Source organism: Sciurus carolinensis, chromosome 17, assembly GCF_902686445.1.
Source record: "Sciurus carolinensis chromosome 17, mSciCar1.2, whole genome shotgun sequence".
Classification (NCBI taxonomy): Eukaryota; Metazoa; Chordata; class Mammalia; order Rodentia; family Sciuridae; genus Sciurus; species Sciurus carolinensis.
The window spans coordinates 9,788,398-9,860,486 of NC_062229.1; the positions used below are offsets into that span (position 1 = coordinate 9,788,398).

A 72,089-nucleotide genomic window follows, 5' to 3' on the forward strand; every position below is an offset into this window, starting at 1 on the left:
ATATGTGTCTGGAAGAGATAAAGAAACAACTAAGTGTAACTTCTCCTGAAGAGGAAGAAGAGGAGGAGGGGCTTACTGGGGAGGAATTAGAAAGAGCATCAAGGACACAGTCTCTCCCATCAGTTATATCGGGAAGGAATACCAATCCCTTCCTGGAGGCAGCTGCTCCCCCTCAAGCAGCCTACCCCCTATATCCTACAAAGTATCCTTGGGAGGAGTAATCTCATGCTATAAATCAGATGGGTTTTTCACTGTGGGGAGAAGAAACCCCCCTTAAGGAAACCTCAGCAGTCTCACAATTCTTCCCTGTACTAGAGGACCAAAATAGACAAAGATTCCACCAACCTCTGGATTTCAAAACAGTAAAAAATTTTAAGGAGGCAGTGGCTACGTACGGTCCACAGGCCCCATTTACAATTAGTATGTTGGAATCAGTATCGGGGCTGAATCTAGTGCCGGAAGATTGGAAAAGGCTATGTAAAGCTGTGCTATCAGGGGGGCAGTACTTAGTGTGGAAAACTGCATGGCAGGAAGCCTCATTAGAAATGGCATGACATAATGCTGCTGCAGGCTTTCCCCAAAGAAATGTAGAAATGCTAACAGGAGAAGGAAACTATGAAGGTATTCAACAGCAGATTATTTACGATCCTGGGGTGTATGCACAAATTGCTGCTGCTGCCACTAAAGCCTGGAAGTTAATTCAAGGGTCAGGAGATTTACAGGGGCAGTTGTCTAAGGTGATTCAGGGGAGTAACGAACCATTTGCAGATTTTGTTGATAGACTAATCCAAATGGCTGCTAGAGTGTTTGGGGATTCAGAACAAGTTATGACCTTAATAAAACAATTAGCTTATGAGCAAACAAATAGATGGTGTAAAGAAGCTATAAGACCATGGAAAAATAAAGATTTAAGTACATATATAAAGGTCTGCAGGGACTAAGGGGCTGGGTTTTCTGGAGGGGCCACTGAACCATTAAAGATAACATGGAAATCCAATAATCCTATCTGGGTCCCCCAGTGGCCCCTTTCTAAAGAAAAAATAGAGGTGACTCAGGAAATAGTTAATAAACAATTGAAGGAAAATCATATCATTCCTTCCACTTCCCCTTGGTATACACCCATTTTGTCATAAAAAAAAAAAAAGTCTGAGAAATGGCGACTCTTGCAAGATCTGAGAGCCATAAATTCCAGTATGCAGATTATGGGCCCAGTGTAACTGGGTCTCCGCTCAGTTAACTGCTGTTCCAAAATATTGTCATATCATTCTCTATAGACATAAAAGATTGTTTCTTTTCCGTTCCTGTGCATCCCGAGGATGGCCCTCGATTTGCCTTTTCCATTCCATCTTTGAATAATGAAGGACCTAATACTAGATACCAATGGGTGGTCTTTCCCCAGGGAATGGCAAATAGTCCCACTATGTGTCAAATATATGTTGGTCAGGCTATATCACAGATTAGACAAAATTGTAAAGGACTTTCTTGTCTCCATTATATGGATGATATTCTTTTGGCTCATAAGGAACAGGAGACCTTATTAGGGGTATTTGATGATATTATCAAAACCCTAAAAAAAAAAATGAGGATTACATGTGGCCCCAGAAAAGGTGCAAACCCGCAGCCCTATGACCTTTTTAGGACATCAAATATTAGATAACTATGTTAGGCCACAAAAAATTAAATTAGCCACAGGAAAGCTTAAGACTCTAAATGATTTCCAAAAATTATTAGGTGATATAAATTGGGTAAGACCAAATTTGGGAATCACCACTGGTCAACTTAGGCCTCTGTTTGATATTCTCCATGGATATTCAGACCCTACATCCCCCAGAATTTTAACTCTTGAAGATAGAAAAGCCTTAAGTTTAGTAAAATAAGCTTTAGAAAATGCTCATAGTGATAGAGTTGATCTATCCTTGCCTTTTAGCCTCATAGTGTTAGATTCTGAATATACTCCTACAGGTCTGGTGTGGCAAACTGGACCCCTGATATGGATCCATTTGTCAGTATCCCCCAAATATGTTGTTTCCCCATATCCTGTGATGGTAGCAAATCTAGTTACATTAGGACTTAAGACAGACCTTCGAGTTTTTGGAGTTCATCCTCAGACAGTTATTGTCCCATTCTCAGCAAAAGAGATTGAAATACTAGTTAACAGTAATGAAGATTGGGAATTTATTGTTCCACCATGGCCACCTTTGATAAACACTTGCCAAGTTCACCTATTGTCAGCTTCTTCAAAAAACATCCTGTTATTTTCCCTCAGGTTGTTAAGGCTCAACCTATCCCAGCAGCAAATACAATCTTTACAGATGACTCCTCCTCCGGCACAGCTAAAGTAGTTTCTGACACAGTACAGATTATTATTACTTCTCAAAAGTCTGCTCAAGAAAACTGAACTAGAAGCAATTGTATCTACCTTACAACAATGCTTTCTTCAAGCATAAACTCTTCTTGGGCTTGCAAAGAACCTTTATATAGAGGCCATATCAGAGCACATTCAGGCTTACCTGGGCCTTTAGCTCAAGGAAATCCTACTGCAGACTCAGCTACTCGAGATCCTCATGCATTTAACATTGTACAAAAATCAATTAATTTCCATAAAGATTTTCATGTCAATGCTACTATTCTCAAAGTAAAATATAACATTACAGAAGAGCAAGCCAGAAATATAGTAAAACAGTGTCCTGCCTGTGTGCCTTATTTATCTGTTCCTCATTTTGGAGTCAATCCTAGAGGACTCCTTCCAAATCATCTATGGCAGATGGATGTCACCCATATCCCTGAATTTGGTACTTTAAGATTTGTACTTGTAACTGTAGATACCTACTCAGGATATATATTTGCTACCACCCATACAGGGGAAAAGACAAAAGATGTAATCAGTCATTGCCTTCAAGCCTTTGCTGCTATGGGAAGGCCAAAATTATTTAAAACAGATAATGGGCCTGCATATACTTCTTCTTCATTTCAACAGATTTGCTCAAAGTTTAATATCTATCATTCTACAGGATTGCCCTACAATCCACAAGGACAAGCTATTGTGGAAAGGGCTAATCAAACATTTGAAAGTCTGCTTAACTAAACAAAAACGGGGAATAGGGGCATTAGCCCCTCCCAAGAACAGACTTAGCCTTGCTTTATTCATCCTCAACTTTTTAACTTTGGATGCTATGGGCTGTACTGCGGCTGATAGACATTTTAGTGAAAAGTCTGGTGGCCATCCACAAGCAATGTGGAAAGACATCTTGACTGGGTCCTGGAAAGGACCTGACCCAATATTAATTTGGAGGAGAGGATCTGTTTGTTTTTTCCTCAGGACCAACAACAACCTATCTGTGTCCCGGGCACTTGGTAAGAACTATTCATAAGAAAGAAAATGGCACCGAAACACAAAATGATGGTGATGGTGGTAAGCCTGCTGTTGTTAGCTCTTCTTAAAACTTTTGGGAATATGGCACACAAATTTTCCCTCAATTATTTCCTACTACAGAACTTCTAGGTATTCCTTACCTACCAGCTGGTTCCACTGTATAGTCAGTTATTACTAGTCTAAACGTCAAGTTAAGAGGTAGTCTTTGCTTCCTCTGGTTAGCCACCTCAGAAACCACCATAATACAGGGAGGCAATCTCTCTCTCATTCAATAAAAGTACAGTCTAAAGCAAACCTATATAAAGGGAAGTAATATACCTGTTTATAGTTATACAGGGTGCGAGGCCAATTACTCTTCCTTTTATCAGGTTTTCCCCCCTACTCCCGTATGTGTCACGTCTCCGTTTGTGTTCATTCTAAGAGTTCTAAGTTTGATATTAACATTACTAATAACAATGATAATGATACTGAGGTCCTTAACTGTGTTATGTGTTAAGAGTGTTATGTGTTATGTGTTAAGAGTGTTATGTGTCTAGTTGTTGGGATGCTTCAATATTTCCTCTGGCTGTGATTGTTGGGATTCCAAAATTCATTCCAGTCCCATTGACCTTAATACATAGTGAGTGGAATTTCCTACCCGTGAAAGTAAAAAGAGATTTTGGTATCTCAACCACTATAGCCATCACTGTTGCTGCGGCAGTTGCTGCAGTTGCTGCCACTGCTGCTGGACTTGCCCTAGGAACTGCTATTCCTACTACACACCGCTCAACATTCTGTCAGAAGCCACTGCCGAAGCATTGACAGCGCAGGAAAACATCAATGCGCATCTCGCCATGGGAATCCTGATTCTAACCAAAGAGTGAACTTACTACAAGAACAAGTGAACATGTTGACTGTTACCACACAGATGAGCTGTCTAGTGCACGCCCAAGCACTATGCATTAACCGATACCCTATTCTAATATTACTGCTGCTGCCAATCTGTCCAAACAGATTGGTAGCATGCTTAATGGGACATGGACTAAAGAGTTTACTAATTTGACTACCCTATTGAGAAATTCTATATTTGCGGTAAATAGTACTCAGGTCAAGGTCCCGGGTATGCCAGAAGCCATTAGTTTCTTACAGTCAGCGTTACAATTTTGTAACAATGGATGGGAAGTTTTGCTATGATGGGATTGTTGTTCTTGCTGTTATTATTGCTGCTCAGATATCTGTTGTCTCTAAGGAGTCATCAAAGGCAGCAAGCCTTAGTGGTGCGGCAAGCCCTTATGGCCATGGACCAAGGCTCTGATCCTCAGATTGGCTCTCCCAATTACAGGACTGGTAGTCAATGATGGGTAAGCACAGGGTGGACTTTATACCAATCTAAGACAGTGATCAAAGCATGCCAAGAGCTCTTGGACTCCCAATGACGGGTAAGGATAAAGTCTGACTCTAGCACCTAAGACAGGCACAGTCGCTGTCCTTTTCTTTTTATAACAAAAAGGGGGAGCTGTTGAGGGCCGTCTTGGACAAGATGGCGCCTGGCAATGAGCCAAAGGGCACTGGGTACCAAAATAAGGAAGTACCCATAAAGGTTGCTTGCCTACTAGTTCCTTGGAGACTTATGATGTGTTGACGCCAGGCTCAAGGATAGGCTATCTAATATCATGTCACGCGTGGACAGCTCGTGATTCAAATAGTGCTATGCTGACATTCCTCTGCATGCTCTCCTGCATGAGAGAAAGCTTTGCTATAATTGGCTGATAAGCTAGGAGCCTGGGGGAGGAGAGAGGGAGAGGGAAGAAGAAGGGAGATAGTGGTAGAACAAAGGAGGCAGAAAAACAGGGAGAATGCAATAAATCTGGTCAACTAAAGATTGGTGGTGTCTCCTTTCTCTGCGCCAGTTCCACTGGATGGAACAGTTTGCCAGTATTTTGTTAAGGATCTTTGCATCTATATTCATCAAGGATATTGGTCTAAAATTTTCTTTCCTTGATATGTCTTTTCCTGGTTTGGGTATGAGGGTGATATTAGCTTCATAGAATGAGTTTGGCAGGGTACCCTCCTTTTCTATTTCCTGGAATATTTTGAGAAGTATTGGAATGAGTTGTTCTTTGAAGGTCTTGTAGAACTTGACTGAGAATCCATCTGGTCTGGGGCTTTTCTTGTATGGTAGGTTTTTAATGGCTTCTTCTATTTCATTGCTTGATATTGATCTGTTTAAATTGTGTATGTCCTCCTGGTTCAGTTTGGGAAGAGCATATGTCTCTAGAAATTTGTCAATGTCTTTGGTAGTTTCTATTTGGTTGGAATACAGATTTTCAAGGTAGCTTCTCATTATGTTATGTATCTCAGTGGTATCTGTTGTGATATTTCCTTTTTCATCAAGAATTTTAATAATTTGAGTTTTCTCTCTTCTTCTCTTTGTTAGTGTGGCTAAGGGGTTGTCTATTTTGTTTACTTTTTCAAAGAACCAACTTTTTCTTTTGTTAATTTTTTGAATTATTTCTTTTGTTTCAATTTCATTCATTTCAGCTCTGATTTTAATTATTTCATTTCTTCTACTACTTTTGCTGTTATTCTGTTCTTCTTTTTGTAGGGCTTTGAACTGTAATGTTAGGTCATTTAGTTGTTGACTTTCATTCTTTTCTTGAATGTGCTCCATGCAATGAATCCTCCTTTTAGTACTGCTTTCATAGTGTCCAAGGATTTTGATATATTGTATCATCATTCTCATTGACCTCTAAGAATTTTTTTTATCTCTTCCCTGATGTTTTCTGTTATCCATGTTTCATTCAATAGCATATTATTGAGTCTCCAGGTGTTGGAACAATTTCTGTTTTTTATTTTGTCATTGATTTCTACTCTCATTCCATTATGATCTGATAGAACACAAGGCAGTATCTCTATTTTTTTGCATTTCCTAAGGGCTGCTTTGTGGCATAACATATGGTCTATTTTCGAGAAGGTTCCATGTGCTGCTGAGAAGAAAGTGAAACTGCTCGTTGATGGATGGAATACTCTACATATGTCTATTAACTCTAGGTTATTGATTGTGTTATGGAGTTGTATGGTTTCTTTGTTTAGTTTTTGTTTAGAAGATCTATCCAGTGGTGACAGTGGTGTGTTAAAGTCACTGAGAATTACTGTGTTGTGGTCTATTCTAATCCTGAAATTGAGAATGGTATCTTTGATGTTCATGTATGCACTGTTGTTTGGGGCATAAATATTTATGATTGTTATGTCTTCCTGATTTATGTTCCCTTTAACCACTATGAGATGTCCTTCTTTATCCCTTCTGAATAACTTTGGCTTGAAGTCCACTTTATCTGATATAAGGATGGAAACCCCCACTTTTTCACTGAGTTCATGTGCATGGTAGGTTTCTCCCCATCCTTTCACCTTTAGACTGTTGATGTCTTTTTTCTATGAGATGAGTCTCTTGTACGTAGCATATTGTTGGGTCTTTCTTTTTAATCCATTCTGCCAGTCTATGCCTTTTTTTTGATGAGTTTAGGCCATGAACATTCAGGTTTATAATTGAGATATGATTTGTATTCCCAGTCATTTGGGCTTATTTTTCATTTTTAACTTGGTTTCTCCTTTGAGTGTTTTTTCTCTAAGGTAGTTCCTCCCTTTGCTGACCTACATTGTCGTATTCCATTTCCTCCTCATGGAATATTTTGTTGAGAACATATAGTGCAGGCTTTCTATTTGTAAATTCTTTTAACTTTTGTTTATCATGGACGGATTTTATTTCATCTTCAAATCTGAAGTTTAGTTTTCCTGGGTATAGGATTCTTGGTTGACAACCATGTTCTTTCAGAGCATGAAATATGTTGTTTCAGGTCCTTCTAGCTTTTAGAGTCTGGGTTGAGATGTCTGCTGCTATTCGTATTGGTTTCCCCCTATATGTAATCTGATGCTTTTCTCTCGCAGCCTTCAAAATCCTATCTTTATTTTGAATGTTAGGCATTTTCACTATAATGTGCCTTGGTGTGGATCTGTTGTGTTTTCATGCATTTGTTGTTCTCTAAGCCTCTTGTATTTGATTTTACATTTCCTTCTTTAGGTTTGGGAAATTTTCTGATATTATTTCATTGAATAGGTTGTTCATTCCTTTGGTTTATATCTCTGTGCCTTCCTCAATTCCAATAATTCTTAAATTTGGTCTTTTCATGATGTCCCATAGTTCTGGGAGATTCTGTTCATGATTTCTTACCATCTTCTCTGGACAATTTTATTTTCAAGATTAAATATTTTGTCTTCATTGTCTGAGGTTCTGTCTTCCTAGTGGTCTAGTCTTTTGGTGATGCTTTCCATTGATCTTTTTATTTGGTTTATTGTTTCCCTCATTTCAAGGATTTCCATTTGTTTGTTTGTTTGTTTTTGGAGAATCTCTATCTCTTTGTTGAAATGATCTTTTGCTTCCTGCAGTTGATGTTTCAACTGCTTATTGGTATTATCATTCATTGCCTGCATTTGCTCTCTTATCTCATCCTTTGCTTCACAAATCATCTTAATCATGTATAATCTGAAGTCCTTTTCTGACATTTCTTCTAACATAATGTCATTGGATTCTATTAATATAGAATCTAGATTTGTTTGTGTCATTTTCTTCCCTTGTTTTTTCATGTTGTTCATGTGTCTTCCCCTCTAGCAGTAAAGATACGGAGTATTGAAGATTCCCTCCTATAGGCTTATAGTGACCCTATAGGTTTCCAAAACCTTTTCTTTAAGTGGAGATCAATATTAGCAGTGTCCAATTCAGACACTATGCAATCCTAGACCAAATAACCCCTATGAGGACATTAACATTATTGTCATAATAAACAGAATGAGTTCAATTATTATCTTCAATAAAACAGATTTGTAATAAGTTCTGCCATTTCTAAAGGAGAACAATGATGATGCAGAGGCATGTAGGATGTAGCTGTTAATGGGATAAGAAAAGAATATACAGAAGTTTTAATAATAGAAAGGGTGAGAGAATAATCAAAAGATATTGGATATTAGTATGCAAAAAGGGAGAAAGAGACTTGAGGGAACAGGTAAACAAAAGGAAAAGAGAGGAAGAAAAGTAAAGAAATAAAAGCTTAAAATGGTTCAATAAGGAGAAAAAAGATCTATCTAGCAAACAAGTCACTTCTTTGGCTTTCTTTTCTCCCTTCTGTCAACTGCAACAGCCTGGGAATATTAATTCTTTGACTTTCCTGTAATCTTTCTTAGATATGGTTGAGGATGATAGCATCACAGAAAAGTTTAAAAGCGAAGTTTGATTCCTGTCTTCTAATAGGTTTTCATATCAATATTTGCTGATACCTGGATTCCCATTATGTTAACTCAGCTTCTTGAATACAATTCAGTGTTCTTATTTTTTTCAGTTCACACTATGATTTACCTTTGGGAAAAAAATGGAAGAGAGATAAGTTCATCAAATAATGTAAGCATACCTCGGTCTTTCCTCACCTGTAGAATGGAAAAAGTCATTAAATTTTAAGTGCTTTTGTAAAAATACTTAAAGTGTTTTTAAGTCCCAAATATTAGTGGTCCTCAGTCTGATTTGTCATATTATTTGCCTGTGAATATTTAAAAGTATTAAGATCCTGGCACTGGATTAAAGACACTTCAGTTAAAAAACCTGCATTTGAAATTAGTTTGATCCTTTCTTCCACCAATTTTAAGAATCACTATCTATAATATTTTCTGACATTTTGAAATTGCCCTCAATATTATCCATTATTATCATCAACAATAAATACTACCCATGTTAAAATCTTAAATACTTAGCAATAAGTGCTTTAGAACTAATATTTTATAGGGATTTGAATTACCACTTATGAAATTTGTGCTTGGCACCTCTGCATGATTCCATTCTTCTGTACATCTGTCACTCTAAAGAAACTGCTGGCAGGATTCAGTGGGTTTAATTTTTTATGTCAATATACAATGTCCACACTGATTGTGTTTTCATAGGCAGTTTTCTTTAAGAACCACCTAACCAGTACCTGAATCTCATCCAGGTTGTTTACAACACAACATCCATCATCCCTCAAAGGTATAGTACACTTCTCTGTGTGCATTTAATCTCTCTCTGAAGTATGTTTGAACTGATGCTACTGCATTACCTAAAGGAGAAGCATCATTTAACTTGTGAATTTATTATTAGGACAATCTTCAAAATTCTGTGTCTCATGAAAATGAAAGATTCTACATACTATGTGGGCACTAGTGGTAACTTGAATTTCAGTAATTGATACATGATGTATTTTACTATTATATACCTATGTGTTGTCTCACTAAAAATGAGTTCTAATTGAGTACAACCTATTACTATTAGTCAAAATATTGCTCATGTTTATTCAGTAATAGTTCTTGAATGGTTATTGGCTAAGAAATTTCATCTTTAGAGGTAGTAATATTTCCATTTGACTCCAGCAGAAGGGACAGGTCCTAGGATGGGAGTCAGGAAAGCAATAGTTGGTTGTCTATTGTATAAAGAATGGGTGTAAATCTGCCCATCTCTCAGATAACAGTCTGATTATTGAAAATAGGTACAAAAAACACCCATGTCCTGTAAGGAAAATTTGGAACATAAATCATATTGGTCATTGTATTGTTCTTTTATAATAAAAATTTTTATCTTAATGGAAATAGCTTATTGATGAAGACACTTGTAAAAAGCCAGTGAAGCTTGAAATGATGCAACTCCAAAGTGTGAATCAGCTCAGACAAAAAGATTGCTTGTCTACTTCTTTCTCCTTCTTTTTAATGCCCATGGATATCCCCACAATTATATTTGATTAACAAATAATGTAGATGCTGTAAATAACAATTTAATGTTCCTATGTTCATGATACAGACACAAAGAAGAGCTGTAGCTCTTAGTTTTCTCTCAGGTTTATTTCTTGTGTCTTGTTTTGTTGGACATTACTGAAAGAAGAGAAAGTGCAGACAGGAAGTCACCTGGCACACTGAAAATATATTGTGACCAGTTTTTGTGAACCAAAGAAGAATCTAGTAAATGTGTAGCATGATTTTGTTTTACTTTTGATGGTTCCCTCATAGAAAACAAGGTATCTGATCTGCAGAATTAGGAATGAAAGGGAACTGGCATCCTCTCCAAATAACATGGCTTCTATTTGTAGAAGGACAGAATGACATGTCCTGTTACAGAAATAGGAAAATAGTAACTTCAAATAGCAGGATATTATAGTTGAATGATACAAAGATCAACCTTATTAATAAAGTAATAATATATAAATTTTACATGCTTACTTGTTCATTCATCAATATTAATCAGAGAGATAACACCCATGTCTATTTAATCATTCTTCACTAGAGTTGTATCAACTAGAAATTATCTCAGGTGACAATGCTTCAATTCAGAGTTGATGACTACCTGCCCTGTTTTATAGACATTACAAGTGGACTGACAGATTAAACATTAATTGTCAGGATCTGGGTCTCACACACTGAACTTTTCGTTGTTTCCCAGACATCATAAAGTTTCAAGCTGATATCCAGGGGTATAAACCATAGCAGTACCTGAGCTGTATTTTTAAATTCTTGTCAATGTCCTGAGTAGGAATAAAATCAACAGTAGACTTTATGACAACTTTTGAGATGGAGTGGACAGATTATAAAATGGCATGAGATTTAGACAGCTGCAAGCATATCCCAGAGAGGAGCTAGAGGGAAATCTGTGCTGCACAGCCATGTGCTGCTCTTTCTGTGATCTCCTCCTGTGATCCTGAACAGTCCTTCCTGTGCTTGATGCACCTGGTGACACCTACAGCTCTCATCTGTTGTCCAGTAGGATCCCCCCAAGGAAAGAGAGCAGAGATCAAATGGTGTCTTCCTGGAGTGACGTGGAAGTGGAAAGTCATCTTCAGTTTTGAAGGGGACAATCCTCCTGGAAGATCCTAGCGCCACGATAGTCTGTGTTCAGACAGAGAAATCCAACCCTCTTACTCTTTTCTAACAATCTGACAGTAGTTACACAAAATCCTGTATCCTGGTATTGTACTTAACTGAAAAGAATGCATTTTTTAAAATGCTGTCCTTCCTTTTCTGGAAAGTAAGGTGTGTACTTATGACTTGGGAAAAGATATGCAGATGGAATGAAATGGAACAAGCTGCTCGACACCCGCTCAGAGCCCCGCACTCAGGAAGCCCTCCAACACGGTGCATGGCATTTCTCGCTGCCTTTCTTCTTGCCACCATCCCTTCCTACCCATGCTGTGGTGCTTAGGTCACAGTGCAGAGGGACCCAATGATGTGTTGTGTGGTGGGACATCTACAGCCAGTGTCACAAGTACGAATGGAGATCTGGACTGTGGGTGAGGAATCTGGGCCCCATCACAGGTCAGAACATCAATCTCAAACTCATCCTCACCTCTGTCCACACTAACTCACACTTAGTCCTACATGGAGGAAACAGAATTCCCAGTGGGCCTTCCTCCATCCATCACCTCCCTAACTTGCTTCTCTCACGACCAAGGACGGAGGATCCAATGCATCTGGCCTTCCTTGTGCCCAGGGAAGGCTCTGTGTCTGTCTTCAGGCTTGATGTGAACACAGTGTCAGATGTGAGTTTCCTGATGCAGACAACTAAGGGAGGAGGAGACACAGGCATGGAGCACATTCAGCAGCAGCCACCAGGTTTAAGGGCTGGAGGCACAGGCTGATTAATTACCATGGCACAACCATGGAAGTTCAATGCACAGAGGTGATCATTAGCTGTAGAGACATGTTTAAGTAGCCCTAAGATGGTGACTGGCATTGAGCCAAGAGGTGGCGCATAATTAGTGTTAACACGGCACAATCTCTTATGACCTTTTGCCTAATTACTTAATGTCTCCTCTGCACTAGTGGTCAACAGATGTTCCTCATTCTTTCTTTATTGGTACCGTGGCACATGCTCCAACCCTGCTACTTAATCCTAAGCTGATTGGCTGCCTTAGTGTATATAAGACATTCTCTTCACCTGGGAGGAGATCGCAGAACACGGGACTAAGCACACACCTCTAGGTCGCAGGTCACAGGTTGCAGATTGCAGGATGGAGGACTAAAGCCACACCTCTAGGTTGCAGGATGCAGGCTGCATGCCGCATGCCACACCCCACATCTCCAAGAAGCGACTCACCTCTAAGAAGCAGACCTCTGAAAGTGTAGCCTCTCTGAAAGCATAGCACCTCTAAAATTAAGCAAAGCCTCTCTTCCTCTCAAAGCCTTTCTTCCTCTCAAAGCCTCTCTTCCTCTAAGCAAAGTCCCTCTTCCTCTAAGCAAAGCCTCTCTTCCTCTAAGCAAAGCCTCTCTTCCTCTATAAACTAACAAACAAGCAAGTAAGCAAGGAAGTAGCCCAGATAAAGATAATAAAAGTAGATCATTCCCAGTCCACCTCCAATAAATTCCAACTGGATTGTTGCTGTGGGTGGCAATAAATGGTGGCCCATACGGGGAAAAGGGAAATCGGCATGGCGGGGAAACTGAGGAACCTCATAGGAATAGGGTGAGGGAAAATTCCAAGTCCACCTCCGGGAATCGTTACGGCAGGTAAACTAAGGAACCTCACACGAATAGGGTGAGGGAAAGTAGGAACCTCACGGAAGTCTCTGGCCAGAGTGTTTTAAGGGCAAGTGATAGAAAAAATGGGGTTGGAAATTTCAAAGAACCAAATAATTAAGGTTAAAAAAGATGTATTAAAAGGTAATGACACGACAGTGAAGGAAACTGTTCAACAAAGAGAACAAAGTGAGTAAGAATTATGTGGTAAGGATTAGAAAGTAATTACTTAAATAATTTAGGAGAAACAAAGGAAAAAGTAAGGGACAGCCAAATCTTATTCAACCTTCTACACCATCATGGGAGGATCCTCTGACTAAGGCTCTTCAGGACCTTTCTAAGAGCTTAGATGCCCTTGAATACAAAGAACCTCAAAATTCATGGAACTTGCCCGTATTTGAGGATCAAAATAGACAGAGAAATCATCAACCATTAAACTTTAAAACCATTAAAAACTTTAAAGAGTCAGTTATGACGTATGGACCTCAGGCTCCATTTACCTTAAGTATGCTTGAGTCTTTGAGTAATTCAAATTTAACTCTTAATCATTGGAAAGAGTTGTGCAGAACAGTGTTATCTGAAGGACAATATCTGATTTGGAGAGCTCAGTGGTAAGAAATATCTGTTAAAACTGCTCGCAGAAATGCAGCAGCGGGGTTTCTGGGTAGAAATGTTGATATGCTAACAGGAGAAGGCCAATATGCTCCAATAGATATACAAAATCAATATGATCCTGGAGTCTATGCCCAGATATATACAGCAGCAACCAAGGTCTGGAAAACTTTACAGGGAACCAGTGATCTCTAAGGCAGTCTGTCCAAGGTTATACAGGGACCAATGAACCATATGCAGAATTTGTGGATCACCTTTTACAGATGGCAAGTAGAGTTTTTGGAGAGGTAGAGACAGCTATGCCTTTGGTTATCCAGCTAGCCTTTGAAAATGCTAACAAATTTTGCCAAGAGGCTATCAGGCCCTGGAAAAATAAAAGGGACCTTTCTATCCACATAAAACTTTGTAAAGATATCAATGAGGCAGTGATTACAGGAAATATCACTGCTGCAACTATGAGAGGTGTTTCTCCTTCAAATACCTCTGGAGAGGCTCGCCCTAAAGGCTGCTTCCTATGTGGACAGCCAGGACATATCAAAAGGCAATTCCCTAATAAAAGATAAGAGATGACTATAGTAAAATGTGTTACACCTTATGTCCCAGGTTTTTGCCCAAAGTGCAGAAAAGGAAAGCATTGGGCTAATAAGTAGAGATCACGCACAGATATTAAGGGGAATGCACTTCCTAGTAATTCAAAAAATGGGGCACAGGGTCCTGGCCTCAAGGCCCACAAATGTATGGGACTTTAGAGGGAAACAGTATCAGATTACTAATTCAGATGATTCCTTGACACAATCCTTCCTACCTGTTGACTCCCTTATCAGAGGAAAAAAAGGAAGTGCAGGATTGGACCTCTGCTCCATCACCCGAATAGTATTAACACCTGAGATGGGGGTTCAATTGATTCCTACTGGAATCCGAGGACCCCTCCCACCTGGAATGGTGGGGCTTCTCTTAGAGTGGAGTTCAACTACTAGAGCAGGGCTTCAAGTACTCCCTGGAGTTATAGAATCTGATTTTCAGGGGGAAATTAAAATAGTGCTTAGTTCCCCCCCTGGTATTATTGCTGTTAATCCTGGTGACAGAATCACTCAATTACTCCTCCTTCCTAGTCTTCATGAATCATTTAGATGTTTACCACAAGACCAAAACAAAAGAGGCTTTGGCTCCACCGGTACAGGACCTATGGTTGCCAGGATCAGGATTGTTCAAAGAGACCTATGTATAAACTCAAAGTACAGGGAATTGAATTAGAAGGACTACTTGATACAGGGGCTGATACTTCCATTATCAATTCTCAACATTGGCCAAAACAGTGGCCTTTACAAAGGGCATCATGTTCTCTAAAAGGTCTTGGATATTCTAATAGCCCAGAACAGAGTGCAAAGATTTTAAAATGGGAAGATGATGAAGGACATCAGGGAATGTTTCAGCCTTATGTTTTGTCCTGTTTGCCAGTTACCTTATGGGGAAGGGATGTATTACAGCAATTGTGAGTATGTCTTACCACTGAGCCTATAGGCACAAGTGAGGTAGGTTGGATGTTAATGAAAAAAAACAAGGGTATATTCCAGGCAAAGGATTAAGCAAAAATTTACAAGAAAAACTTGAACACATTAAGGCCAGAAAAAATCAGGCTCAGGCAGGGTTAGGATATTTTCCTTAGAGGCCACTGAGATTAATATCTTGAAAATACCATGGCTTTCTAATAAACCAGTTTGGGTCCCTCAGTGGCCTCTATCTAAAGAAAAATTACAGGCGGCCCAACAATTAGTACAAGAACAATTGGAAGCAAGACATATAGAGCTTTCCACTTCCCCCTGGAATTCCCCAATATTTATCATTAAAAAGAAATCAGGGGAATGGAGACTTTTACATGACCTTAGAGGGATTAATAAAACTATGCAAATTATGGGTCCTACTCATCCTGGACTTCCTAACCATATAGCCATTCCCCAAAATTTTCACCTGATAGCTATTGACATAAAGGATTGCTTCTTCTCTATTCTGCTATATCCTGAAGATGCTCCCAGATTTGCTTTTACAGTTCCTTCTATTAATGATGAAGGACTAGATCAAAGATATCATTGGAAAGTTTTGCCTCAAGGCATGGCAAAGAGCCCAACTATATGTCAGGTTTTTGTAGACCAAGTTTTACAACCCATAAGAAAAAAGTATCCAAAACTCATCTGTCTACATCATATGAATGACATTCTATTAGCTCATCATGATCATCAGAGTCTCCTTGAGATATTTGGGGACATGGCTATCAGCCTAAGATAACATGGGTTAATCATAGCAGAAAAAAAGTACAAACTAGATCCCCTATCTTGTATCTAGGATTTCAAATTATGGACACATTCATCAAACCTCAAAAAATCCAGCTCAGTAAAGATTGGTTAACCACTTTAAATGATTTCCAAAAACTACTGGGGGTATTAATTGGCTTCAGCCAACTTTAGACCTCTCCACAGGAGAGTTAAAGCCTTTATTAGACATACTCCATGGGGATCCTGATCCATCTTCTCCAAGATTTTTAACTAATGAAGGTAGAGAAGCTTTAAGTAGAGTAGAAAGAGATATTGAGTGTGGCCACTGTGATAGAATTAATTTCTTAAAACCACTTCTGTTTGTAATTCCTTCTCAATATATGCCCACTTATATTTTCTGGCAAGAGGGACCTTTGATGTGGATATATTTGTCTGTCTCTCCCAAAAATGTAATTGAACCCTATACTTCTATGGTAGCACAACTCATTCTTCAAGGACTTAAATCTGTAATTAGAGTATTTGGAATTCATCCTACTATTATTATCACTCCTTACTCAGCCCAACAAGTTGAATATTTATGTGCTAATGATAATGATTGGGCTGTAGTTAAATGTTCTACTTTTGCAAATTTTGATAATCATATTCCTAAATCTCCCTTATTATCCTTTTGTTTAAACCATCCTGTTATATTTCCTCAGGTAGTTAAAAAACAGCCTATTCCTAGAGCATTAAATGTTTTTACTCATGGATCCTCTAATGGTACTGCTGCAGTGGTCACTTGCCAAAATACTATCACTCATATTACTTCTCTTAATTCTGCTCAACTGGTAGAAATGGAAGCTGTTGTCATAGGCCTTATATAATTCAAGGAACAACCCATAAATCTTTTTACAGACAGTAATTATATTGCACAAGTAATTCCTAAATTAGAATGGCTGAACCTATAGCTCCTCATACTCCAGCTTTTAGGTTATTTTTTTCAAACACAAAAGCACTTATAGGAACATAAAGAACCCATGTTTGTTGGACATATAAGAGTTCATACTAATTTGCCTGGTCCTCTACATGAGGGTAATCATAAAGATGATATTACAACTCAAACTATTTTCATATTTTCTTCAGTAGAACAGGCCACTCAATTTCATGCTCAATTTCATGTTAACAGTACGACATTACAACATAGATTTAAAATAACTAAAGAACAAGCTAGAACTACTGTTAAGGGATGCCAATCTTGTGTTATTCATTCTCCAGTTCCGCATGTAGGCATCAATCCCAGAGGGCTTTTACCCAACCATTTGTGGCAGGTGGATGTTACTCATGATCCCAGCTTTGGTAAACTAAAATTTATTCACGTGTCTATTGACACATGTTGAGGATTGGTTTTTGCTTCTCTCCATTCTGGGGAAAAAGTTAAAGATGTTATCTCTCATTGCTTACAAGCTTTTGCAGCTATGGGAATTCCTAAAATGCTTAAGACAGATAATGGCCCTGCTTATACTTCATCATCTTTTACTCAGTTTTGTCTCAAGTTTCAAATTACTCATAAAACTGGAATTCCTTATAATGATCAAGGCCAAGGCATAGTGGAATGTGCTAATCAAATGCTCAAGCTCATGCTTTTAAAACAAAAAGGGGGAGATTGGGTTATCCCAGAGATAGATTGGCTATAGCTCTTTTTACTTTAAATTTTTTAACTATGGATTCAGAGGGTTTTTCTTCTAGAGACAGACATTGGAATCCACATCAGCAAAACAAACTGCTAGCCTGCTGGAAAGATGTTCTTACAGGGACATGGAAGGGTCCAGACCCGGTGTTAATATGTGGGTGAGGATCTGTTTGTATCTTTCCACAGGATGCAACCTCTCTGGTGTGGGTGCCAACAAGATTCGTCAGACAAGTTAATGATCACTCAACCATTGATAAACATCAAGATGATGCACATTTGCTGCCTTAGAAGCCAGAACTGCTTGGTTGTCTCAAATGGATGGCTAGTAGTCAAAGACAGGACAGTCTCGTGTGGCTGACATATCAACCTAAGACAGGAGCCAAGACAAAAATATCAAGCTTCTTGGTAATCCGATGATGGGTAAGAATGTCAGTATGACATGTGTACGCCTAAGACAGGCACAGTCAATCCAGATGTAGTGATACCTATCACACATCCATTAAGGTTTTCTTCACCTTTCATAACTAAAAAGGGGGATAAGTAGAGACATGTTTAAGTAGCCCTATGATAGCAGCTAACATTGAGCCAAGAGGTGACACATAGTTAGTGTTAATATGGCATGATCTCTTACAACTTTTTGCCTAATTAGTTAATGTCTCCACTGCACTAGTGGTCAACAGATGTTCCTCATTCTTTCTTTATTGGTACCGTAGCACATGCTCCAACCCTGCTACTTAATCCTAAGCTGATTGGCTGCCTTAGTGTATATAAGACATTCTCTTCACCTGGGAGGAGATCGCAGAACACGGGACTAAGCACACACCTCTAGGTCGCAGGTCACAGGTTGCAGATTGCAGGATGGAGGACTAAAGCCACACCTCTAGGTTGCAGGATGCAGGCTGCATGCCGCATGCCACACCCCACACCTCCAAGAAGCGACTCACCTCTAAGAAGCAGACCTCTGAAAGTGTAGCCTCTCTGAAAGCATAGCACCTCTAAAATTAAGCAAAGCCTCTCTTTCTCTCAAAGTCTTTCTTCCTCTCAAAGCCTCTCTTCCTCTAAGCAAAGTCTCTCTTCCTCTAAGCAAAGCCTCTCTTCCTCTATAAACTAGCAAACAAGCAAGTAAGTAAGGAAGTAGACCAGATAAAGATAATAAAAGTAGATCATTCCCAGTCCACCTCCGGTAAATTCCCACAGGATTGTTGCTGCGGGCAGCAACAATTAGCAAAATTTGACCATGCTGCCCCAACCTCTAAGGGTTTCTTTATATTAATGGAGGAGGAGGAGGAGGAGGAGGCCGAGAAGAATTGTTGAACATCTATTAAGCTTATACCCTGTATTCAAAAGGAAGTTCCATGGGCTATTTGTTGGATTTTAGTTTTTATTCATTTGTTGAAGATCTGCCTGTATTTCATTTCTGTTGTTTATTGTGGCAAGATTATCAAAACATCAACCTTTTCATCAGCTTTATGTGCACTACGTATTAAACCCATTCATCTTGTTGTGCAGTTATAAGCAATACCCATTTCCAGAAATATTTTAACTTCCGAAACTGAAACTTTTTGCATTCATAAAGTTTCACTCCTCTGTCTCCTAATCATGGCAATGACCATTTTACTATTAAATACAATGATTAATTAAAACCAAAAATAGAAAAAAATAATGTAAACAAAGAGGCTTGATTTATAGGTATACTTGTTTAGTTTTGCTGCCAGTTCCAACCTGCATTCCAAATTGATGTCAAAGCTCATGAGATTAGACTATTCTCTGGATTCTTCTTAGGGCACTTTTAATGTCCCTGTTGCTCAAGCTGTAAATGAAAGATTTCAGCATGGGTGTGACCACAGTGTACATCACTGAGGCCACCACACCCTTCCTGGGAGAATGTGAGGTAGCTGAATCAAGGTACACCCCAATGACTGTTCCATAAAATAAGCAAACAACTGAGAGGTGAGACCCACAAGTGGAGAAGGTTTTGTACTTCCCACCTGAGGATGGGTTTCTAAGAATGGATGAAACAATTTTGTAGTAAGAGAAAATGATTCCTGAGATGGGGAAAAATCCAAATATGACTCCAAAGACATGCATGACTATGTTGTTGGTAAAGGTATCAGTACAAGCAAGACTAAGGAGTTTAGAAGTGTCACAAAAGAAATTAGAAATTTCCACATTTTTGAAGTAGGAAAATCATAAGAGAATTAAATGGTGGAGCTGGGAGTCCAAAAGGCTAAATAAAAGAGACACCAAAACTAAGAAGCCACAGAGGTGAGTTCTCATGATGATAGAGTAATACAGAGGCTGACAGAAGGCCACATACTGGTCATAGGCCATCACAGTCAGAAGCATGTTATTCATATTTATAAAAAGGATAAAAAAAATACATCTGTCTCAGGCAGCCTACACAGGAGATGACTGTGCTCTGTGCCTGGATGTTCACCAGCACCTTTGGAACCATGGTGGTGGTGAAGCTGTTGTCAGCCAAGGACAGGTTGGAGAGGAAGAAGTACATGGGGGTGTGGAGGTGGGAGTCAGAGCTGACAGCCAGGATGATGAGCAGGTTCCCAAGCATGGTGACCAGGTACATGGACAGGAACAGTCCAAGAGGTTGGACTGCAGGTCTGGGTCATCTGAGAGTTCCTTGAGATGGAATTCTGAGACACGTCTTAGATTTAGTGCTTCTATATTGCTTGGACACCTTTTGAAATAGGAAATACTGTTTGGAAAGGAGATTCAAATGAACAAACATCCAATACCCTGTACATATTTTTAATTCAATTATTGATATGTATTCACATTTGATGTCCACACAACTTCAACAATGTTTATCATTTGTAATGAGTGCAAATTTCTGATCACTTTTCCTTTATTTTCCAGTTTTTCCTACCTTTCTATGCATGTGTACTTTTCAAATGTTATTTTTCAGTGATGTTAGGAGACCAAGAATATTAAAGGTAACTATTTCATGAATGCAGTAAAAAATAAAGTATTTCTTTTAAATAACACAGCTCTAAATATTCTTACTTCCTTGCAGAAAAAAATCCAATTAAAGGCAATTAAAATAGTTGAATACAACTTAATTTTCTAAGACAGTAGTATTTTCCTTAAGTCAGCATATTTATAAACATGATCTATGATTTAGGACACCGTTATCTAAACACTTAATCTATGTTGATAGGTCAAAGTCAGAAAATGTTATTATATGCCAGTTACCTCCTGGAAGTTATTCTTCATTATTGAATTTTCTAATTACTTTCCTTTGTGGATATAATTGAACACTCAAAATATGTGTTTCTTAAAAATCATTTAATATATGTCCTACTTTTTGCAGTGGTAGACATCAATATTTGGAAAAATGGTTTAGTTAAATGCATATACAACATCAATTACCACGAAGGTGACATTAGTGTACACTGCACTGATCAATGAATATGAAGTACTAAAATGTGAAGAAGCAGTTTTGAAATATTTTATACTGTTTTATTTTATCAACCCATTTCAGTCTCTGTAAAGTGCATCATGTGGAATACATATCTTTGATTTTTCCCTTTATTCTGTGTTCAATAACATCTTGTTCATACAGATAAATGGTTTCTGAAAGCTTTAGTGATGGTGAACATCAAAAAGCACATTTTGAGCTCTAAACTTATGACTGGTTAATTGCATTTCTGGTCAATTCTTCCTGATACATAATTGAAATTCTCTCACTTTCACTAACCATAAGTTTATTATTTTTTCTTCTTATATTGTGATTTTAAAGGGAAAAGGGGGATAAATTAAAAATATAAAGAATAATGAATAATGGCAGTTTCCTCATCTCTAAGACAGGGATAATATTACATAACTTAGAGGCTTTTTGTAAAAAATATTTTCTTTAATTCTTTAAATTTGCAAAGAGTATTGGGCTTTATTCTCATTTGTCATCATATCTATCTGTGGATATCTATAAATATCCAGATATCTGGCTTCAGAACAACAGATATTTAACCAGAGTGTCTGCATGGTGAAGTCCCTGATGGTCATTTCTTACACCAGGGTTAAGAACCCCTGCCTTAGGGTATTCCCTGGCATTTAATCAATGGTCCTTTAATATTAGCTTCTATCACCATCAATAATACCACTGCTTATGTGAACATATAAATTTTTAATAATATTTGCATAAAACTACTATTTGGTAGAGATTTGAATGATCTAGACATTTGAGTTCTTACTATCTCTTCCTGGATCCATTATCTTGTATACCTGTCCCCCAGAAGCAACCATAGTCATAAATTTGGTTTTTATTTTCCTCTCAATGTTACCATAGAAGTATTGATTTCGGTATCCATGAGCATTTTTCCTTCAAACTTACCTTAAAGTTTCTAAAGTTCATGTGAGCACTAATACCTATTGTCCCTGATATACACTAGTGTAAGAATGAGTTACTTTATATTAGGTAGAGGGGGGTGCAGGGAGGGCAAGGGGCATGTGGGAAGGAGTGATAGTCGAGTGAAACAGACATTATTACCTCATGTACCTGTACGACACGACTGCATGACTGATGTGATTCTGCAATTTCTATATGCCATGTTGGTGGGATACAGTTCTTTGACTTCCAATAATTGATGCATTTTCAATTTTAATATTAATTACCTACATTTTTTACTCCAATCAAATTGGTTATTATCAATTATATCATTTTCTTCTTCAGTCATACTAATACTACATTAGATTAGTAACAATCCTTCCACAATAACTCAAGAAAACATTTCATCTTGCATTGGGAATAATATTTCCATTTGTCACCAATAGAGGAGACAGTAAGCTGGAATAAGAGTTAGATAATGAAATTTTTAGTCCTGGATCTTGGAGTTGCCACTATATACAGAATGTGTGTAAAATACCTGTAAAACTCCCACATGTTAGGCAAGTACCCTACAACTGAGCTACACCCAGCAGCCACTTTGATATTTTTTATTCTTTCCATGTGCTAAGCAAGGTAGAGACTCTAAAGAATCAGAAATGGAGAGAGCTAGTCATTCTTGTCCAGATATATGGCATATACTTTTATAAATATAAATTGTCTCAAAATATGAACTGGAAAATGGAAACTTCAGGGAACACTATATTTTGTTTGAGTAGTATGAAGATTAACCATATAGTCAATAATTAATATAAATAATATCTAAATTTTATTTTGCATAGTTTAATACATCCATCACCTGTCAATCACATGGGAGCATCCATTATATTTTTATTATTAATTCATTGTATTATCAGTAAATCAACTCAGATAACAGTGTTGTCTCAGAAATACTAACAACCTGACCCTCTGAGAAGAAATAACACAATCAATAGATAGTGATCAACATCAAACAGTCAAGTGGAAGGCAGAGCCCACAGAATGGGAGAAAATCTTTGTCAGCTAGTCTTTTGACAGAAAGTTAATATCCAGAATTTATGAATAACTAAAAAAACTTAACACCATAACCCCCCAAATAACCTAATAACTAAATGGACAAATGAACTAAATACACATTTCTAAGAAAGAAGAAATACAGATGGTCAACAAATATGCGAAAAAATGCTCCACATCTTTAGCAATCAGGGAACTGCCAATCAAAACTACACTGATATTTCACCTTCCTCCAGTTAGAATTGCAATTGTCAAAAATACAAATAATGAAAAAGGCTGGCAAGAAGACAGGGGTGTTCCACTGTGTATATATACCACAGTTTCTTTATCCATTCATCTGTTGAAGGGCAACTAGGTAGGTTCCACAATCTAGTTATTGTGAACTGAGCTGCTATAAACATTGATGTGACTGTGCTACTGTAGTTTGCTGATTTTAAGTCCTTTGGGTATAAACCAAGGAGTGGGATAACTGGGTCAAAAGTTGGGTTCATTACAAGTTTACTATTCAGCCATAAAGAAGAATGATATTATGGCATTTGCAAATAAATGGATGGAATTGGAGAATATCATGCTAAGCGAAATAAGCCAAGCCCAAAAAACCAAAGGCCGAATGTTTTCCCTGATAAGTGGAAAATGATATAAAATGGGGGTGGGGGTGTGGGGAGTGACAGAAGAATGGGGGAACTGTAGATTATGTACAAGGAAATGAGAGGGAGGGGGTATGAAAAATGGTGGAATTAGACAGACATAATTACCCTATGTACATGCATGATTACACAAACAGTATGAATCTACATCGTGTACAACCATAGAAACAAATGATGTATCCCATTTGTGTACAATGAATCAAAATGCAGTCTGTAAAAAAATTAAAAGATAAATTTAAAAAACCAAAATAAAAAGGAAGACGGGGTAAAGGTGTACTCATACATTAGTGGTGGGACTGAAAATTAGTACAACCACTGTGGAAAGCAGTATGGTGATTCCCCAAAAGAATAGGACTGGCAGCACCATGTAACCCAGCAATCCCATTCCTTGGTATTTGTGCAAAACTGCTAAAATCAGTCTACTGTAGGATTTGGGCATATCTGTGTTGGTAGCAGTGCAATTTGCAGTAGCCAAGTTATGAAACTGGATCAGGTATCTGTCAACAGATGAGTGGGTCTAGAAAATGTGGTATATATACACAGTGGAGTTTTATTCAGTCATAAAAAGAAAGAAATTGTGTAATTTGCTGGCAAATGTGTGAAAGGAGAACTTTGTGCTATGTGAAATAAGGGACTCAAAAAGTCAAGGATCAAATGTCTTCTCTCATATGTGGAAGTTGGAGAAAAGAGAGAAGTGAAAAAGGGTCCTCAGCAAAACAGAAGGGAGGACAGTGCAATAGAGGAATGGGCTCAAAATGGAAGAGGAGGGGGAGAAAGCATGCTCCTGGGGAAGAAACCTGACCAAATGATGCTGAGCGCATGTACAAAGGCACCTCAATGACTACCGCTTTGGGGTAGAATTAAAATGCACCAATTTAAAAAAATAGTAGTGAGACCATTAAAGTGAAGATACAGAATCAAGGGGAAGGAGAAAGAAAGGAGAGGTCCTGGGGAAAGAAATGGACCAAATTTTGTTTTGTGCATGCATGAATACATCACAGTGAGTTGGATTGTGAGGTATAAGTATAATACACCAATAAAAGCATGTAAAAATGCAGCCGTCAGTTTCCAGGTGTGCAGTAACCTTTCTCATTATTTCCCGATATTCAGAGAGCATTAGGCAGAGGTCCAGAGGCCCTAACCACTGGCACATCTGTTTTAAAACTCTTTCCAGTTTCTTGTGCAGGAATGAAACCAAGAACTGGCATTTCTCTGTTTGAGACTGAGTGGACCGGTGGCAAGGAGGAAGGAAGACAGGGACGGTACCAGAGTATCCTGGGGAGAGGTCTGTGTTGCATTTTTATGTGCCCGTTTTCTGTGATCTATGCCCATGGTCTAGAGCTACTCCTCCTGTGTTGGATGTTGCCTTCATGTCACTTCTCTCTCTTTGACCCACCGGGAACGCCCTCGGTGAAAAGAAGAGTGAACAAAGTGTCACTTTTGGTGACAGGGGTTGAAATGGCAGGCGAGTGGTCAAGGGAACAGCCTGCTAGGATTCTCCTGCCAAGAAGCCCCGTGTCCCTATTCAGATGGCCTGAATCAAACACAGATTTACTCATCTCTACCAAACAACCTGGCAATTTTTTCATAAATATAATGTACTCTTTTCTCTATATATAATATTGTGGACACGTGTAACTAAAGGAAGATGATGTGGAGACTGCAGATGAGATGAACCAAGCTGCATAAAACACAAAGCTCTGAGCCTGGCATTGAGGAAGCCCTCAGTATTGCATCACAATGCTGTGTGTGCTGCTAGTTCCTTCCATAACTTAGGATCTCCTTTACAATGATCTTGGATTGCTGAGGAAAGTTTGGGGGACCCTCTTTCTGCTACAGTGATGAAGTGCCTTTTGGAAGTAGAGCCCGTGGAGGTGGAAAGCAGAGTTTGAATTGGAATTTTACCCTCACCATAACCAAGAATATAAAAACCAGACCTCATAACTCCATTTTTACACACTGATATGCTTCCATCTGGCCACCCAGAGTATCATATTTGTCCTGAAATGAAACAACATTTCTGACAGTCCTTCTTCAATCCAGTGTCTCCCTCAGAATTTACGGGGTTAAGTTGCTTCTCAGTTGGCTCATGAGCAAAGACTGAGAACCCAAAGAAACTCCTTAACAAGATTTCTGTGAAGATTCAGAATTATTGCTCAAGACTGATAGGAACACAGGGTCAGGTAGGAGCTTCCTGCTGCAGACAACCATGGGAGGAGGAGATGCAGGTATGGAGCCCCCTGAACTAGAACTACCAAACACAAGAGCTTGAGATATAGGCTGATTCATTTTAATGAACTTAGAGGTTCCATACACAGAGCTCATAATTGGTCAAGTTGCTCTGTTATCCTAATCTCTAAAGAGGAAGAAAAAGAAGTAGAAAAAATGAAAGTCTCCAAGGTTATGGTCTCCTTCTCTATTCAAGGAAGCTCTGGGATATTGTTCACTCATTTCACTTCTTTTTTTTTGTTTTGTTTTGTTTTGTTTTATTATTTAAACAAATGGGATACATGTTGTATCTCTGTACATGGCGTAAAGGCATACCATTTGTGTAATCATAAATTTACATAGGGTAATATTGTTTGATTCATTCTGCCATTTTTTCCCTTCCCCCACCCCTCCCACCCGTCCCCTCCCTCTATACAGTCCTTCCTTCCTCCATTCCTGCCCCCTCCCTAAACCCAACTCCAACCACAACACTAACCCCTCCCAACCCCCATTATGTGTCATCATCCACTTATTAGTGATATCATTCTTCCTTTGGTTTTTTGAGATTGGCTTATCTCACTTAGCATGATATTCTCCAGTTTCATCCATTTTCCTACAAATGCCATAATTTTATCATTCTTTATGGCTGAGTAATATTCCATTGTATATATATATACCACATTTTCTTTATCCATTCATCAATTGAAGGACATCTAGGTTGGTTTCACAATCTGGCTATTGTGAACTGAGAAGCTATGAACATTGATGTGGCTGTATCTCTGTAATATGCTGATTTTAAGTCCTTTGGGTATAGGCCAAGGAGTGGGAGAGCTGGGTCAAATGAACTTTCCATTCCAAGTTTTCTAAGGAGTCTCCACACTGCTTTCCAGAGTGGCTGCACTAATTTGCAGCCCCACCAGCAATGCATGAGTGTACCTTTCTCACCACATCCTCGCCAACACCTGTTCTTGCTTGTATTCTTGATAATTGCCATTCTAATTGGGGTGAGATGGAATGTTAGGGTGGTTTTGATTTGCATTTCTCTTATTACTAGAGATGCTGAACATTTTTCCATATGTTTGTTGATTGCTTGTAGATCTTCTTCTGTGAAGTGTCTATTCATTTCCTTAGCCCATTTGTCGATTGGATTATTTACATTCTTGGTGTAGAGTTTTTTGAGTTCTTTATAGATTCTGGAGATTAGTGCTCTATCTGAACTATGATTGTCAAAGATTTTCTCCCACTCTGTAGGCTCTTTCTTTACATTGCTGATAGTGTCCTTTGCTGAGAGAAAGCTTTTTAGTTTGAATCTATCCCAGTTATTAATACTTGCTTTTATTTCTTGTGCTGTGGGAGTCCTGTTGAGGAATTCTGGTCCTAAGCCAACATGTTGAAGCTCTGGACCTACTTATTCTTCTGTAAGATGCAAGGTCTCTGGTCTGATTCTGAGATCCTAAATCCATTTCGAGTTTAGTTTCATGCATGGTGAGAGATAGGGGTTTAGTTTCATTCTGTTGCATATGGATTTCCAATTCTCCCAGCACCATTTGTTGAAGAGGCTATCTTTTCTCCATTGCATATTTTTGGAATCTTTGTCTAGTATGAGAAAATTGCATTTATTTGGGTTTGTGTCCGTGTCCTCTATTCTGTACCATTGATCCACCTTTCTATTTTGGTACCAATACCATGCCATTTTTGTTACTATTGCTTTGTAGTAGAGTTGAAGATCTGGTATTGTGATACCTCCTGCTTCACTCTTTCTGCCAAGGATTGCTTTAGCTATTCTGGGTTTTTTATTCTTCCAGATGAATTTCATAATTGCTTGCTCTATTTCTGTAAGGTACATCATTGGGATTTTATTTGGAATTGCATTGAATCTGTATAGCACTTTTGGTAGTATGGCCATTTTGACAAAACTAATTCTTCCTATCCAAGAACATGGGAGATCTTTCCATCTTCTAAGGTTTTCTTGAATTTCTTTCTTTAGTGTTCTGTAGTTCTCATTGTAGAGGTCTTTCACCTCTTTTGTGAGATTGATTCCCAAATATTTTATTTTTTTTGAAGCTATTGTGAATGGGGTAGTTTTCCTAATTTCTCTTTCTGAAGATTCATCGCTTATGTATAAAAATGCTAGATTTATGTGCATTGATCTTATATCCCACTACTTTACTGAATTCACTTATGAGATCTAAAAGTTTTCTGGTGGAATTTCCTGGTTCCTCTTAGTATACAATCATATCATCAGCAAATGGTGATAGTTTGAGTTCTTCTTTTCCTATTCGTATCCCTTTAATTTCATTGGTCTGTCTAAGTGCTCTGGCTAGAGTTTCAAGGACGATATTGAATAGAAGTGGTGAAAGAGGGCATCCCTGACTTGTTCCAGTTTTTAGAGGGAATGCTTTCAGTTTTTCACCATTTAGAATGATATTAGCCATGGGCTTAGCGTAGATGGCCTTTACAATGTTAAGGAATGTTCCCACTATCCCTATTTTTTCTAGTGTTTTGAGAAAGAAGGGGTGCTGTATTTCATCGAATGCTTTTTCTGCATCTATCAAAATAATCATGTGATTCTTGACTTTAAGTCTATTGATATGGTGAATTACATTTATTGATTTCCTGATGTTGAACCAACCTTTCATCCCTAGGAAGAAACCCACTTGATCATGGTGCACTATCTTTTTAATATATTTTTGTATGCGATTTGCTAAAATTTTGTTTAGAATTTTTGCATTGGTGTTCATTAAGGATATTGGTCTGAAATTTTCTTTCCTTGATGTGTCTCTGTCTGGTTTAGGAATCAGGGTAATATTGACTTCATAGAATGATTTTAGGAGGGTTCTCTCCTCTTTTATTTTATGGAATACTTTGAGAAGTATTGGAATGAGCTCTTCTTTAAAGGTTTTGTAGAACTCGGCTGAGAACCCATCTGGTTCTGGACTTTTCTTTGTTGGTAGGCTTTGATGACTTCTTGTATTTCATTACTTGAAATTGGTCTATTTCAATTATGTATGTCCTCCTCGTTCAGTTTAGGCAATTCATATGTCTCTAGAAACCTGTTGATGTCTTCAAAATTTTCTATTTTGTTGGAGTATAGGTTTTCAAAGTAGCTTCTAATTATATTTTGTATTTCAGTCATGTCTGTTGTGATATTTCCTTGTTCATTCTGAATTTTAGTGATTTGGGTTTTCTCTCATCTTCTCTTTGCTAGTGTGGCTAAAGGTTTATCAATTTTGTTTATTTTTTCGAAGAACCAACTATTTATTTTGTCAATTTTTTGTATTGTTTCTTCTGTTTCAATTTCATTGATTTCAGCTCTGATTTTGACTATTTCCTGTCTTCTACTACTTTTGGTGTTGGTCTGTTCTTCTTTTTCTAGGGCTTTGAGCTGTAGTGTTAGGTCATTTATTTTTTGAGTTTTACTTCTTTTATTAAATGTGATCCTTCAAATAAATCTTCCTTAAGTACTGCTTTCATAGTGTCCCAGAGATTTTGATATGATGTTTCTTTGTTCTCGTTTACCTCTAAGAATTTTTTAATTTCCTTCCTAATATCTTCTGTTTTCCATTCATCATATAATAACATATTGTTTAATCTCCAGGTGTTGGAGTAGTTTCTGTTTTTTACTCTTTCATTTATTTCTAACTTCAATCCATTATGATCTGATAGAATACAAGGTAGTGTCTCTATCTTCTTGTATTTGCTGACATTAGCTTTGTGGCATAATATATGGTCTATTTTAGAGAAGGATCCATGTGCTGCTGAGAAGAAAGTGTATTCGCTCTTGGTTGGATGGTATGTTCTATGAATGTCTGTTAAGTCTAAATTATTGATTGCGTTATTGAGATCTATGGTTTCTTTGTTCAATTTTTGTTTGGAAGATCTGTCTAGTGGTGAGAGAGGCGTGTTAAAATCACCTAGTATTATTGTGTTATGGTCTATTTTGTTTCTAAAATTGTGAAGGATTTGTTTAACATACATGGATGAGCCACTGCTTGGGGCATAGATGTTTATGATTGTTATATCTTGCTGATTTGTGCTTCCCTTAAGCAGTATGAAATGTCCTTCTTTATACCTTATGACTAACTTTGGCTTGAAGTCCACATTATCTGAAATGAGGATGGATACTCCAGCTTTTTTGCTGAGTCCATGTGCATGGTATGTTTTTCCCCATCCTTTCACCTTTAGTCTATGGGTATCTCTTTCTATGAGGTGAGTCTCTTGCAGGCAACATATTGTTGGATCTTTCTTTTTAATCCAATCTGCCAGTCTATGTCTTTTGATTGATGAATTCAGGCCATTAACATTCAGGGTTATTATTGAGATATGATTTGTATTCCCAGTCATTTGGTTCATATTTAAAATTTTTGACACATCTTGGTTCCTCCTTTTTTGACAGTTCCTTTAGGATAATTCCTCCCTTTGCTGATTTGCTTCTTTGTTTTTTATCTCTTCCTCATGGAATATTTTGCTGAGAATGTTCTGTAATGCTGGCTCTCTTTTTGTAAATTCTTTTAGCTTTTGTTTATCATGGAGTGATTTTATTTCATCATCAAATTTGAAGGTAAGTTTTGCTGGGTATAAGGTTCTTGGTTGGCATCCATTTTCTTTCAGAGCTTGAAAAATGTTGTTCCAGGCCCTTCTAGCTTTTAGGGTCTGGATTGAAAAATCTGCTGATATCCGTATTGGTTTCCCCCAGAATGTAATTTGGTTCTTTTCTCTCACACTCTTTAAAATTCTGTCTTTATTTTGTATGTTAGGTATTTTCATTATAATGTGCCTTTGTGTGGGTCTGCTGTAATTTTGTGTATTTGGAGTCCTGTAAGCCTCTTGGACTTGATTTTCCATTTCATTCTTCAGATTTGGGAAATTTTCTGATATTAGTTCATTGAATAGATTGTTCATTCCTTTGGTTTGTTTCTCTAAGCCTTCCTCAATCCCAATAATTCTCAAATTTGGCCTTTTCATGATATCCCATAGTTCTTGGAGATCCTGTTCATAATTTCTCACCATCTTCTCTGTTTGTTCAACTTTGTTTTCGAGGTTAAATATTTTGTCTTCAATATCTGAAGTTCTGTCTTCCAGGTGTTCTATCGCATTGGTTATGCTTTCTATGGAGTTCTTAATTTCGTTTATTGTTTCCTTCATTTCAAGGATTTCTGTTTGTTTTTCTTTTCAATATCTCGAACTCTTTATTGAAATGATCTTTTGCTTCCTGAATTTGCTCTGTTAACTGTCGATTGGTGCGATCATTCAATGCCTGCATTTGCTCTTTCATCTCATCGTTTGCTTCCCTAATCATTTCAATTATGTACATTCTGAACTCCCTTTCTGTCATTTCTTCTGCCATCCTGTCATTGGATTTTATTGATGTAACACCTAGATTTGTTTGGGGCATTTTCTTCCCTTGTTTTCTCATATTGTTCAGGAATCAGTAGGTCATTAAGATATTGCAGATTTCCTCTATCAACTTATAATGTCCCTGAAGATTGCTAGTATATCCCCTCTTATCCTTCAGTAGCCTGAAGTCTTGGAGGAAGTTGATAATGGGGAGCTCCACGAATAAGCTGCCTCTCTAGGGGTGATGACCCTCAGGTGGCGTATATTCCCTGCTTCTGGGCAGAGGTGCCTCCACTTGTTGACCAATGGTCATCCAATGGGGAACTAGACTGCGGGCTTAGGCAAGGCCTGTTTGTGCCTGTGTCTCTGGTTTTACCGTCCCTGTGGGAGAATCTCCTCCAGCAGGGAAGACTCACTCGGTGGTGACATCTAACTGGTCAGTTCCCCTCCTAGAGGTTCCCCTCAATCTTCAACTACCGCCTGGGCTGGGCTGTCTTCCTCTGCAACGTTCCCAGGGGCCCATACCTACGTCCTGGGCCTGGGAGCCTCATCCTCCGCAGGCGAGTCTCTTTAGGCTGCCTCTCCCAGAGAATCTGCCCGCAGCCCTGGAAAGTTCACTCCACCCCTTGGCGTGTCTCTGTGCAGCTCTTCCAGCAAGAAGCCACCTAGCTCCTGGGACTCTGCTCTGCACCTTATTGCCTGGCTATGTGGCCCCTCCTCTGAGCTGCCACCTGGGGCCTCGTACAATATCTCCGAGACCCAGAGGCCCGCCACACACCTCCTCCCCAGACAGCTGCCCGGTTTCCAACACAGTCACTCGGAGTCCAAGCAACTCACTTCACGTCTCCTCCTCCTGCTAACTGCCCATAGCCCTAGGCAGTCACTCCAAGTCCAAGTGACCCGCCCTGTTCCTCCTCCTCCTCCTCCGGGTAGCCCCCTGGTTGTTCAGGAGCGGTGGCTCCGAGACCAAGTGACCCACTGCACTCCTCCTCCAGGCAGGCCACCGGTGTTCAGGATCGGTCGCTTTTAGTCCAATCAACTCACCACTTGCCTCCTCCTCTGGCAACTGCCTGTAACTCTGATGCAGTCACTCCTAGACCAAGTGACCCACCGCTCTCCTCCTCCAGGCAGGCCACTGGTGTTCTGGAGCAGTCGTTCTAAGTTCAAACAGCTCGCCACGCAGCTCCTCCTCTGGCAACCGCCTGTGGCTCTGATGCAGTCACTCCTAAACCAAGCGACCCACCTCGCTCCTCCTCTTCCTCTGGGCAACCCCCCAGTGTTCAGAAGCGGTTGTTCTGAGTCCAAACAGCTCGCCACGCAGCTCCTACTCAGGCAGCCACCCAGAGCCCCAGTGGTTGCTCCAAGTCCAAGCGCTGTGCTGATCCGCCTCCTCTATGATGATCCCAGTTGTCTGTGTTTACCGCTCCAGTTGGGGGAGGGGTGTCTCACCAAGCAACTCTACTTCACAATGTTCCCTGGGTTCCGGGGCTACCACCCCATCCAGGACGCCTCCCCAATGGGAGAGACTCACCCAGCGGCTTTGAGTTGGTCCCAAGTCTCTCACTATCTCCTCTTTTGAATCTTGCGTCCTGGAGCAACATGAAATGCAGCTGCCCTCTAGTCCACCATCTTGAAAACCTCCAAGAGATAGAGATTCTGCATGTTGTCTTCCAGGTGTTTTGTCCAGCTGTAGGCCACAGCACATACATATATTGGTAGCCTCCATAAAGCACATTATCCATCTTTATCCATGAAAATTATTCCCATTGTAGAGATGAGAAAACACAGGTTTCTGGACATTAAATGGTAACTCAGCAGCACACAGAGATCTACCCAGAGACATAACTATATAAAATTCCTTCAAAGCTTCTCAAAGGTTGGTTAGTTCTTGATATGAGGATGTTGATCTGGAGAAATATTATTTTCTTCCCATTTTGAAGATAATGCCATTTCCTGCTGCTCAAAAACCAGGCCTGTTCCCTGGGGATGTTCAGCACCCCCACAACAGAACAACCGGGGAGTATAAAAAGTGAGAGTGAATCCTAGTACTCAATCATTTCATTTCTTTTCCTTGTTTTGAAAGGCCCATTTGCATGTATTTCCATTTTTTGTGCAAAATATACAGGAAACAACTTCCATTGTTGCTTAGTTTATGTGTATAGTTCAGTAGTATCAATTACATTCACTTTATTATTTAACCATTACCATCATCCATTTCCAGAAAATTTTCATCTTGCCAAACTGAAAATTTATATTCTTTTCCACAACTACCAATTTATCCTGATCTCAGACCCTGGCAAATGCAACACTATTATAAAACATCATGAGCATACAGTGTACAAAGTAATGTAAACAGGGAGAAGGAATACATATGTTGAGGTTAGCTTTTGCTGATGTTTTTCTAGACTACGTTCTAACTAGATGCTGCAGGTCCTGAGATTGGACTGTTCTGCTCTGTGTCCTCAGGTCTCAGCACAGGAGTGAACACAGTGTACATCACTGAGGCCATTGCCCAGTTCTGGAGTTGCCAGGGAATGGGATTTGGCTGAACCTAGTGTACTCCAAAGCCTGTTCCATAAAATATGTAACACCTGAAAGTGAGACCACAGGTGGAGAATGCTTTTTATTCCCCAATGCTTGATTGTATTCTCAGAATGGAGAAACAATTTTATAGAACAGAAAAAGGTTCTGGAGATAGGAAGAAATCCAGATATGACACCAATGAAATGCATGACTGTTCTGAGTGCCATGGTGCATGCCTGTAATCCAGCAGCTCAGGAGGATGAGGTAGGAGGATTGCAAGTTCAAAGCCAGCTTCAGCAACTTACCAATGCCCTAAGCAACTTAGTAAGACCCTGTCTCAAAATAAAAAATAAAAAGGGCTGAGGGTGTAGCTCAGTGGTTAAGCATCCCTGGATTCAATCCCTGGATTAAAAAAAAAAAAAAAAAACATGATTATGTTAGTGCTGATGGTGTCAGAAGAGAAAAGATTTAAAAGTTGAGAAAAGTGACAGAAGAAATGAGAAACTTCAACATCCTTGAAGTATTTCAATTATAAGGCAATCAAATTGTGCAGTTGGGATTCCAAAAGATGACCAAAAGGAATATCAAAACTAAGACGCAGAGACTGGTGTTCATGATGACTGACTATTTCAGGGGGTGACAGATGACTACAATCCATTCTTAGGACATCACAGACAGAAGCAGTTCCTCCACAATTCCAAAAATTAGAAGAAAAGACATAAGTATCAGGCAGATCACATAGGAGATGTCTACTGTGAATTTGGATGTCCACAGTGATGTTTGGGATGGTGGTGGAGGTGAAGCAGATGACAGTCAAAGACAGGCTGGAGAGGAAGAAGTACATGGGGGTGTGGAGGTGGGAGTCAGAGTTGACAGCCAGGATGATGAGCAGGTTACCAAGCACTGTGGCCAAGTACATGGACAGTAACCGGCCAAAGAGGATGGGCTGCAGTTCTGGATCCTCTGAGAGTTTCAGGAGGTGGAACTCTGGGACACATGTGTTTTGTGCTTCTATTTTACTTGGACACTGTTTTTGTTGTTGTTGTTGTTGTTGTTTTTGTTTTGTTTTGTTTGTTTGTTTATTTTTCTGCACTGGGGATTGAATCTAGTGGTTCTTAACTACTGAGACACATCCCTGGCACTTTTTCTTTATTTTTTTTGAGACAGGGTCTTACTGAGTTGCTTGGGGCCTCACTGATACTTACTAGATGTGGGAGTAGGGGGTAAGAGAAGAATGGAGGAACTTTAGTTTATGTAGAGGGAAATGAGAGGGAGGAGGGGCAGGGGTATAAAAGATGATGGAATGAGACATCATTACCCTATGTCATGTATGATTACATGAATGGTAAGGATCTACATCATGCACAATCATAGAAATGAAATTTTGTACCCCATTTGCATACAATGAGTCAAAATGCAGTCTGTAAAAATAAATAAAATTTAAAAATTAAAAAATTGCTGAAAATGGCTTTGAACTTGTGATCCTCCTGCCTCAACCTCCTGAGCTGCTGGGATTATTGGTGTGTACTACAGTAATCAGTAAGAAAGAACATCTTTCCATTTAAAGTAAATTAAGAAGTAGATAAAGTTTACTCTAAGGCAATGGGAGAAATTCCTTTTACTTAGAGTATTTGGAATCCAATGTAAAAGCTAGGACTGCATGACCTGTACACATATGTGCCAGTTATACCCCAAGGGTTTCATCATTTTTGGATTTTATGTTTTTTGTTTGAAGATATAGGTCTTAAATTCTGTCTTTTATAAATCATTTAATATAACTGTTATACTTGGCCTTATAGATTTTGAATTTTGATTAATACGGTTTGGTTAAAGCCACATAGTCCTGCGGCACCACTGACAATACATGTGTTATTAGTGTACGCTGCTCCAGTAAATTATTAAAATTAGTGAAATGTGCCTGGTGTGGTGGTGCATGCCTGTAATCTCAGGAGGCTGAGACAGGAGAATCTCAAGTTCAAATTCAGCTGCAGCAACTTAGCAGGGCCCTAGGCAGTTTAGCAAGACCCTGTCTCAAAATAAAAGTAAAAAGGGCTGGGGGTGTGGTTCAGTGGTTGAGTACCCCTGGGTTCAATCCTTGGTATCAAAAAAACAAACAAAAAAATCAGTTAAATGATAACAAACACTTTACAAATTTTATATTGTACCCATGAGTATTTTTATCATCAATCTCCATACAATCTCAGTAAAATATCTGGCCTATCAGACACAACATTTTTTTCTTCTGTTTCTTTCTCTTTTTTCTTTTTTGTCATTCTGTATTCATTGATGTGTGTTCATGAACCTGTTCATGATGTGTGATTGTTTTTCTGATCATAAACTCTGGTTGGTGGTTGGTGAGTTTAGCACCAGCCAAAGGATATCAAAGCACAGGTTTTAATCTCTCAATCTTCTAATGCTTAGTTAATAAATTTGCAAGTGAATCCTGCCTGGTACATGGATTGTACTTTATAATTCTCTTGCTTTAGCTAATGAATAGTTACTTGGGTTCATTTATGCTATTTAAAAACTATTTTAATTGGAAAGAGTCACTTCTGATCACTGGATATTTCAATTGAATCGTGTGAAGATTAAACTAAGAAGAACAATGTAAACATTGAATTTTTGCTCCCCATTTTATGCATTCTTTACATATTCTTCCACTAGGGGGAACGCATTCCCCGTGGGTAATCTTTCTTCCCTGTGGAGCTATTTTCTTCTAGAAGTCAACTCAGAAGACAATGCTGTTTCAGATACTAGCAATCTGCACTAATGTCACAGAAATAATGCATAGAGCCTTCCTGTAAAATAATAATAATGAAAATAAAAATAACAATGTGGGAACTTATAGGGAAGACTGTGCACATGAAATGAAACATGCCACATAGACTGGCACAGAGCTCAGAGACTGGCAGTTAGGAAGCCCTCAACAATGGCACAGAACATGAGTTTACTATCCTATTCCTCCTCCTCCTCCCCCAGCGCCTCCTCCTCATCACCACCACCCATGTGTTTGGAGTTCTTTGGAACAGTTCTCATACACCTAACTTCTGCTCTTGTGAGTGAAATGTCCATGGGAACTTGAATTCACACTGTGAGTGGAAAACAAAATTTTGAACATTATGTTTGGGACCACCCCCAAAAAGGGAAGCCAGCTTCACAGCCCCCATACTTGAAATTTGCACACTATTGTTCTCAACTATTACATTTCTTCTAATGATGGTAAGTAAGTGCTATGTCACTTCCTCCTCCCATCCTTGTCTTCATCAGCACATAGGTGGTTATCCAGAGTGTCTGCTGAGTCATTACCAAGGACTGAAGATATGATGAGTCTTCCCTGCTTGAGGCAAGTCAAAGCTCTGACTTGATACTTAGTATTGATATGAATGCAGTAACAGGAGTGTCCTGGTTTAGAACCTATACTCTAAGAAAAGATGAAAAAAAAAACAAAAAATACTAGACTGTCCTTCTGTGCAGCCTCCACAGGGAACTTTTAATGTCCCTGTTCCTCAGGCTGTAGATGAAGGGGTTCAGCATAGGACTGACTACAGTGTACATCACTGAGGCCAATGCACCCTTTCTGGGAGCATGCAATACAGCTGTGCCAAGGTACTCTACAATGCCTGTCCCATAAAATAAGCAAACAACAGAGAGATGAGACCCACAGGTGGAGAAGACTTTGTACTTCCCCCCTGAGGATGGGATCCTCAGAATTGAGGAAACAATTTTATAGTAAGAGAAAAGGATCCCTGAGATGGGAAGAAAGCCAAATATGCCACCTATAACATAAATGACTATGTTATTGGTAAAGGTATCAGAACAGGCAAGATTGAGGAGTTGAGAAGGGTCACAGAAGAAGTTAGTGATTTCCACATCCTTGAAGTAGGTAAATTGTAGTATAATCAAATTGTGTAGCAGGGAGTTGAAAAGGCTGAATAATAAAGACACCAAAACTAAGAAGCCACAGAGATGAGGGTTCATAATGACTGGGTATCGCAAGGGGTGACAGATGGCTACAAACCGGTCATAGGCCATGACAGTCAGAAGCATGTCATCCATACAGACCAACATGGCAAACAGAGACATCTGCGTCAGGCAGCCCACGTACGAGATGACTGTGCTCTGAATCTGGATGTCCACGATCATCTTTGGGACTGTAGTGGAGATAAAACAGATGTCAGTGAAGGACAGGTTGGAGAGGAAGAAGTACATGGGGGTGTGGAGGTGGGAGTCAGAGCTGACAGCCAGGATGATGAGCAGGTTCCCAAGCACTGTGACCAGGTACATGGACAGGAACAGTCCAAAGAGGACAGGTTGCAGGTCTGGATCCTCTGAAAGTCCAATGAGATGGAATTCTGAGACACATGTTAGATTTGTTCCTTCTATATTACCTGGACACCTTTGGGAATAAAAGCATTAGAAAAAGGAAACAATAAATAGTCAACCAGCTCAAGCAAGGTACTCATACTTGAATTCCATTCACCTTCTGAAATATTTCCTGGGACAAATTGCATCTTCTCTGAACTCTCACATTATTTGTATCTGTGTTTCATAGCCTTGTGTGCTCATTTTAAATGAGCAGTGCTAGAGACCAAGACATTACATGCAACAAGTCTATTATTGACAATTTTATGGGTATATATTGTTTATATGGAATTGTAGGTTTCATTGAGTTCTATTTGTGCATGCATTTAACAATTTAATCAGTTGTACTCCCTCATAGCTAATACCTCTTCCCTCTTCTCCTTCCCCAAGTTCCTACCTCTTCCTTAATGTCCTCCCTCCTATTTTAATGAGTACCTTGTTTTCTTTTTTCTCTCTAACTTCCATGTAGGAGAGAAAGCATGTGACACTCATCTTCCTGAGTCTGGCTTGTTTTGTACAGTCTACTTTTCTAATAAAAGAGAGGAACCAGCAGGCAAGTGGCTCTTGGTTTCACCCGCAGCACCATGAAAAATAATAAAAGAAGGGAGGAAGAAATAGTCTTTCCATATGAAAAGTATCATCATTAAAAGAAATCAAGAAGCTGTCAAGATAACTTATTTTAAGGCAAGGAAAACAATCCTGTCATTAAAATGACTATAAACACCATGTCAGAGAAATTCCTGTCTCCAGCTTTGCTGATCTTCCAATTTTGATGCATTCTTTAAATGCACGTAATGATATGACATCACTTGGCACAAATGGTTAAAGAATAAATGTAATGAATAATGTAATGATAAGACTCATGAAAATTTAAAAACTTTTGACATTATATTTTTGTTCAACCCTATGACATCTCAGAAAGGTATCTGAGAATGACAGCTTTATTTTTAAATTTTCTCTTGATAATCTATTTAACAATGGTCTGCTCATGCTGCTATATTGCTTTTATAATCATAAACTTTTATTTTCATTTGAAGACTTTAGCACCTAGCAAATGACCCAAAATTCTAAATGGAATTTGCAAAGTTGGGGCCTTCATATGCCTAGTTCATGGTTTTTCAAGTTAGTCCTGCCTCATATGTGGACTGCACTTCTCCTACTTCAGCTGCATGAAGACAATTTTAGGACTGTATTTTGTTAGCTCATATTATAACTTCATGGGAAAAATTGAAGAATGAAAAGTACAGGAAATAAACACACTGTGAACATTTTCTCATCTATAAAATGTGGATAATAATTAACCATCTAAAGCTTAATTATCCAAAAGGGCTTAAGAGCATTTTAAATTGTGTAGACTTGTTCCATCTCAGTATCTCAGTGGATATCTTAGTATATATGTATCCTGGGCTTCACGCCAAGTTAAATCCATCATAGTGTCTACATGTGAAGTTCTTGGTGTTTTTTTTCCACACTAGTATTGAAAACCACTGACATAACATTTCCTGGCATTTAGAAAATATTTCATTAAAGATTCATGCTATTACAGCCAATAATACTCACTACAATCATTAAAACAAAACATTTAGTAATGTGTGCTTCAGATCTGAACTTCTGTGGAGAATTGAAACATGGCCCATGGAATTTGAATACTTTATGTCTACAGGATTTCATTCTCCTGCTCACCTGTTCCACAGTCAAATTGTGTCATGAATTTGGGGGGCAGATTTTCCCATAGATCTTTCCATTTCTATTTTGATATATGTATCTACAAAACAAAATTTTTATTAAAAACTTAACTAATGATGCCTTAAAGCTCATCTATTCAGTATGTCACAGCACTTTTTTTGAGCTACTTTACATTCAAACGTGATTTGACATACATTGGGTTCAAATGCTTTAACTGATGCAGAGTTACCTGAGGGTGGGACTTCATTTGTAAGTTTTTTTTTCTTTTTTTTTTTTTTAATTATGACAATACTTTTAAAATTCTTGTATTTCTTTCCCTCACATTAATGAAATTTTCCATGCACTATTTGGGTAGAGAGAATTGTTCTTTGACTTCCAACAAATCATGTCTATTAGTTTAACTACAAATCACCTCCATTTGTTGCCCCAATAAAATTCTGTCAACTACTAATCACCTCCATTTGTTGCCCCAATAAAATTCTGTCATTACTGATATATTCCCTTATTTTTAATGGACACCTTCAAAATATCCTTGTCAGGTGTCTATTAGCAATCCTCGCATAGCAAATCACTGATAAATTTCATCTCCTAAGGAAACCATTTCCACTGGGCTCCAGTGGAGAAGACAGTGTCCTGGGATGGGAGAAAGGAAATCCACATTTTAGTCTTGAATCATTGATGGACCATATTATGCAAAATATGTGTCAATCTCTCCTCCTTTCTGAACTTGTACTCTTACTGATAGGGAGAATAAAGGCAATCACCATTCATACATGGCTCATAAGGAAAGTTTGAATCTAAAAATATTTATCATTTTGGCTACTTTATCAAAGTACAGAATGCAAAGCTATGGGAATAACTAGCTGTTGAGGTATATCAGTGTTTAGGATTACTGAACTCTGGATGATAGGAAGCTCTTACCTGGGTCTCATCTCAAGCTGTAAGTCTTAACCTGCCCCCTTCTTTATTTCTGATACCCAAGGAAGTCTGTGCTATGTTTTTGAATAATTGATCATGCAGATGTGGTTAAAAGGATTATAGGACCCAGGTGTCCATGACATGGATACAAACAAAAGCTATTTTATCTTGTCTCCACTTCTGTGGAACATTACTTCTATGGAACATCACTAAAGTGCAAGAGTGCGGACAGGAAAGCACCAAGTGTGTTGAAGGTGCACTGATTGTGTCCAGGATTTGTGAACCAAGAAACAGTCTCTTCAATATTTATAAAGGTTTTTGTTTTTGAATCACCTTGTGTGCTTAGTAGTATAAAGGCTCTGGAGAATTACAAATAAATGATTTATTCCTCTCCAAATTGACAGCATATAGAAGTAAGAAAATGTCATTTCTGATTGATGGATAGTTTAGTTGAATGGTGTGATGCTCAAACTTACCATTATTATTAATAGTAATATCTGAACTGTTATTTTCCCTTACCTATGTGTTCACCTCCTACCCACCACACAAAGAATCTCTATTTACTCCATCATCACTGCAGTTGTCTCAACTAGAAAGAACTTCAGATGACAATACTAAGCTTGTGACACTAAGAAGATGCACTATGTTTAAGAAAGAAACAGGAACCTAGAGGTGAAAATTAAATTCGTAATCTCTGAATCTGACGCATTACAACTTTCATTGTTTCCCAACTATCTGACATTTGACATATAGAGGATTTAGCCACATAGAATTATGGGCACATTTTTAAGCTATTCCAATTTCCTGAGTATGAATGATATCAAGTCCTGACTTCACCTGCCCTTGATATTAAGTGATTGAGTAGAAGTTCGCAGGAGGATGTGGAGAGCTGCAGGATCTCCTGGACCAGGGCCAGAGTACAGTCTGTGTTGAACCATTACTTTCTGCTCTTTTGTGGTCATTGCCCTTGGTCTGTCTGTGCTTCCCATAGTGGGTGGCTGGTGTCACCCTTTCTCTGCCCTATGATCTAGCAGGAACCCACATGAGGAAGAGCACTGTGAGCAACGGGTCTCTTTCTGGAGTGACAGGAAGTTAAAAATGTTTGGTTTGTCAAGGGGACACCCTGCCAGTGTTTTCAAAGAAGGACACCTTGTGTCTGCAATCTGACATGTAAAAACATACCTCTCTCACTCCTACCTAAAAAAATGGTATATCCTTCCTTGAATGTAAAATAGGAGCAACCTGGGCACTGAAAACAAGATAAAAACCTGCAGATGCAGTAAGTTGTATAGTACACAGAACTCGGTGCCTGGTGTCTAGGGAACATTTCTCCAATGGTCATGATGTCTCAGTTACTGTCTTCCTCATCCTCATTCCTATCACCCCCTTCCTAATCTTTTGGACTGTTTGTGGAACAGTGTGGGGGACCCAGTTTTCCTATCATGGAGATGGTGGTCAGTCTAAGGGAAGTAGAGCCATTAAGGAGGAAAGAAAAAGCAGTGGGTGAGATTTTTGGAGCCCTACCACCACAAAGAACACAAATTTAACAGTCCCTACAGTTGAATTTTTCCACATAGGTGTCCTCTCCCCTGGCTATACAAACTCTTTGTTTATCCTGATGGTGATGAAGCAGCATTTCCACAGTCCCACCTCCACCCATCATCTTCCTTAGTACTTACAGAAAAATGCTGATCTCTGCTGTGTCATAACCAGGAGCTGAGTATCCCATCGCCCTCTTCTGCCAAGTCTCTACTTAAGGCTCAGCCTCTATCCTCAGGATTGATATAAACACAGTGGCTGATAGACACTTCCTGATTCAAACAACAATGGGAAGAGGAGCTACAGTCAGGGAGTCCACTGGATTGGAGCCACGCACTGAAGACCCACAGGCACAGGCTGAGTATTACCTATCAGAAGACCTTGGGGGCTCCATGCACAGAGCTCCTAATTAGCCAAATTGGTTCATGTTCTCCAAATCTCTAAGGACTTCTTTACTTATCAGTAACAAAGGAGTAAATGAATGTCCCTAAAGGCTATGGTCTCCTATATTCAATGTTACATTTGTGTGTAATACTCATTTATTTCAAGTCTTTTCATTAACTTTTTAAATTGTGTGTATGAATGAGATTTGGTATGACATTTACAAACATTCATAGAGTGTGCAAGTATCCTTACCTAAACATCCTGCTTCTACACTCTCTTGTTCAAATAAGCTCATGCTCCCCAAATCCTCCATGCACACACACACACAAAAAAAAAACCATGTGTGTGTGTGTGTGTGTGTGTGTAAGAAAGCATTTTCCATAGACCCATCTGCACCCATTATGTCCCCCAGTGTGTCTGTGGGTGTATGTATGTGATATATACCACTCCTAGACGTCTACTTCTACGGCAAAAGCAGAAAATTAACACAAAGACTGTGAATATCACACAACAAAGGTGTCTCAATTGAAATCATTGTAGGTCATTATGGAAAGCAAATCGAGATCACGCTAAGTCATTTTAGACTATGCACTAAAAAGATCCACACATAAGTATAGCAGAGAAATATATTCCAATGTGTATAAAACCCAATGCAGAAATATAAGAATTATGAAAATAAAATATGACGGTGCCTATTAAAGGTCATAATTCCCCAGCAACTCATTCCCAACATATTGAAGTGGATGAAATTCCAGATAAATAATTCAAAAGAATGATTATAAAAATAATCAATGAATTCCAAGAGAATACAGAAAAACAACTGAATGAATTAAGGAAGTCAGTACAGAATGATTGAGAAAAATCAATGAGGAGATAGAAATATTGAAAAATAAATAAACAGAAATCTTGGAAATGAAAAACACAATAAATCAAATAAAATGTTCAGTTGGAAATCTCCCTAACAGAGTAGATTATGCTGAAGACAAAGTGGCCAGCTTTGAACATTCAGACAGTATCAAAGAAAAGAAAATATGTAACTGTGATCAGAATACACAAAAAATATGGGACAGCATTAAGAGATCAAATTTAAAAATCACTGGAATTCAGGAGTAGTGTTGGATGCAGCCTAATGAAATGGATAGCCTCTGCAGGGAAATAACAGTAAAATGTTCCCACCTTTCAAATGAGAAGAATTTCAAGATACAAAAGGCACTCAAAACCCCAAATAGGTAAGATCAAAAAAGAATCTCCATGACACAGGACTACCTCCATTCTATGATGAAACATGGTAGGAACTGCATATCTCAAACTACAAATATATGGTCACCAAGGAGGCAGGATTTATAGCTAAAGATGTTTAGGTTGGTTTCCTTTGCCAACCTATATTTCAAATACATTCCAGGACAGATTAGACTGTCCTGTTGTGAACCTCTTTAGGGCTTTTTTAATGTTCCTGTTCCTCAGACTTTAGATTATGAGATTCAGCATAGGGGTGACAAGTGTTTACATCACTGACTGCTACTTTATTTCTGGGAGAATGTGAGACACCTGAAGCAAGGTAAACTTTAAAGTCTGTTCCATGCAAATAGTAATTGACCTGTGAGATCCACAGATGAAGAAGGTTTTATGCTTTCCATCTGATGATGGTATTCTCAAAATGGAGAAAATTGTTTTATAGTCAGAGAAAGAATCCCTAAGAGAGAAAGAAATCCAGAGGTAGCAGCAACATAAAAAGTCACAGTATTATTAGTAAATGTATCTGTATAGGTTAGATTAAGAAACTGAGGACAGTCAAAGCAGAAACTAGCAAGTTCTACAATCTTTAGGTGGAATATTGAAAGGAAATAAAATGACCCAGTAGTGAGTTCAAAATGCTATCTGAAAACAACATTGACACTAAGAAGTCACAGCGGTGAAGGTTCACAATGACAGGGTGCTTGAGAGGATTACAGAAGCCTGTAGACAGGTCTTAGGCCATCACACTGAGAAGCAGCTTACGTATATCCAAGGAAAGGTAAAGAGAGACCTCTGTGTCAGGCAGCAGAATTACATGTTCTGCTCTAAGATGGGGTGTGCACATTAACTCTGGACCATGGGAGAGATGCAATAGATGTCAGCCAAGGATAGAAAGAAGATCATAGGTATGTGAAGGCAGAACTCTAATGTGACAGGCGGAGTCATGGAAACATTTCCAACCCCAGTGAGCAGGTACGTCCTCAGGAGTAATCTGAAAAGGATAGGCTGCAGTTCAAGACCTACTAAGAGACCATGGGAGTTCTGAAGCACCTGTTAATTTTAATAAAGAAGTAGGGATAGAGAAAAGCAGAGAGGTACCCAGCAGTCTCTTTGTGTGCTTACCTGTGTATATGTGTGTGTGTTGGTCAGATTTCTGTGGTAGAGATGAAGTATTGAGAAAACAATTTCACGGAGGGAGACCAGAATGCCAATAGGACTGTGAACAGTGAAGACAGGGCTTAAGAGGGTGTAGAGAAAAAGGAGGACACTATTGGTAAATGAACTAGAGGTCATTCCTGTTATGTTCTGGCTAAGAAGATATCTACATTTTGCCTGAATCCTGAGACTTTTTGTGAGGCTTATTTTAAAAGTGATGGACTTATTAACCTGGCAGAAGAAATGTCCAGGCAGCATAAGATTCAGGAAGTGGCATGGGTATTGCTGTCAGCTTTTAGTCAAGTTTATTGTGATATTCAGGAGCAGAAAACAGAGCAGAAATAGTTGAAAAACTTGGACCTGAAAGGCAGGAGTAAAACTGGGGCTAAGAAAGTTGTAGTTGTTAAAGACATTACTGCCACTAAAGAAATGCTAAATATTTTGCCCAGAAACAATAAGAAAGATGGCTTGAGGGCATCTCAGGAGTTAGCAAGATCACACCCATTTCAGGCTCAAGGGAGTAAAAATGAAAATTCTCATGAGAAGAGACCAATGGGGAATCCTTGCACAAGTTTTTTCAATGTGCTCAGCCACCCCTACACTCAGAGGCTGGTGCAGCTATGGTACCTGGAGGCTTGGCTGCGGCTCAAGATGGCAGCAGACCTTGGCATCAAACACATGGTGCTGGTTCTGCAGAAATGCAGGATGCTGGAGTTAGGGGTCCTGGAGGCTTCCACCAAGATTTCAAGGGAAGGCCTTGGGATCCAGGCAAAGTGCAGCAGGGTTGGAATCCCTGCAGGCTCCCCCTGAGAAGGCAAGGTGTGGAGATTTGAGGAAGAAGCTGCAGCTGCAGTGGAGATCACTGAGATTAAGAAATACCAGTAACCTTGGACATCATCCTAGGAAAGCCACAGGAACTGAGCAAAGACAAACAAACAGAGAGGCCATTTGGGCTGCAACCAACAAGGTCACAGGGGAAGAGCTACACAAGCCCTTTGGAGAGGACATCGTACCATGTGCTCCAGATGCTGAACACAGAACTACAGAACTTGTTTGTTCATCTGGATTTGGGTCTTGCTTTGTTCTCATCCCTTTTTTCTATGCCCCTGTTTTTGTGAATGGAAATGTTTACTCTGTAACTTTATATATTGGATACTTGTAAATTGATTTTCATTTTACAGGAGCTCACAATGCAAGATTGCCTTGAGCCTCAGAATACTTTGGACTTGAACGTTGAGCAATCTTGTAACAGTTGAGACTATGAGAACTCTTGGGAATGAACTAGATGTATTTGCATTGTCAGATGAGTGTGAACTTTGCGGGGTCATGGGTGGAATGTTATGGTTTAGATGTGGTGTTCCCCAAAAAGCTCACATGTGAGATAATGCAAGAAGGTTTGGAGGAGAGATGATTGGGTTATAGCCTTAACCTAATCAGTGAATTGCTCCCTGATGGGATTAACTGAGTGGTAACTGGAGGCAGGTGGGGTATGGTTGAAGGAAGTGATTATTGAGGGTATGACTATGGGGTATATATTTTGTATCTGGAGAGCGGAATCTCTCTGTTTCCTGATCACCATGTGAAATGCTTGGCCACACCCTTCCTCCATAATGTCCTGCCTTACCTTGAGCCCCAAAGAATAGAGCCTGCTCTCTATGTAGTGAGAGCTCTGAAACTTTTCCTCCTTCACAATTGTTCCGATTGGGTCTTTCAGTCACTGCAGTGAAAAAGTTGACTAAAATGGGGCATCAGCAGTATAGAGATGAGCTGAAGGTAGACATTTTTCTTGCATCCTCTGAGGCACACAGTGCCCATATAAATGTTTTGTGTGTCAACAAGAGAGAAAGAGGTTGCATATGGCTAAGGGACAGAATCATTAGGAGGAAGGCCCTGTACATGGCTGGTGAGTTGGACTTGTGTCAGTAGCCTCTGTAGACTCTAAATGATCCTGACAGAAATAGAAACTTAACTCTGGACTGGGCCTTGCTTACTAAATAGTAAGAGTGAATGTTCAGAGTACCATTAAAGAACTAGAACAGAAGATAAGGCACCAGTTTGGATCCCTTTTTCTCATTTCCACATACCAAGGAACACACTTTCATCCTCAGACTAATGGTTTCATGTTAGTCAGTGTTCCATCACTATAACAAATACTGAGATAAGCAACTTGTAAAGAACAAAAGTTGATTTTGGTTCACAGTTTTGGCAGTTTCAGTCCATAATCAGTTGGTCCTGTTGTTTTGGAATTATGGGGAAGCAGCATATCATGGCAGGAGTATGTGGTCAAGTAAAACCATTCACCTCATGACTAGGAAGTACAGAGAAGTGGAATGGGTTGGGGTCCCACTGTCCCCTTTGTGGGTGCACCCCATGAAAATCTCCCATTAGGCTCCACTGCTTAAAGATTCCACCACCTCCCAATAATGCTACCATGGGGACTGAGTCTTTAACACATGGGCCTTTGGGGGACACTTATCTAAACCACAGTAATTTTAATAGAAAAGTAGAATGGGCAATTGAAATAAACTTGAGTTGTCTAAAATAGGCAGGGATGAAGGCATGAAGGGTCTTTGTAAGTATGTGCACACATTCAACAACAGGGACATCGAGGTTTGTTCCTAGCTGGATAGAGTCACCTGCCTTTCTTGTGGATCTGGGGAAGAGGAGGTAAGGAAAGAATGCTGGCACAAATCTATACTTCTTCTCCATATCACCTCAACTTTCCTTTTTTTACCCAATGCAGTGGCCAGGACCAGGGTCAAAACCTTGGGCACCAGAAGAAGGGGTGGTTCCAAGGAAAAACTTTTAGCATAGCTTTAGGCCTCTGTGTTAGAATTCCTAGGGCCTGAGTAGGTGGACTGTGTGTTCACTCATCTGACAGAGTTAGGGTTCATAGTGAATGGACCTTATTGCCTACTAGTCCTGAAAGCTCTCAGGTTTTGTACATGTGTAACTTTCCCTTGTAGAATGGGAGTGGACTTAGGGGCAGGAACTTGCTAGACTAGTATTAGTACTGGCAATCTGGACCAGAATACTGACCAAAAATAATGTCCCTTACAAAGGTGGAAAAATATGAGTAAAAATAAAAGCAGGACAGGGCCAGGAGGAGAGGGAGAGGAAGAAAGAAGTAAGAGTAAAGGAATGAATAAATGGGGTATTTAATGGAGGAAATCCATTACTACCTTAGTGCCAGGATTTAGAATGCTTTGAACTGGATTTAGTTAACTTTCAGCTAATCTAGTTTTGTACAAGTTTATTGCAGCTACAAATAGCATTACATTAAGGGGGAAAGTACATTAGCATAAACAACTGAAAATGTATATAAAATATTTACTGGACAGATTAGTTGTTATTGTTCTCCTTCTTACACTCCCCTCCTCCTTCCTTTTTTTTATCTTGGTACTGGTGATTGAACTCAGGGGCATTTTACCATTAAGCTACATTTCTAGAACTTTTTTTTATATTTTGAATCAGGGTCTCACTAAATTGCTGAGGACTTCACTAAGTTGCTGTGGCTGATCTCAAACTTGTAAACTTCTGCCTTAGCCTCCTGAGTCACTGGGATTATAGGCTTAGGCTTAGATTAGTTCTTAAAAAAACAAAACAAAACTATCTCAACTCAGTACTGTCTTCTCCAAATGATAGGCACACTCAGACTAATACATTTTATTTGTTTCATATAAAAGGAATGCTGAAGGTAGATGTTCCAACAGCTATGCTCATATTGCTCCAAGAGAGCTGTGTTTGAAGGCCAGGTTTGTGATGTGTGTAGTGAAAACTTAGTCATATCCAAGAGATTCAGGTCTTTGTCCTCAGCTATTAGGAGGAGTCCCATGGAATGTTCTGCCTTATCAGGGTGTGTTTTCAAGGGGGCTTTGCTTACTTGAAGTCTAATAATGTAATTGCCGTGGGAGACACCTCTGTCAGTTCATTCTACAGGCAGAAGTATTAAATTGAAAATAGATTATGCTGATTCTTGATACCGATCTAATTCTCTGAAAATTTCTTGGTAATTTGAATGCTTTTAATGACATTAAACTCACCTATTGATTTTAAATTTAAAAAGTGAGTTTGAATTTTATGTTAAGATTTATGAAGTTTTAGTTTTAGAAGAGGGGAGTAGCCAACTTTTCCTATGCTTCTGTTCCATTAATATTAATGAGTCCTCAGAGATTAGGATAACATGAACCAATCTGGCTAATTATGAGCTCTGTTTATGGAGCTCTCAGATCCAGACAATCATAAACAATCAGCCTGTGCCCTGCAGCCTCTGGGTCCCAGTCCAGTTGGATCTGTGTGTCTCCTCTTTCCAGAGTCATTGTCTGCATTGGAGGTCCATGCCTGAGTCTGTCCTCCTGCCAGTTCTGAGGACGGAGCCTGACTCTCTGCCACTTACCAGGCAGGGGAAAGGCAATGGATCGTCATTCCTTGGTCATGCCCCAGCATAGAGGCAGCACTGACTGGTGAGTGTGGTGGGAGAAACTGGATGCAGGAGGGACTCAGAGAGCATGAATTCCTCATTATCCAGACAAGCAGCTGAAGTGTCCAGATGGAGGCCCCCAAATGCAAAGTTTTAACTCAGAGGCCCATGAAATAAAAAAAATTTAAGTTAAAAAATAAATTGACACCATAATTATATATATATGTATGTGGGATAGAGTGTGATAATTTGATACATGGATACAATATGTCATGATCAAATCTGGGTAATTAGCATTTTCATCTCCTTAAACATTTATTATTTCTTTGTGTTGGCAGCATTCAAATGCCTCTTTTCTAGTTCTTTATAAAATATCTAATAATTTTTTGTAAACTTTACCTACCCTACTGTTCTATAGAACACTAGAATTTATTGCTCCTAGATAACTGTATTTTGGTACCTGTCATCAAATCTCCCTCTTTCCCACTTCTTCCTACCTTTCCCACTCTCTGTGACCACTATTCTAGTTTGTAGTCTTGGTTCTGATGAGGATCCAAGACCTCTCGTTCAGACTTCTGCTCTCCTTCCACACTAGTTCTAGCTCTGGTGGGTATCTTTGTCACTAGGGCAAGAAATGGATCTCTCTAAACTGTCTCTTATGTGCTCTAAAATGATTGCAAAGGCCATCATGAGGATAAGAATGACAGATGATTGCAACTATGATGTCATGAATCTTTATCAAACTTTCCCAAGTGCCAGACTCTATGTAGTTAATTTAATTTCATCTGCAATGATCACTCCCAGGTGTAAACATTATTGTTCCTTTACTTGAAAGGAATGGAAAACTTCTTATGTAACTTGCACCATATTCTGGGATGGAATGGGGTGAATTGAACATTTTGACTCCAGACACAGGGACCTGTCCAGGATTCTCCTGCAGCAACCCAAACAGCCATTTCTCTTTCTGTAGCTCCCAGCAGAACCCTCTTCTCACTCTGTTCTTTCCTTTAGGGATTCCTGGTAATCTCCGAGAGAACAGGGGTGCCCCTAGCTGTACCAACCACAGGAAGGATGACTGAGATTGTACATGGGCAATCACAGAAAGAGCTCATGAACATTCAGGAAAGCTCTCTCTCTTGCCCCTTCTCCTGAACTGGCACTTCAGTTATCTACTTACTCTTCCACTCCTGAAACTTGGCTCTTCTCCATCATACTTAGGAAACTGGAATCTGTTAAAAGATGTGCAAGAGAAGTGCCATTTTTTTGAGACCTGTGGATTTTTGCTTTAAGCCAGACTGAAGAAATTTATTGTGTCTCTGAGGAAAAAAATAATTTTGAAAACTTTGCTCTGCTCATTATTTGTGTGATAAGAAGCAAGTTATTATTTCTGAGCCTCAACTCAACCTGTACCTCAGAGTCAGTTCCTAGGAGTTGAGAGACTACACTGAGTCAAGATTAAATAGATTATCAAGGACAAAAAATAAGGTATTATTTTTGTTGTTAAAACTAAGCCTCACAGTATTCAACTAAAATATCTTGTGACATGAAGATTGGATTTTCAATAGCTTTTTGAAAATAAAAAAGCTTTTTATTTTTGTTCCTGTATTAGCAGATACTAGGAAGTTGGAGCAAATGACTGAATCTCATTCATTTCTGTTTTCCTAGAGCATCTTTGAAACAAAATTGCCTAGAAAAACAACAATGATAAAAATCTGTTAGTGTGGCCAATATGGCATGCGCATCCTGGGGTGTATTCCTACCTGTGCCTTTATATGTTTAGGGATGTCCCATAGGAAAAGAGACAAGATCAAATTGCACTTATTTGAGTTCGTTTCATGACATTTCCATGGAACCTGTTATTTTCCATGTCATTGCAACTACAGCATTCAATTTCCCCCAAACCATTGTAGAGATTATAAACACGAAAAAAGAGGCAGAAAAAAAAGGGGTGGGTAAATATAGTTGCATGGGCTGAGAAACCTACCAGAATTTCAAGTCTCCTGTGCTCCAGTGCTCTGAGACCAGAGAGACTTATCTTCTCTACCACAGAAGCAACAAAAGGGCTTAAAACTGTGTAGGATTGTACTTTATGAATAGGTCTAGAATAAATTCCAAGATGATTCAGATTCTGATTACAAAACAATGGACAAATATTTATTAAGTTTAGGGACCCTACATCTCTAGAGTTTAGTATTATTCTTCCCATTTCCAGGTAGGGAGAGCTAGTATAGAGAGGTGGAGAGTTTTTTCTTTTTATATGTAACACACCGTGAGTGTTAAGACATGAGTCTTAGACCTTGGTCTATTGACTGTAGTCTCAGGACTTTGTCTCCTCAGGAGATATGAGTTAGTTTTCTTGTCAAACCTACTTGAGCATGAACCAAGGCAGAAACATTGATTCTTTTTTTTTTTTTTTGAAACATTGATTCTTTCTCTTGCAATTCAGTGAGTTCATCTGTGAAGTAGGGGAATGAACCGGTGGTTTATACGGGCATTTCTGACATGAGTATACAACTTTTAAAGTGAATAATAGTGCATTTTACAACCAAGTTTGGACATCTGAGACATGGAAATATAATTCCCTATGTAAGATGAGAATTCTCACATGGAATTCTCAATTACATTAGACACACTTCAAGAATATTTCTTATTGATATCTTTTTTGTTGTTGTTTTGTTTGGTATTGGGGATTGAACCCAGGGGTGCTTTGATTTTTTATATAGAGACAGGGTCTCACTAAGTTGCTTAGGGCCTCACTAAGTTGCTGAGGCCAGCTTTGAACTTGTGATCCTCCTGGCTCACTCTCCGGAGTTGCTGGCATTACAGGTATGTGCCACTGAGGTTGGATATCCTAAGAGAAAGTATTTGATAGCAACTGATTTTTTTCTAATGGGAAAATAATTGTAGGCAATAAATAGTAAAAATTGAACATATATCTTTTTTACAACTCAAACAGCTATCTTCCATGCACACATCATATACAAATTCTCACTTCTGTGATGAGAGAAGTGTGAGAATTTTCATAGGATTGTTGTAATGAGAAATTGATAAATAAAATGAAATCCAGTCCTCAGGTAATATTATGCATCAAAGTGTTATATCTAAGCATATGTACTTTGCAGAAAGACTTTAGTTCAGTGTTTTAGTAAAATGTTAGATGTAATATAGAACAATACATTGGTTACATAGATTTTCAAGAAAATTACACATAAGTAAATCAATACTAATGTTATAGAATCATTGACAAAATATACTTACCAAATTCATGACAGTGTTTGCATTTGGGGGACAGATGTGCAGAGGAATGGGATTATGCATAGATATAAGAAAACTAAAAATTTATTGGTAATATTTCAGATTTCTATAAAATAGAAGTTCTGAAGCAAATATGGAAATGTTTATATTTTTAATACAGGTAGTAGGTATTATTAATAACATATATACTATTAATGGAGCATTTTCTGTGTGTGGCAATATTCTAAGACATTGATTCTTGACCCTGGACCACTAAGAACCACACGTGTAGGGATAATTATTTAATTGGTTCTAAACTGTGGCAGAGCATCAGTATAGTTTAAATGCCCACAGGTAAATATAATGATCAACAAGGATTGATGACCACTGGTCTAAGCACTTTGTTTCAGTTCATCCAATTTCTTAAACACACCACTGTAAGTTAAGTTCACCTATGATCTTCATTTTACCAATGTGGAAACGTCCCTGGTGTTTACTACATTAGCCTGTCTGTTTTTTTCTTTTGTATTTTTACTGAAATTAAGTTGTACCATATGCCAAGAGAAACAAGGAATACAGGTGCTCTCAGGGAGCTGGTGAAAGAGAACTGAAATTTTCATATCAGGAAAAACTGATGTGAATAGCTATTAATTAGGCATAAGAAGGCTAGGTGTCAGGCTTCGGTTTGGAGCACCCATGGCCCTAAATTCCTCAAATGTCAGCAAATGGGTTGAATTTCATGAGGACACAACATGCTTAAGATTAGAAATTCATTTAAACTTGATCCAATTACTCTACACCGGAGATCTAAGATGGTGGACTAGAGGGTGACTGCATCTCCCATCACTCCAGAACTCAGGATTCAAGAAGGGGAGGTATTGAGAGGCTCTGACCAACATAGAGCTGCGGGGTGAGTCTCTCCCACCGGGTGAAGCTCGGCCCAGGCGGCAGGCCCGGACAGAGGGCAGCTTCTTGGAGCAGGGCAGGGCAGCGAGAGTCTTCCCCAAGCAGCCCTGTTCCTTCCGGTGGCAGGTGTGATCCACAGTCAGCTTCTTGGAGCAGACCCGCTCAGTGACAGGATTTCCACACAGAACCTGCCCCCAGCCCTGGACCCAGTAGCAGGCTAGGAGCAGCTTTCTTTGGAAGCACTGCATTATCAAGTTCCTCCAAGACTTCAGGCTACTGAAGGCTGGGAGGTGATATACTGGAAATCTACAGGGACACTATAAGCCAATAGAGAAAATCTGCAATATCTCAGAGTCTCACTAATATTTGACCAATATAAGAAAAAAGGGAAGTAAATGTCCCAATTACTCTACACTATATACACATATCTTAATGTCACTCTATATCTCTAAAAAATGACTGTAGTTTGTCAGTGAAATAAAAAAATCCCATTTAAGTACTTTAACCAAGCCAAACAAGTTTGAAATACCCGATGTTTCCTTGAGATTGTGTAAGATTGAGAAGTTAATACTGAATAAAATGAGAATTATTAGAAAGAAAATATTTCTTAAATGCTAATTATTATTTGTGTAATGATTTGGATGTTTATTGTACACTGATGACATCTATGGGATCAGTGATGCTGTATGATTTAGTATATTTAACCAACACGTTTGTCAAAATCTGAAGTACATTAGACCAAGGTTAGATGTAATATTAGAGAAGAATTAAAAAAGATCTCCTACATTTTTGAGTGAGTGTTCAATTCTATAAAGGAACAAATTCAGAAGAACAAAAAGGATGAAAATTCATGAAGATAACTGGTAAGATAAAAATGCTTTATGATTATGAACATTTGACTTTGAGTTAGAATCCAGATACTTTGGTTATAGCACTTATAGAGCTTGTCAATATTATATATTAAGAGATTGCATTGTATTTGAATAAAATAGGACTGCTTTTTACTTTCTTATAATTAGAATGGTCTTTTTCTTAAAGTCGAAAGGATATTTATCTTTGTTTTGTCTTAAACAAATATTTTACCATAATTATGTATTTATCTCTAATGCTTTTTGATTTTAAAACATAACTTTAGTTGAGTGTTTCCAAGGGTGTTGTGTACAGAAAAAGGTGAATAGCACAAAAATCAGTGATGAAGGAGTTCTAAGATGTTTGAGTTTGTCACAACTAAGAAAGAATGCTGAGGGTATATGGCCCTTATATGAAAAGAATTTACTAGTGAATTACCTTAATCCAAAATAATAGACAGTGCTGCATACTGGTTTGCTTATTTACTTTTTCTAATCTTCTTTTCATTTTCAACAGGTGTCCATCCAATATAGAACCACAGAATGTAACACATGTCTCAGAATTCCATCTCATGGGACTCTCAGAAGATCCAGACCTGCAGCCCATCCTCTTTGGACTGTTCCTGTCCATGTACATGGTCACAGTGTTTGGGAACCTGCTCATCATCCTGGCTGTCAGCTCTGACTCCCACCTCCACACCCCCAAGTACTTCTTCCTCTCCAACCTGTCCTTGATTGACATCAGTTTCACCTCTACCACAGTCCCAAAGATGATTGTGGACATCCAAACTCACAGCAGAGTCATCTCATATGCAGGCTGCCTGACTCAGATGTCTTTTTTTATGCTTTTTGGATGTTTGGATAGTCTGCTTCTAAGTGTAATGGCCTATGACAGGTTTGTGGCCATTTGCCACCCACTACACAACCAGGTCATTATGCACCCTTGCCTTTGTGGCTTCTTGGTTTTGTTGTCAGTTCTCATTAGCCTTTTGGTTTCCCAGCTGCACAATTCAATGGTGTTACAACTTACCTACTTCAAGAATGTGGAGATTTCTCATTTCTTCTGTGACCCTTCCCAGCTCCTCAACCTTGCCTGTTCTGACACTTTTACCAATAACATAGTCATGCATTTTGTTGGTGCCATCTCTGGTTTTCTTCCTATCTCAGGGATCTTCTTCTCTTACTATAAAATAGTTTCCTCTATTCTGAGAGTTCCATCATCAGGTGGGAAATATAAAGCCTTCTCCACTTGTGGGTCTCACCTGTTAGTTGTTTGCTTAATTTATGGGACAGGCCTTGGGGTGTATCTTAGTTCAGCTGTCTCACTTTCTCCTAGGAAGGGTGCAGTAGCTTCAGTAGTGTATACTGTAGTTATGCCTATGCTCAACCCTTTTATATACAGCCTTAGGAACAAGGACATCAAGAGGGCCATGTGGAAGCTCTTCAGAAAAATAGTCTAGTCTCAGGACCTGTGGCATCCCTTTGTAGTGCTGGTTGGCAAAGGCAGCAAAACTAAACATCGAGACCTGCAAATCTGATCTCCTTCATCACATCATGTTTTAGCTCTTATGCTTTTCATTCCTTTTCCTATTTCCTATCTAAATATTACTTTTTTAAAAAATCTGTCTTTAGTGAAACTGTGGGAATATTCTGTATTTTTTGTATAGGTTATTCATGCATTTCTGAATTCTATTATACTTATGCAACTTCTGCATTTGGATTAATGATCCAAGTATCTCAGAAAGATGAAATCTTTTTATGTACTTAAAATTTCTTATAATTAACATATTTTCAACAACTCCTGTATATTTGCCATACAAAATTTGTATGTATCAAAAATTTATTTGTGCAGGTTATCTTTTAGGATGCATATTACTAGTCCTCAAGATTGCCTTTATGGGAAGCACCCAGGGATCTTTAAAAACACTGATGCCTGAGTATCACCACCAGAGATTCTGATTTATTGAATTGCTGTGTGGCTTGAAACAGAACAGCTTGAAACAGGTGCCCAAGGATTTTACTAAGCAATCTGCTGATAATCTTTTAGGAGTTTCCTTGTATGTGATGAATTACTTTTCCCTTGATGCTGCCATGGTTCTATCTTTGTGACTTTTGATGATTTGACTATAAGATGTCTCATTATGGGTGTCTTTGGATTTATCAGAGTTTATTTAATTTTTGAATATGTATGTCTATTTTCTTCTTCAAATTTGGGAAGTTTAAAATTACAGTAATTATTTAAAAAATGTAATCTCTATCTCTTTCACTCTATTCCCTTTCTGAAACTCCGCTAATGCAAAAAATTCAGCTTTATGGTTTCTCATAAAACCTTTAGTATCTCTTCACTTTTATTTATTCCTTTTTCTTTTACTTAATTTATTCAATAATTTCAAATGATATGTCCTTAAGTGCACTGATTTTTTTCCTCTGCTTGATTGAGTCTATTATGAACACTATTGAATATTTCAATTTACTTATTGTATTCTTAAACTCCAAAATTTTTGTTTCTTTTTAATAATTTAAAAGACTTTAATAGTCTTTAATAGTCTTTAATAGTCTCATTTTGTTCTTGCATTGTTTCCCTGATTTTGTTGTCTGTTTGTGTTCTCTTTTAGCTTACTGATTATCCTTCAGGTGGATATTTTGAATTTGTTGTCAGATAAGTCATAGATTTCATTTAAGGAAGATTTCATAATCATTTTATGAATATTTAGTTTATTTCTCTGGTTGGGTCATGCTTCCATGTTTCTGTGCAGGCCTTGTGCTCTTGCTCTTGAGAAAATAGCTACTTCTCAGTTTTTATGGATTGGCTTCATATAGTAGAAGACTTTCACCAATAGACTGATAGAAACTTTAGGGCTGGGGATGTAGCTCAGTGGAAGGGCATTTGCCCAGCATATGTGAGGACCTGGATTTAATCCCCAGAATAAAAACAAATAAACAAACAAAAAGCCTAGAAATTCTCAAACGTTTTCAGAGAATGAATTTTCTCTGGCTTATTTGTGTAATGTTAGCCATTAGGAGGTTTACCTTTGTTTTCAAGAGTCCATCGTTTCTTGTCCCACCTGTCATCTGTTTGTGGTACTGCAGTCTAAGGCTGCCTTAATGTTATTCCCTGTGGCCTCTTTCCAGGCATTCCAAGTGCATTGTCTTTCTCTTTAGTGCTCCAAGTCAGACAGACATAAGCCAGTCCTGGCAGCCCACTAGAAAGATACTACTTTAGATGAATATTCTACCTTCTTCTTCTTCTGGGCAGAACTTGGGAATTTTCTCCTGATTCTGCCGTGCTGCTTCTGGGAAGGAGTGGGTCCTTAAAGGGCAAATCCAGCAAGATTTCTCGACAACTTTGATTCACTTCTTCATGGATTTGGGTTTCTCTCATGTGCTAATACCTCTTGACTAGTTCATGGAGTTCTCACAAAGGCAACTTGGTCCATCTATGTTGTTAAGTGAGTGTCTCCGTGGAGGAATTAAGGTTTGGCCCTTAGCAGTTCATCATCTCACTGATGTTATTATGGCCAAAAGTTTATTTCATTAAAAGGAAGAAAATGGCATCTGCAAATGAGCAAAGTTTGTGATGCAGTGGGGATTTTTACTCTGGTGGTGGCCTTGTTCCTAGGATGGGAGAAAGTGCAGGTGATTAGCATGGGAGAGGCCTTTAATGGCTGTTTTCTGTTTTAGTATTGTTTTGCTTTTATAATCAGGAGAAAATAGTTATTTAAAGACAATCCATACCCTGATAAGTAGGCTGTTTCTACTGATATTTTTGCTTATCAGTGCTTCTTGAAGTTTACCTTTTCTGGGTTCATTTCATTTCTCTCCAAGTGCCTCTTATTTGTTTGTTTGTTTTTTAATTGTGAAAGGTGTAAGACCCTACAAAGATTATAGTATAAAATATTTTCACAGCTCAGATTGATGGACACCTTTTAAAATAAACTCTACTTGTAAAAAATGTCAGGGTTGTGAAAGATAAAGGCTGAAGAACTGTCCCAGACTGAAGGAATTAATGCAGTTTAACGAGGCATGATAACTGAATGCGACATGTGAACCTTGATTGGATCCTAGAACAGAAAAAAAATGTAAAATAAAAAGAAAGATTTCATTAGCTGATGATACACATAAAGAAAACTAAAGAAAATACATTCTGGAGTGAAATGAGCAGTTTTGATAAGGAAAAATAAGAACCCCTGGGAACGTGTGTTGAATTTGAAGACAGAATGATTGCAGTGTATTGTGACGTCACTGGAGGAATCCTACTGGTAGGAGAGAAACGAGGGTCATTTTTTCATACTACATGGAAAGGAGCTACATGATGATATCTGCTAAGATACCAAATACAGAGCTACTTCTTCCCACCTGACAATTCTACTAGAAAGTTTGGATGAGAACATGGTGATTTGATGGGTTGTATAACATACCAGAAAGAAGAGGGACATATCCATAATCTCGTGGTACTTACAGAACAACATCGAGAGCACTCTCGATCACACAGCATGCTTAAGATCATACAACAGTACATACCTGTCCTTTCAGCCTTTCAGAAATCTGGTTCCAGTTCAGTAGAAATCATATCTGTGTCTCATTCCAGGGTATTCATCTGTATCAGGAGACCCCTGCCTGACTCTGGTTTCCTGTCAGTCATGAGGGAAGATCCTCAGTCCTCATTGCTCATCAGGTGTGAAGAGGGAATGAACTTCAATAGCTCCACTAGTAAGACAGCCCTACTAGGAAGGAAGCCTAGTCCAGTGAGAGTTGGGAGGTGCAGAGGATGCTGGAGATACTATTGGGAGCCTCGCTTTCTCAAAATGAGGATCAGCAAGGTCATTAGAATGGCTAGATTGAATGGCACCTAAATGCAAAGTGTTTGCTCAGAGAACTATGAAATTTATTCTTAGTTCATGGAGGGAATTTAAGAACTGTCACTGAGAATTCTTCTTTCTTACTAGTTTCATAGGTTCATCAGCATATTTACACAGCTTAAGCAGTTTAAAGCATGAACTGTCATTTATCTGTATATTCCAAATCTTGCACAGGGCAGAGATTAGGCACATTTTTACTTTATATAGCATCAAGTAAATTATTCACTGTCTCAGAGGAGAAACATAAGATATTTTTACATGCATATTCAATATGGTGCTTCCTTCCTGGACCACTCAAATTCCATAGACTAATTTCCCAACTCTTTTTTTTTTTTTTGACAACAAGGATTGAGCCTGGAGATGCTTAATTACTGAGCCACATTCCCAGCCCTTTTATTTTGAGACAGGGTCTGGCTAAGTTGCTTAGGGCCTCACTAAATTGCTGAGGCTGACCTCAAACTGTGATCCTGCCTTAGCCTCCCTAGTTTCTGGGATTATAGGTGTGTGTCTCCATGCCCTGCTCCCTAATTTCTCAACTCTTGAGAGAAATGTGTGGTTTAAAGTTATGAATAGTGGGATCTATTTTCCCCCACCAATAGTATGTCCAGTGTTAGGACTCATAGAATAAAGGGTTGATTTATCAACTCTTCCCTTTCTAGAAAAAAACGACCTCCACAGTGTATAAAGTATATGAACAGAGAAATCTCAAGTGAACATCCAATATAGAATGGAAAAAGTTTTAATTTTTCTTTTTTTTGTTCAAGGCTACTGATCATTGGAGGGGGAAGTGGAAAATAAGCATTTTACTACGCAAATATGACTATCTTTGGTTTTATTTGCCATGTCCTGCAAATTCATCCTTGGTTGTAACCCCAGCATTTTATCCCCTCTACCTAATATGGGATGACTTCAGTTTAGCAATACATTTTATATGGACCAAGTATTCTAAATGTCTACATACTTAGACTCTTCCTCTCATATACATCTATATATACCTGCCATTTGGGATCCCTCAAAATACCTTCCATAATTTATCAATGTACAGCTAAAGAGTATACTTTTCTCCCATGTCCATTAAGTGTGTATTAACCTTTTTTTTAAATCAAGTCCAATGTTCTGATAGAAGATAAGGTGGGTAGGGGCTAAGATATTCCCAATGACCTTACCTCTTTGTTTTATGCCCTTGTGTAACTCCCATTGTGTATGGAATGAACCTAGTGGCTCTCTTTCAGCAATGAGAACTTGGAAGAAGAGATGGGAAGTTACTCTTGGGAAAAGAGTGAAAAGAATAATGCTGTGGAAAACAGCATGGAGTTTCCTAAAAAATTAAAAATAGTACTACCATATTATTCTGCAATCCATCTGCTGGATATGCATCCAAAGGAAATGAAATCCATCTGTTGAAGAGATGTCTGCACTCCTGTGTTTACTGAAGCACAATTCATAATAACTAAGGAATGGAAATAACCTAAGTGTCCATGAATGGATGAATGGATACAAAAAATGTGGGACATACACACATGAATACTACTCAGCCATAAAAGGATGCCTTTCTACTATTTGAGACAAACTGGATGGAACTATAAGTCAGCTAAGTAAATAAGCCAGACTCAGAAGACAAGCACCACCTGATATCACTCATCTGTGGAAGCTAAAAAGTTGGTCTGATACAAGTGGACAGTAGCATGGTAGTTATCAGAGACCTTGAGAGTAGGAGGGAGTGATGGGGAAAGATTAATTAAGGAGTGTTCTAGTTTGATAGTAGCAAATAAAATATATACTGTAATATTTTAAAGCTAGAAGAAACAATTTTAAATATTTTCATCACAAAGAAATGATAAATGTTTGCTGGGCAAGGTGGCACATTCCTGTAATTCCAGCTGGTTGGGAGGCTGAGGCAGGAAGATAGTGAGTTCAAGGCCAGCCTCAGCAAAAGCAAGGTGCTAAGCAACTCGGTGAGACCCTGTCTCTAACCAAAATACAAAATAGGGCTGGGAATGTGGCTCAGTGTTTGAGTGCCCCTGAGTTCTATCCCTGGTACTTCTCCCTCCAAGAAAAAGGGAAAGAAAAAGGAAATGATAAATGTTTGAAGAGATAGATATGTTTACTATGATTCAAGCATTACATAATGTATACCTGAGTCAAAGAGTACTTGGTATTCCATAAATATGTACAATTTTTATGTATTGGTTAAAAATTTAAAAAGATTAATATAAAGAATATAGATAAATGCATTCTACTGTCATGTACAAGAAATTAGAACAAATGAAAAAAAATTTTAAAAGAATATAGCTTCTTCCTGCTGTTCCTGGAGTGTTTAAATGAAGTATGTTATCAAAAACTTATGTAACGGGGGTGAGGGGCTTGGGGGGGTAAGAGAAGAATGGAGGAACTTTAGATTTAGAATGTAGAGGGAAATGAGAGGGAGGAGGGGGTGGGGGTATGAAAGATGATGGAATGAGACAGACATCATTACCCTATGTACATGTATGATTACATGAATGCTATGAATCTACATCGTGCACAAGTATAGAAATGAAAAGCTGTACCCCATTTGTGTACAATGAATCAATATGCAGTCTGTAAAAATTAAAAAAACTTATGTAAACATCAGTGGTTTTGTAATGTATCAATGTAATTTCATTAGAGAAAAAAGAACCAACATTCAGTTGGATTAGTAAAAAAATCCATACATCTTCAATACATAAAATACCAACCCAATAAAAGGGAAAAATAAATTGAAATAAGAACTTCTCCTTAGAGAAAAATAGTAATGAAAATAGTGTAAGATTCTTGAAACAAGAAATCTAATTCTCCTTATATTTTCTGATTAATACAGTGGATTGACAGATATCAATTCCCATACTCTGTTGTTATGGTGAAGAAAAAGTAGTCTGAGTTTTACATAAAGATCCAACAACTTGGAAGTCAGAAAGGAAGAGTATAGGTGAGTTTCCTCCTGAAAACTTTCCCAAGTACTTGTACTTTTCTCTTTTTCTGTTTCCTTTAATATTAACAAGTCCTCAGAGACTGAATTAATGCGGGTCAATTGTCTAATTAGGTACTTTGTGCACTGAGCCTCCACGGTTGCACAGTTGAAACAATTAACTGGTGCTCTAGACCTTTACTTTGCCAGTTCCAGTGCTGTTGTCTTCATGAGCATCTTCATAAACTTGAGTCGTTTTTCAAGTCCCGAGTACAGAGCCTGAGGTTTTACCACACACCAAGCAGGAGAGAGCACTGGATCCATGCTCCTTGGTGATGCCCCAGCAGAAACGTGGTGGTACTCAGTAAGTGTTGTGGGAGATGGTGGAAGGAGGAGACACTGTCAGGAACATCTTCTCTTCACTGGGCAACATGACAGTTGGGATGATACCAATAGGAAACATTTCAGCTCAGAGGACTAAGTTTATGTTCTGGGATGGGGTACAGGAATTCTCTTTCTAAGTTCTGCTTTCTTCCTAGACTGATTCTAGCTCCTGTAGGCATCTCCCTCATGTTACTAGTCAATGAACCTTGCCTTCATGGGAAGGATTAGCATGAAATTCTTTTAACCTGGGTTAAGAAGACTGATTTTCAAACCTGGTTTGGGGCATATCTTCAGGTGCTAAATTATTCATTTGTAAATAATAGATTCATGATAAAAAAGTGATATTACCAGGACACTATGGAATGCAAAATAAAGCAAAGCCAAATAACAATAACAAAGAGCAAAAGCAAAAAACAAAAAACCCTACCCAAATGGAAAATAGCAAAAGTGGTCTCACATGTAGGATGTTTTCGTATGTTTGTGTGGGGTTGTTGATATAGATAACTCTGTATAAAATAAAACATTGCAGAAATGTTTCCTAAATTTATTATTGTTTAATTATTGACAAGATGCACACGGTACTCTAGTGTGTGTGATCAGTGATGCTTTGTGGTTATGTGCATATTCATCAAAATTTGAAGTCCACTAAAGCCAAGGCTAGGGCTAAAAAATGGTTTTGAAAAGACAATCTACATATTTGAAAGAAACCCTATTTCTGTGAAGGAATGAAATCTTAAAGTGAAAGAATTATGAAAATCCATGGATTTAACTGACAAATAAAAGTGTCTTGTCATTATGGATCTTCAACTTTTTTTGAATTCCAATAACATGGTTTTAGCTCTCACAGAGTGTTTATAAATATTCTGCATCCAGGAAATTTGTATCAATGTCTTAGAATAAAATAGGCTATGTTTGACAGTTTTCCAATTACCTTTAATTAGAATGATTTTTTTCTTAATGAAGGAAGGATTTTTTAATTTTTCATTTTGTTTATTTTTATTTTTATTGTTTTCTTTTTAGTTATGACAGTAGAATCCATTATGATATAATTAAATGAGGATTCACTGAGCTATTTTCATATATATACATAAGAAAATTATGTTAGACTCATTCTACTGTCTTTCTTATTCCTCTCTCTTCTCCCTTCCCTCTATTCTCCTTTTTCTAATCTATTGAACTTCTCTTCTTCTCCCCATTGTATTGTGGTTTAGCTTCCACATACCAGCAAAAACATTTGACCTTTGGTTTTTTGGGGTTGGCTTATTTCACTTAGCATGATAGATCCCAGATCTATCCATTCAATGTTATAAGCTTATTCTTGTTTATGGCTGAGTAATATTCCATTGTGAATATATCCCACAATTTCTTTATCCATTCATCTGTGAACGGTACCAAGGCTGGCTCCATAGCTCAGCTATTGGGAATTGTGCTGCTATAAACATGTTTTTTTTTTTTTATTGACTGAAAAGAGTTGACTGTGTTTTGCTGTGAAAATGGAGTCTTGTCTGTTCTCAATCTTGTAACACTCTTTACTGGACTGTCTCTAATGTAAATGTTATTGAAAGAGATGAAGAACAACAACAAGAAAATCAACTAGGAAAGCATTCAAGAATGTGGGATTTGTAATTGGGTGCAGGGTGCAGCCTGTAATGCCAGCAACTCAGTAGGCTGAGGCAGGAGGATTGTGAGTTCAAACCCAGCCTCAGCAACTTAGCAAGGACCTAAGCAACTCAGTGAGACCCTGTCCCTAAAATATATATATATATATATATATATATATATATATATATATATATATATATATATATATATATAATGAGGCTGGTTAAGTGCCCCTGGATTCAATCTCTGGTACAAAAAAAAAAAAAAAAAGAAAAAAAAGGAATTTGTTTGAGACAAATCAGAACTATCACCATGTGTGTATGGTCAAATGTGAAGTCTGCAAAAGACAATTGCTTTGTTTAAACTATAGATACAGTTCTAGGAGATGATATACTCATTTCATTTTTTTCTAACTTTTCATTTTCAAAAGTTGTCCAAAGAATATAGAACCACAAACTGTAACACGTGTCTCAGAATTTCATCTCATGAGTCTCCCAGATTATCTTGGACTGCAGCCCATCCTCTTTGGACTGTTCCTGTCCATGTACCTGGTCACAGTGCTTGGGAACCTGCTCATCATCCTGGCTGTCAGCTCTGACTCCCACCTCCACACCACTATGTACTTCTTCCTCTGCACCTGTCCTTGGCTGATATATTTCTCATCTCTACCACGGTCCCAAAGATGATTGTGGACATCCTAACTCACAGCAGAGGCATCTCCTTTGTGGGCTGCCTGACACAGATGTCTTTTTTGATCCTTTCTGGATGTATGGATGGTATGCTTCTGACTGTGATGGCCTATGACCGTTTCGTGGCCATCTGTCACCCCCTGCATTACTCAGTCATTATGAACCCTCGCCTCTGTGCGCTCTTAGTTTTGGTGTCTTTTTTGTTTAGCCTTTTAGACTCCCAGCTGCACAATTTGGTTGCCTTGCGATCTACCCACTTCAAGGATGTAGAAATTTCCAATTTCTTCTGTGACTCTTCTCAAGTTCTTAATCTTGCCTGTTCTGACACTTTCACCAATAACATCATAAAGTATTTTGTTGGTGCCATGTCTGGTTTTCTTCCCATCTCTGGAATTTTCTTCTCTTACTGTAAAATTATTTCTTCTATTCTGAGAATCCCATCAACAGGTGGGAAGTACAAAGCCTTTTCCACCTGTGGATCTCACCTGTCAGTTGTTTGCTTAATTTATGGAATAGGCATTGGAGTGTACCTTGGATCAGCTGTGTCACAATCTCCCAGAAAGGAAACAGTGGCTTCAGTGATGTACACTGTGGTCAGCCCTATGCTGAACCCCTTCATCTACAGTCTGAGGAACAGGGACATTAAAAGTTCCCTGAGGAGGATCCACAGCAGATCAGTCTAATCTCAGGACCTCTGGCATCCATTTGGAATGTTGTTTGGAAAATACAATAAAGCCAAACATCTAGTCCAGTAAATTCTGCCTCCTTGGAGATATTGATTTTATAGTTTAATGACTATTTATTACATTTCATAATAGAATAGTGGTTACTGCATTTGGTGGGAGAGGGGAAGGGAGTTTTAAAAAAATGGGTACATTTTCAGTTTGTGAAGATGAAAAATTCCTGGATATGGATGGTGGTGATAGTTGCACAAGCACATGAATGTGATTAAGGCCACTGATCTGGATAGTTAACAATGGTTAAGAAGGTTCACATTTTGTTCTCTATATTTGACAGCTGCACACAATGACAATAAAAGGCACATGGTGCTTGAAAAAAAAGTGAAAGAAATGAACATTATACATGAGCTTGCTCATTAGGAGAGGACTCCAAATTCTTTCATTGTCATTCATTTTCTTCTTCTCCTCTACCTCTTCCTCCTCTTCCTCCTTCTTTAATCATTAATATTGAGAAGTGCTTTATTTGGGGGATAAATTGGGTCAAACTAGGAAATATGAGTTCTGTGCATTGAGCCTCCAGGGTTATATAATATTCAACAATGAGTCTGTTCTTTGGACTTTTTGGTCTGACAGCTCCAATTGGGTGACTTCCACACCTGTGTCTCCTCCTCCCATGGTTGTTTGCATTACAAAGCTCTTTTGTGACATTGATAATATCAATCCTGAGGATGGAACCTGAATCTTCACTGGGAATCAGGCAGCCAAGGGCCATTGCAGCTGTAGTCCTTGAAACACAGAGACCCAGCTAAACCCAGTAAGTGCTGAGAGAGGCAGGCATGGAAGGACTGCCAGGGCAGATTTTTATTAATCACCATCCGGTCAGATGTGGCAGTTTATGTGACTGGGTGGTAGGATGCAATACATAAAATTCCAACTGTGAGGGCCATGACGTCTATGTTCATGGTTGTGTTGGAGTCCCAGAAATCTCAGAGTATTTCTTTCCTTCCACATTGATTCTTTCATTTCTGATTCCCAAGAACAACACTTTGCTTGCCACAGAGGAGGTATTAAACATAAAAATCTCAGTTACACATTGAGTTTACCCTTCCTTGGTTCAAAAAGTGGCCCATAATCAGTGTGGCTTCCATACACTTGGCACTTTCTTGTCTGTACTTCCTTCCCTTTCAGGGATGTTGCATAGAATTTGAGACAAAGTGCCTGTGATCCCATTTAGTTGTATTGGCAACATGTAGCATTTCAAAGACCATTGCAGAAATCTTCATAGGATTAAAAAAAAAAAAAAAAAAACAAGCAGAAAGAGAAGGGATCAGGTACATCTTATTTCTTGAACTGAGACACGTTTTAGAGTTTCACATCATTCTGGCTCCAGTCCCTTTATTTTTTGGTGCTTTAAGCATATTTTGTTTTATAGTTTAAAAAACCATTTGTTCTAATTAGTTATACATGACAGTAGAATATATTTTGACACATCATACATAAATAGAGTATAACTTCTCATTTGTCTGGTTGTACATGATGTAGAGTTACACAGGTCATGTAATCATATGCACATAGGGTGATTATGTCTGATTCATTCTACTGTCATTCCTATCCCCATAACCCCTCCCTCCCTTCACTCCTTTGTGCTTAGTCCAAAATACCACTATTCTTCCCCAACCTTATTGTGAATTAGTATTCCCATATCAGGGAAAACATTTGTTTGGTCTTTGGGTTTTTGGGATTGGTTTATTTCACTTAGCATAATATTCTTCAGTTCCATCCATTTGCCTGAAAATGTCATCATTTCATTCTTCTTTAAGGCTGAGAAATATTCGATCATGTACATATAACACATTTTCTTTATCCATTCATCTGTTGAAAGGCATCTAGGTTAATTCTATAGTTTAGCTATTGTGAATTGAGCTACTGTAAACAGTGATATGGCTGTGTCACTGTAGTATGCTGATTTTAAGTTCTTTGGGTATAAACTGAGGCGTTGGGATGACTGTGTCAAACGGTGGTTCCATTCCAAGTTTTCTGAGGAATCTCCATACTGCTTTCCAGAGTGGTTGCACCAATTTGCAGCCCTATCAGCAATGTATGAGTGTATCCTTTCCCCCCCACATCCTCACCAACATTTGTTGTTGCTTGTATTCTTGATAATTGCCATTCTGACTGGAGTGAGATGGAATCTTAGTGTAGTTTTGATATGCATTTTTCTAATTGCTAGAGATGTTGAACATTTTTTCATACATTTGTTAATCGATTATATTTCTTCTGTGAAATTATCTATTCAGTTGCTCCAGTCTATTTTGACAATTGTATTCATCAATAAACCTGCTCTTTTCATAATGACTGCTTTATTTTTAATTTTATTTTATTAGTGTATTATTTATGTATGCAATACTGGAATTCATTTTGACATGATCATATGAGCATGATTATAATTTGCTCCACTTCAGTCCCCATTACTTCCCCTTTTCTTTTCTCCCTCCCCCATATTCCTTCCTCTACTCTACTGGTCTTTCTTCTATTTATTTATATTTTCTTTTTTAAATTAGTGTTTTATAGATATAAAGATGAAATTCACTGTAGTACATTCGTATTTGTACATAGCATAGTTTGCTTAATGTCATTCCACTATTCCTCTCTTTCCTATTCTTCCTCCCTTTCCCTGAACCCCCTTTATATTTATTTATTTTTAGTGGTCCTGGGGATTGAACCCAGAGGCGCTCTCCACTGAGTACATCCCCAACCCTTTTATTTTTTTACTTTGAGACAGTGTCTTGCTAATTTGCCAAGACTGGCCTTGAACTTGTGATTCTTCTGCATAGGCTTCCCAAGTGAGATTATAGGTGTATACCCTGTGCCTAGCTAAATGCTTTATTTAAGAAAAATCTATATTGGTCAAATGTTTATTAACCTCTAAGCTTCCTTTATATACTACGCATGTCATAGAGATTAGTGTTATTCTGTTTCCATTAATCAGAGAGGTGGAGAGATTTGCACACATCCTGCATATAGTAGCAGGTCAATAATACAAGACTAAAATGTGGGTTTCCTAATTCCCATCCCAGGGTACTGTCTCTTCTACTAGAAGCATGTGGTAATATTTCCCATAGAAGATGCTTTTTCTTCATGATTTATCATGAAGGGATTATTAATATGCTCTGCAAATCTTTTTATGATATATGGTAAGGATGTAGTTGGCAATGAATATTTATTGTGACAACAAAGACAGATGATTAGTAATAAAATTGAGCATGCATCAACTATTGTAATTCAAGCAATCATCCTTTACCCACATGGTATTTGGAAATTCTCACTTGTCTGACATGAACAGAGGCACAAGAATTTTGAAGTGATTGTCATATTTATAAACTGACAAATAGTGTATCTCCCTCAGGTAATGCCATGTACCTGTTAAAGCATTTGAAGTTGATGTATGTGCTTACATCACCACATGTTGATGTAAACTAGTATGTTTCAGGGGCAATAGATTTTCTGTTGTAAACTACTTAGATGAGCTTTAGGTACTTCATAGGTAAGTTTTTTTTTTCTTGGTACTGGGGATTGAACTCAGGGGCACTTGACCACTGAACCATATCCCCAGCCCTATTTGTGTATTATTTAGAGACAGGGTCTCACTGAGTTGCTTATGCCCTCGCTTTTGCTGAGACTGCTTTTGAAATTATGATCCTCCTGCCTCAGCTTCCCCAGCTGCTGGGATTACTGTGCCTTTCAGGTAAGTTTTAAGATACAAATTTTAATTTATGAATATTAATTATATTCATTAAATGGGATTCAGTGCGATATTTCCACACAGGCATATAGTGTGCACTAATCAACTAAACAATTCCAATCACCCTTACCTCAACCCTTTTACCCTTCCCAATGTTTAGCAATCACTATTATATTTCCACGTTACTTTTTTTTTTTAGCTTCCACATAAGAGAGAGAACATACGGTATTTGTCATTCTCTGTCTGACTTCTTTCACTTAGCACAATGTTCTCAATTCCATCCATTTGGCTTGAGTTAAATGGATTTTATTCTTTCTTAGGGTAGAATAATATTCCACTGTGGATATCTGTACCACATTTTCTTTATCCACTCATCTGTTGATGGACACCTAGACAAATTGCATATCTTAGCTATTGGGAGTAGTGCTACAATTAACATGGGCATGAGGGTATATATTTGGTATTCTGATTTCTTTTTCTTCGTATCTGTTTCTTTTCCTTTGGATACAGAGGTGAAGTAACTGGATCAACTGGCTCATATGGTAGATTTATTTTTTACTCTATCCATTAATACATAAATCAATAGAGACATGGAAACACTGAGAGGAAAATCTACCTGTTGAATTCCATGACAGTGCTCACCTTTGGGGGACAGGTGTATAGGAGAATGTAATCATGCAGAGATGCCCAGAACACAAACTTTCCATATGATAATTCAAATCAATATAAAATATTAGGTCTGAAGTAAATGTTAACTTTTTATACTTTAATAAGTAAGTATGTATTATTTACAAGAGAAATAATTAAATTTTTTCCTATTTTTTTTTTTTTTGTCTTAGAAATTTTATTGATCCTGGGGAAAGGGAAGGGTGAGTTATTAATACTACTAACAGCATTTTCTCATTTCTATTTTTAGGTACACATTCTTTTTTATTAGTGCATTTAATTATATAGAATAAGTGGTTTCACTGTGGCATGTTCACACGTGCAAATAACATCCACCTCATCATCACCCTCCCTTACGCTCTCCTCCCCCTTTTCTCTAGTGCTCTCTCTGCTACTTTCATATGTCCCCCACTCTTGATTCCACATATGAGGGTAAACATGTACCACTTGTCTTTCTGAGTCTTTCTTTAATTAATTAATTAATTATTTATTTATTTTTATTGTAAACAAATGGGACACTTGTTGTTTCTGTTTGTACATGGAGTAACGGCATACCATTTGCGTAATCATACATTTACATAGGGTAATGATGTTTGATTCATTCTGTTATTTTTTCCTTCCCCGACCCCTCCCATCCCTCTTTTCACTCTATACAGTCCCTCCTTCCTCCATTCTTGCCCCCGTTCAACCCCCCATTATGTGTCATCATTTGGTATCAGTGAGATCATTCAACCTTTGGATTTTTGAGATTGGCTTATCTCACTTAGCATAATATTCTCCAATTTCATCCATTTGCCTGCAAATGACATAACTTTATTATTCTTTATAGCTGAGTAATATTCCATTGTTTGTATATATATATATATATATATATATATATATACACCACAGTTTCTTTATCCATTCATCAATTGAAGGACATCTAGTTTGGTACCACAGTCTGGCTATTGTGAATTGAGCAGCTATGAACACTGATGTGGCTGTATCTCTGTAGTATGCTGATTTTAAGTCCTTTGGGTATAGGACAATGAGTGTGATAGTTGGGTCAAATGGTGGTTCCATTCCAAGTTTTCTAAGGAATCTCCATACTGCATTCCAGAGTGGCTGCACTAATTTGCAGTCCCACCAGCAATGTATGAGTGTACCTTTTTCCCCACATCCTGTCCAGTACCTATTGTTGCTTGTATTCTTGATAATCACCATTCAAATTGGGGTGAGATGGAATCTTAGGGTAGTTTTGATTTGTATTTCTTTTATTACTAAAGATCGTGAACATTTTTTCATATGTTTGTTGATTGCTTGTAGATATTCTTCTGTGAAGTATCTGTTCATATCCTTAGCCCATTTGTTGATTGGGTTATTTGTATTCTTGGTGTAGAGTTTTTTGAGTTCTTTATAGATTCTGGAAATTAGTGCTCTATCTGAAGTATGAGTGGCAAAGATATTCTCCCACTCTGTATGCTCTCTCTTCGCATTACTGGTAGTTTCCTTTGCTGAGAGAAAGCTTTTTAGTTTGAATCTATCCCAGTTATTGATTCTTGTTTTTATTTCATGTACTATGGGAATCCTGTTAAGGAAGTCTGATCCTAAGCCAACAAGGTGAAGATTTGGACCTACTTTTTCTTCTATAAGATGCAAGGTCTGTGGTCTGATTTCATGGTCCTTGATCCATTGTGAGTTGATTTTTGTGCAGGGTGAGAGATAGGGGTTTATTTTCCTTCTGTTGCATATGGATTTCCAGTTTTCCCGGCACCCTTTGTTGAAGAGGCTATCTGTTCTCAATTGCATATTTTCGGCACCTTTGTGTAGTATGAGAAAACTGTATTTATTTGGGTTTGTTTCCATGCCCTCTATTCTGTACCATTGATCTCCCTGTCTATTCTCATGCCAATACCATGCCGTTTTTGTTACTATTGCTTTGTAGTATAGTTGAAGTTCAGGTATTGTGATGCCCCCTGTTTCATTCTTCCTGCTAAGGATTGCTTTAGCTATTCTGGGTTTCTTATTCTTCCAGATGAATTTCATGATTGCTTACTCTATTTCTGTAAGGTACATCATTGGGTTTTTAATTGGAATTGCATTTAATCTGTATAGCACTTTTGGTAGTAATGGTCATTTTGACAATATTAATTCTGCCTATCCAAGAGCATGGGAGATCTCTCCATCCTCTAAGGTCTACCTCAATTTCTTTCTTCAATGTTTTGTAGTTTTCATTGTAGTGATCTTTACCTCTTCAGTTAGATTGATTTCCAAGTTTTTTTTTTTTTTTG

General features: G+C 38.3%; 2 protein-coding genes and 2 pseudogenes across 2 annotated transcripts; 2 read left to right on the top strand and 2 right to left on the bottom strand.

The window, feature by feature from the left end:
- Positions 1-19,231: 19,231 nt before the first annotated feature.
- LOC124967999 (olfactory receptor 18-like) lies at positions 19,232-22,041 on the bottom strand (annotated as a pseudogene).
- A 14,995-nt stretch (positions 22,042-37,036) lies between these two features.
- On the bottom strand, positions 37,037-37,987 carry LOC124969075 (olfactory receptor 7E24-like). Its single transcript, XM_047531900.1, has one exon. It carries the CDS (start codon positions 37,865-37,867, stop codon positions 37,037-37,039), a length of 831 nt encoding a protein of 276 aa, XP_047387856.1. The 5' UTR covers positions 37,868-37,987.
- Positions 37,988-49,276: 11,289 nt separating this feature from the next.
- LOC124968936 (olfactory receptor 18-like) lies at positions 49,277-55,731 on the top strand. Its single transcript, XM_047531759.1, has 2 exons — positions 49,277-49,326; positions 54,789-55,731. The coding sequence occupies exons 1-2, from the start codon at positions 49,277-49,279 to the stop codon at positions 55,729-55,731; spliced, it is 993 nt and encodes a 330-aa protein (XP_047387715.1).
- Positions 55,732-62,391: 6,660 nt separating this feature from the next.
- LOC124968000 (putative gustatory receptor clone PTE01) lies at positions 62,392-65,414 on the top strand (annotated as a pseudogene).
- The last annotated feature ends 6,675 nt before the right edge of the window (positions 65,415-72,089 follow it).

Coding starts and splice junctions, on each gene's coding strand:
- LOC124968936 (XM_047531759.1), top strand. CDS start 49,277: ATGGATCGTCATTCCTTGGTCATGCCCCAGCATAGAGGCAGCACTGAC. Junction 49,327..54,788: donor CATAGAGGCAGCACTGACTG/GTGAGTGTGGTG, acceptor CATTTTCAACAG/GTGTCCATCCAATATAGAAC.
- LOC124969075 (XM_047531900.1), bottom strand. CDS start 37,867: ATGTACCTGGTCACAGTGCTTGGGAACCTGCTCATCATCCTGGCTGTC.